Source organism: Amborella trichopoda, chromosome 3 (assembly GCF_054954075.1).
Source record: "Amborella trichopoda isolate Santa Cruz 75 chromosome 3, AtrichopodaSantaCruz75HAP2 v2.0, whole genome shotgun sequence".
Classification (NCBI taxonomy): domain Eukaryota; kingdom Viridiplantae; phylum Streptophyta; class Magnoliopsida; order Amborellales; family Amborellaceae; genus Amborella; species Amborella trichopoda.
Window position 1 is genome coordinate 40,498,648 of NC_142338.1, and position 53,970 is coordinate 40,552,617.

The 53,970-nt window shown below is 33.7% G+C and overlaps 2 protein-coding genes, 1 long non-coding RNA gene and 1 pseudogene across 3 annotated transcripts; 3 read left to right on the top strand and 1 right to left on the bottom strand.

Annotated features, from left to right (window-relative positions):
- The first annotated feature begins 401 nt into the window (after nt 1-401).
- LOC110007311 (secreted RxLR effector protein 161 pseudogene) lies at nt 402-1,136 on the top strand (annotated as a pseudogene).
- A 7,505-nt stretch (nt 1,137-8,641) lies between these two features.
- On the top strand, nt 8,642-20,577 carry LOC105420718 (uncharacterized). Its single transcript, XM_088862547.1, is given in 4 exon segments — nt 8,642-9,032; nt 9,226-9,305; nt 11,923-13,754; nt 19,909-20,577. Coding segments are annotated over 3 exon segments (411 nt in total). The 5' UTR covers nt 8,642-8,827; the 3' UTR covers nt 12,049-13,754; nt 19,909-20,577.
- An 11,608-nt stretch (nt 20,578-32,185) lies between these two features.
- Nucleotides 32,186-35,570, bottom strand: LOC148782880 (uncharacterized). Its single transcript, XR_016052514.1, has 2 exons — nt 35,394-35,570; nt 32,186-33,656 (listed from the first exon to the last, which is right to left on the bottom strand). It is a non-coding gene; the product is annotated as an uncharacterized LOC148782880 (long non-coding RNA).
- Nucleotides 35,571-47,031: 11,461 nt separating this feature from the next.
- RD2 (Adenine nucleotide alpha hydrolases-like superfamily protein) lies at nt 47,032-50,320 on the top strand. The gene is made up of 5 exons (XM_088862548.1): nt 47,032-47,335; nt 47,549-47,628; nt 49,679-49,797; nt 49,863-49,939; nt 50,066-50,320. Exons 1-5 carry the CDS (start codon nt 47,104-47,106, stop codon nt 50,089-50,091), a joined length of 534 nt encoding a protein of 177 aa, XP_088718674.1. The 5' UTR covers nt 47,032-47,103; the 3' UTR covers nt 50,092-50,320.
- Nucleotides 50,321-53,970: the final 3,650 nt, after the last annotated feature.

Below are 53,970 nucleotides of genomic sequence, written 5' to 3' on the forward strand. Positions count from 1 at the left end.
ATTATAAATCTACAGTATGTCATTTGAAAGAGTCCTTATATGGTTTAAAACAAGCTCCAAGAGCTCGGTGTCAACGATTTCGACATGTCGTTCTGCATGTTGGGTTGAAACAAAGTGCTCATGACTATTCGCTATTTACTCATCATTGTTCTTTAAGAACAACAATTCTTCTCATATATATTGATGATATTCTCATCACAGGAGACAACCTAGATAATATCAGACACTTGAAAGAGCTTCTCAGTCAATCATTCAAAATGAAAGATTTGGGTCCGTTAACTTATTTTCTTGGGCTGGAGATTCATTATTCTTCTAATGGATACATATTTAGCCAGAAGAAGTACACCAAAGACTTGATCAAACTGGCCAACTTATTTGATGAGAAATGAGTAGATACACTAATGGAGGTGAATATAAAATATAGAAAAGATAATGGCGACAAACTTCCGGATCCTACTCTTTATAGACAACTGGTTGAGAGTCTACTGTATCTCACTATGACTCGTCCAGATATTTCTCATGCAGTTCAGGTCGTTAGCCAATTTGTTGCTGATCCTCGTCGCATCCACCTCTCTGCTGTCCTTCGTATTATGCGTTATTTATGGTTTACATATTATATAGGTCTTTTGTTCTCTTCTAACTCTTCTCGCCAGTTACGAGCCTATGCCGATGCAGATTGGGCAAGATGCCCCGATACTAGACGTTCAACCACTGGGTGGTGTATTTTTCTTGGAGATTCTCTTATCTCATGGAAATGTAAGAAACAACAAACTGCTTTTAAATCTTCTACAGAAACTAAATACAGAGGAATATCCTCAGCTTGCAGTGAAATTACTTGGTTGAGAGGCTTTTTACAAGACCTCAATATTCTTCATCGAACTCCTACACCATTGTATGTTGATAATATGAGCGTCATACGTATTGCGTCAAATCCAGTGTTTCATGACCATACAAAGCATATAGAGGTTGATTGTCATTTCATTTGTGACAAGTTTCTGGCTGGAGAAGTTACACTCCCATATGTTACCTCCCAACAACAACTTGCAGATATCTTTACCAAGGCAATGACTCATGCTCGCCATGACTATCTCGTTGACAAACTGATGATGTTCACCCAACCTCAGTTTGAGGGGTAGTGTAGAGATAGAGATAGTAGAGATAGTCGATGAGATAAAAATAGTTGAAGATAGTTTTTTTTTTTTTTAATTTTAAGTTTATCTTGTATTTTATGTAGATATTTCTCTTGATAAGCCTAGATTAGTTCATTACTATCAATAACTGATTAGCCCTATATGTATAAGGGACTCTGTATATTCTTGATCATTAATCAATACACAGAGATTTTTCTAGAGGATTCAGAATTTTAACAGAGTATACTTGGAAGAATGAGCTGAGAGACTATGAGACCCTTGTGTGTGATAGAGGTCTTTAGAGATGGGGTCAAAGCCTCATCCGCGTAGCATCACACGACATGCACATTGATAGCCACTTTTTGGTAAAGTGAACCACCTCTCAGGGTGAATTGTGTGCATGTGCGAGAGATAACCTATGTGCACCATCGAGCAATGGATTGTATCAGAAATCGACTAAGACTATGACTCCTTACCCATTGGCTAGACTTTGGTGACCTATTAATGATCCCTTGCATAAACTGTTGGTCATGGGCAATGTTGAGTCGGTTCGAGAAAGCATGTGTGGTTCGTAATCCACAGTTGAAAGTGGAGTGCCCCAGTGCACATTTATTCCTACACCATATGGATCATTTCCCCATCAAAGTATTTAATTTTATTTATTTTAATAATATATGATTTTTAGAATTATTATTTAAAGTTTTCTAAATCTTTGGATTTTTTATTTATCAAATTTGGATTTATAAAAACAGAGATATTGATTTTATATTAATTTAAATATTCAAATATGATTTTATGAATTTCTAAAAAATAATATTATTTCAAATATTGTATGGGAACCCCAATAGCCTGTGAATGTTTATATACCAAGTCAATAGCCTTTTGATGATAGTTACTCAACAAACATCATTTGTTTAGTATGGTCCACGCGAGAACACACTCCCATTGAGTTCATGTTCTACTATATATTTCATTTGCAATAACTCATAAGGCCTTTAATGACCACACACACCCTACAAAATTTGCAATTGAGGATGTGTTACTCTATGCACAAAAGCCATAAATATTTTTCTCAAACTTCAAAGCTGTGAGAGCAATAGCTATAGGTGCATCATTCTGCCAAGGGCCATGTAATTTTTTTCTTAAGCTTCAATCATGGTTAATGACAGACACCTAACCACCTCATGGTGGCGAGGGTTGATGGTGACCATGTTATATCAAAGGTAAACGGTATATTGTATATTTTTCCTTTATTTCATATGGAATCTAATAATAGAATATTTCTCATTACAAATTTTATTTATTTTAAAAATAATTTATGTTAGTCTAAAACATAATTTTAAAATGGAATATGTCCAAAATAAGACTATTTACTTTTGGTACAAAGAAGTCACAATTATTACTGGCCCTTAGATGTGAAATTGGTTGGTCGGGGGTATGTCACATACTAAAATAATTTTTTTTGAATTATATAACACTACTAGCTATCCGATTTCACATTTAGTTGCTAATGATTTTTTATAGCACATAATTCCTTTTAAAATTATGTGTGATTTGAGTGTTTACGCGTGTGGACTAGTTGTTAAATTTTTATGAAATTTGACAGTTTATATGAGACTGGTCAAGTCTCACCAATTTGAAACGTGCAGGTAAATTACTATGTCAAGCCTTGAGCCATCCAATGTTATACATTGCATACGAGTAACAAAATTTATATCTTATGAATATCATGCATGTGCATGTGCATGCAGATGTTTACACTATTGGAATTATGGAATTTTGACACCTTGACCCCATCATTTCCTGATGGTTCTTGTTTACAGTCGGAGCGAACAAGAGCCATATGACTATTCGGACCTTTGCAAATTGTGACCAGAGTCACAAAATCCGATGTAGGTTCGAGAGTGAAGGCTATTGGATCAAGAGGGTTGAGGGTTTCCTCTAGTCAACGTCGAAAATAATGGTGCCTTATGATGGTGATTTGTCAAGGCTTGAGTATTATTTTCTCTTAGTAAATATGTGAAACTTTAGAGCTTGAGTATCTTTGACTATTTTCCCTGTGTGAGAAAGTTAGGTTGTCGAGAGAACGTAAGCCAAATCCCTGACATCAAACCTTCTCGTATCATATGCATATGGCAGTTGAAAAATAGGATTTCTCGCTCAGGTTAATCTACTAAGGGGAGATATAACCATGTGCTAGAGAGGACCCCTGCATCCACAATAATGCATATCCTTGGAGGTGCACCTGAAATCCACTATAATCACCGTTATTTATTGAGTTGACTTTGATGAGTCAAGTATTAACCCCTAACATACTTTGTGGATCATGAGCCATGCCGGTTCAAATTGAAAAATGGACTTAAGATTTCAGGACTAGCTGAGTGATTTCCTAATTACCCAATTTTATTTCCTAAGGATCTTAATTTCTTTTAAAAATATTTCTTAGATGCTAAACTAATTCAATATGATGGAGGATGGTTAAAAATGATATTTGGTGATTTTTGAGAAATTTTGATAATTTATTATTTGAAAAAGGAAATTGTTTGTGCCTTTTTATGATCTCAAGACTATAATCACAATATTGGAGACTTATATAACACGATTAGCTACTATGCTTTGCAAAAGATAATGATAATAAAATGAATGTGTTTGTTATGTCATTGTGATAATTGAAATGTTTCTAGTTATATTAGTTTTTTTAAAAAGTTATCTTCTGATCTCTTCAACCTATTTGATCTCATTTTATGACATATTTATATCCTAAACAATATCCAAAATGATACAATAGTCTTTCTTTTTACGGTCTTCTTTTCCTTCTTCCTCTCTCTCTCTCGTACTCCCTCTGTTTCTCGAACTTCAACCTCTATCTCTTTCTCCTATGCTCCCCCCCCCCCCCCCGCCCCTCCTCTGTCTAGCCTCTCTTCCCCAACCCCTCTCTCTCTCTCTCTCTCATAGTCCATCTTGTCTAAGATTGGTAGCTTTGAGATAGGGGAGAAAGATTCTCCTATGCTCCTCCGCCCCCCTCCCCCCCCCCCCTCCCTCTGTCTAGCCTCTCTTCCCCAACCCCTCTCTCTCTCTCTCATAGTCCATCTTGTCTAAGATTGGTAGCTTTGAGATAGGGGAGAAAGATTCTCCTATGCTCCTCCGCCCCCCCCCCCCCCCCCCCGCCCCCCCCCCCCCGCCCCCCTCTGTCTAGCCTCTCTTCCCCAACCCCTCTCTCTCTCTCTCTCATAGTCCATCTTGTCTAAGATTGGTAGCTTTGAGATAGGGGAGAAAGATGCACCAGTAAGGCATGGATTTCAGGCTCTAGCTTTCGTTGGAATGCTCTTATAGATATGTATTCAAGATGTGGGTCACTAAAGAAAGCAAAGGAAGATCTTGCAAAGGAAGATCTTCGTTATTATGCCTCAAAGGGACTTGGTTTCTTAGAATTCCATGATAACTTGGTATGGCCCGCATGGGTTTGCATGGATGTTGTTAACCTCTTTCACCATTTTAGAGTTTTTTAGGGTTTTAGGACTTTGCCCAAACCACTGCATATTCACTAATTGGCTTCCAGCTTGTAGCCATGATGGTTTAATAGATGAGGGTCGCCAGTTTTTTGATATGATGAGATTGGATTATGCCATTGAACCGGCTATTAAACAATATGCTTGCATGATTGATCTCTAAGCACCCTCAGACCAATTTTTTGAGACAATGGAATTCATATCTAGAATGCCCATGCAGCCCACTTCTTTAAATGTCTTTTTGGACATATGTTTTGGGGGCCTGTAGAATCCATGGAAACATTGAGCGTGCCCAAAAAGCAGCGGATTATCTTTTGAGCTTAAGCCTGAAAATTCAGTTAGAAAAGCACTTTTGGCTAATATATTCAGTTGGTCGATGGGAAAATGCAGCACAGATAAGGTCTTTAATGAAGGAATAATGTGTTGGAAATTTACGGAAATGTTGATATAATAATTTGATCGAAAAATAACAAAGAATGTAATAGGGGTGAAGAGGAAGTAGTATCAATTAAAAAATATTTCATTATTGCATTTCAACTACGAATAATAACAAAGGTTACCATGATATAGTGAGGTGAGGTCTTGAAGACCACACTTTCTTTTCGCTCGGCAATCTCTTTCTTCTCACGATGTTCTTAAACCCAAGATATGCATGCCTATAAGGCTATTGAACCGCCATGTTACACGCTTTTGTTTTATCGCCATGCTAGACAAATTAAGATAAGATAGCGGTGGAAAAGACAAATTAATATTTTAATAGAAGAAGCCCCATCGTTGTAGTTGGAATATGTGGGAAAAGATGAGAGAGAATACAACATTTATTAGCATAAGAAGAAGAGGGCCATTGTCTTTGGGCTAATCATCACCTCTTGTGGAACTCCAATAAGAACTATAAAAAATTTTGAGGGTTTGCAATGACTGCAACTAAGTTTATATTCAAGGCTTAAGGGAGAAAAATCATAATTGTTTACATTCAAGGCTGAAGGGAGAAAAATCATAATAAATATGGGGGGTTGGGGTTGGGGTTGGGGTTGGGGGGGGGGGGAGGGGCGGGGGCGCGGGAGGGGAAGAGAGAGAGCTGGGAGTCAAAAGAAAGAGAGGGACTAGGGGCGGGGGAAGAGAGTGAGCTTGGAGTCGGAGAAAGAGAGGGACTAGGAGAGAGAGAAACAAAGGTTGGAGTTGAAGAAAAAGTGGGACTATATGAGAGAAGAAAATCATAAAAAGAGAGAGTCACTGTCGTGTTATTGAATATTGTTTGGGACATAAATATATCATGGTTCAAATGGGTGTAGGGGATAAGAAGATCGCTTTTTGAAAAAGTTTTTTGAAAAAATTAATGGCGCTTGATATATTTTAATTTTGTGGGCCTATTAGAAAAGGGTGCGGTTTGTATAGAGCCTAAGCTCTAAACAATCAAATTAGAACCTACTTCTAAATAGCGTCAAGAAATGTGGTTTCAATGTTGGAAATCTTTGTGATAGCTTTAAAATATATTTTCATATATATTTATGAAGTTCATCACTTCAAAAATAGTGTAGATCGAAATATCTATCATATCTTGAAAATTGACGGTCCAAAAATGCGTTATAAAATACACTATTTTCAAAACTTGCAATCTACTTTTTTCACATGTCCATGCATCTTGATGTCGAGATGATCATTTGAAGATATTTGGGCATCAAAACAACCTCTTCTAATGAAATTTTTGAGTAGGCTCAAATTTGATTGTTTAGAGCCTCGGCTCTATGTAAACTTTTCTCATTAGAAAATGACACACCAAATTAGAGATGTACATATATATTTTTCCTTTTTTTATCTATTTATTGTCTTATATTTAGGGCTAATATTGTCATCATTATTACTTCATTTTGAGAAAAACATCTTTCAAACTATCAAACCACCTCAAATTTTCAATATTGGGGTAGTTAGGTCAACCAAGTAATCAACAAGTGCTTAGCTTTAAAAAAGAGAGTTTCAATGAAATACATTTTCATATATTTTGTTGAAAATACCCAAAATGCTTTTAATTCGAGTATAGATTTATAAACAAGCAAAAGCACACATTTTGTGTTTGGAACTCAAAACAAGTAATGATAGATTAATCATTTGTCTTATGCCGCTTAAGTTGAACCAAATGACGTAAATGTCTATGATTTTTCTGTGCTCCAAACTCGGAACTAGAGATTCTAACGAGAAACATGTTATGGGCTTTAAAAACATAATCAAACGTATTCATATCATTTGACTTGCACCACTCGTAAGGGAAAAATTACCAAGATACCCCTATTTGGTTTGGATTTCATATTCAAATAAAAAAAATTTAAATATTTTTTTATAAAACTTACAAAAATAACCAATTTCTTAATTAATTGGCTTATTTGACGAGCATGCAACTTTTTGGAGTTTAAGGTGGTTTGATATTTTTCCCATTTTATATTGCAACTCAAAACATGCAGTAATGCCTAGGAGAACCTTTTGTTGGAGGGGCCCACGTCTAACGTCAGCTCCGGATTACCGGAATTGGTAAAACAACTTTGAAGTGGCATGCAAAATCGTGGGCTGCAATACAAGTCCCTCACAATCTTGGGTGAGGTTTGTATAAGGTATCAACTTTATACTATTGAAGTAAGGTGGCTAAAAATGTACTTTTGGTGCCGCAAAGCCTTGTAATAATAATAAAATATATTTTTTTCCCCTCAATTATGAAATTTAAAGTTTCAGAATAGTTACCAACAAGTAGATCCATAAGCTCTCGAAAAACTTGGAAATAGATAGTCCAGATAATGTGTTAAAAGATAAGCAATTTTTAGGACTAAAAATCCCTTTTTTTTATGTCTATGAATCTTGAAGTTGCCATGACCGATTTGAGCGCTTTTTAGCATAAAAACAACCTTCTCTAGTGGGTTTTTTAGGTGCACCTTACTTATACAATATAAGGTTGACACCTTATATCAACTTTTTCCATCTTTACAAGGATTAGGCATAAAGTGGATTGAATTATCTCGCGGATCGAATTATTAACCTTCATCCACCTCGACATTGATTTGCCTAGAAAGAAGTATAACATTTTAAATATTCAGACAAAAGTAACTTTAGCATTTCAAATATACAATCAATTAATCATTTCAAATATACAATCAATTAATCATTTCCAATACACAATCAATAGGATTTCAATTTCTTTTCTTGAATGTTGAATTGATCCAATAATTGGCGGTCGATTTCGTTTGCTTCCAAATTTTCTCATCTAATTTCCGGAAAGGTCACACTATGGAAAAATTAGTATGATATATGCAAAGTTGCAATCACAATGATGAACATGTGGTTTATCACTGCCCATCAATGGATTGAACGAGGATGATGGAGGGACAGTATGGGCGTGCAATGCATCTAACCGTAAAACTCGTTGATGATACGGTGATAACCTCATGAGCACTATACGATGAACATGTGGTTTATCACCGCTCATCAATGGATTGAACAAGCATGATGGAGGGACAGTATGGGTGTGCAATGCATCCAACGATCGAACCCATTGATGATACGTTACGATCTCATGAGCACCATACGGGCCTCAACTCTTGGCAAAAGCACAGCTACCTTTTTCCAACAGACCTCATCCGGCGACCAAAAATAAATTTATTTTTATTTATTTATTTATATTTTATAAATGATATTAAGTTGCAATTGGGGTTTTAGATTTTTTTATAAGTAGAATTGAATAAAAATAAATATTGATCAAAATAAATTTCAAGGTACTTCTATATTTTTTTATTTAATATATTTTAATTATTTTTATTGTATTATCTTTATAAAATAAACCTACACCTTAAAATTTAGATAAATAATTTATTTAAATAAACAATTTTTTGACCGTTAGACTGAGCTCTCCTCCATGATCTCAGCCATTGTGCACCCTACTTTTACATTTCAAAAACTCGGCGATTCATGCTTTGCAGTTTGTATAAAGTCGTTGGACTACTTCTACACGACCGCGGGTGTACGTCCTACGTGTGAACGAAAAGAGCTCCTTTCTGCGGGTCAAATTTGTCCAACGGCGACGGCACCAACAATACCCTCTTAAAGAGATACAAAACGAACAGGAATTGCTCTGCAACTTGTGTACAAGTCTTAGAGAGAGAAAGAGGAGAGGGTCGATTGGGTCTTCAATGGAGACGGTGTTGGAGGATGAAGTGCAGAAAAGTGATCCTCTCTTCTCTCATCCCTGTAGTGCGAGGGCCGGAGCTAGAGAGAGAAACAGGAGAGAGAAGGAGGGGGAGAGATGTATTGATATGCATAGATCACAGCCCGAACAGCAAGCACGCTTTCGATTGGGCCATCGTTCACTTTTGCAGGCTCGCCGACACTCTCCACTTGTTCCATGTTGTTTCAAGTTAGTTCTCCTTCTTTCTCTATTACCTCAAAAGTTTTGATTACCTTTTCAAGTTTTTACTGATAAAAACTCGAAAGAAAGGGATTATAGTTAGAGAAATGATAGAAATCTCCCTCCCCATTTTTGGTATTTTTGAGATATGATATTTTTTATTTTAATTTTAATTTTTTTGGTGATTTTCCTGAACTTTCAGGTGTAAATAACGAGGCAGTGTATGAAGCAACGCAGGCTTTGATGGAGAAACTCGCTTGAGAAGCCTTCCAGGTGGCCATGGTGAGTGTACCAACTCTTAGAGCCGCGCAGTTATCCTTGATGTGATATTACACCAAATAGAAGCCCTCACAGTCCATGGTTGAGAATCTAGGGTGGACAACTATGTGTAACATAACGATAAATTTACAATATGTAGCATGGTAAACCTTCCCTTTATTTTTACGATATTTACCTGTTTTTTTATTTTACCCTTAAAAAATTTACTAAAAAATCATGTTCAGTTTCAAACTTTGAAAATGAGTGCGTAATAGTTTACATCTACTCCCTCTACTTTGGAGGAATTTTTCAATCTGAAATTTTGGGAACCATCACTAAATGTTTATTCTCAAAAGAAAATTTTGAGATTTTTCTATCACTTTGATCTTACCCTATAAAATTGGACAGTCTCTATTAAATTATTAAAATGCATAGAGGGTGTAATTAGCAGTAGTTTTTTATTGAGGTTAATCCATGGGTATAAGAGGTTTCATGGTCCTCAAATTAATCATACATGAGGTTTTATTCGAAGGAGACATGGACAGTAAACTCATGTGGAAGAGTAATATCTTTCCGTTTTAAATATGAGCATACAACATGATCTTGGGCAAAAGAGTCCCTTGGGAAGATTTTATTTATCTGGAATTTTGGGATCCAAATATCTTCAAATGATTATTTTCAAGAAAAAAAGCAAAAAAGATTTGTAATTCTTGAGAACCTAGATCTTGCCCTCCCAAATTGGATGGTTCTTGTCCAATCTCAGGACGTCGATTTTTTGAAGCAGATGGAGAATCCTTTTTTCTATTTTATTTTGAGCTTGGTTATTGGGTGGTTGTATAGGCTACATCCCGAAATTCTGAGGTCCAAAAAATATGTGTAACATGAATTTTACCCTTGGGAGCAAATGCACATTATGTTCCTATATGAGCACCAGCTCTTTTCACATTTCCTATTTGAGTAAGCTTTCTATGTGCCGTTAGGTATAAGATGCTGAGATGGCTGCAATCACAATTTCACCCCTAAACACTATTTTTTATTTTAAATTTTTCTACCAATCATATTGACATCAAATTTCACTATTTTTTATTTTAAATTTTTCTACCAATCATATTGACATCAAATTTGGGACGTCCCATTCTCATAGGATCACACCTACAAAAAATATATATATATATAAAGAAAAATCCCTAAAAAAATTAAAATGACAGATACCACTGAAAGTTTTAGGGGTAAATTTGGTTATTTTATATTTTTGAAAATAGCTTTTCATATTTTTTTAGATGCACTCTTTTGAGATGATAACATGTACACAATTTCATGTTCATGTAATTTATAGAAAAATTAAAAATAAAAGACTCTGAGACGTCACATCTATATTAAAGGGTGCACTTGTGATATTATGACTAAAGCTATCCTAGCCATTCAAGGATGTACTTGTGATATTATGACTAAAGCTATCCTAGCCATCCATTCAGATCGGATGGTTGAGAGATAGTGACATGTATGAATCCTTTATGCCTAGTAGCATATAAAACGCTTTTCCTCATTACCCTCAAGTTGTACTATTTGAAAGGATATAGGGTGCGGTTTCTATAAGGTTGCAACCTTAAACAATCCAATTAAGGTGCACCTCCAAATTTTACCATAACATGTAATTTTATTGTAAAAAATTCTTAGGATTATCTTAAAATTTATTTTCATATTTAATTAGAAAATTTTAAATTCCAAAAATAGTTAAAATCTAGGAGATCTATAAACATATGAAAATCTTGAAAATGGATGGCCTAGATAATGTGTTGCAAGATGCACTATTTCTGATATTCAAATATTGTTTTTTTTATATTCATACATCTCGATATCGAGATGATCAAATAGAGGGTTTTTCAACATTAAAACAACCTTTCCGATAGATTTTGGAGGTGCATTTGTAATTCTACATTTTAAAGTTGCAACCTTATATAAACTTTTCCCACATATATATATATATATATATATATATATATATATATATATATATATATATATATATATATATATATATATATATAATAACTCAAATTTCGTATATTCACATTTCTTAATATCACACATCTATAATATATCCCTGAATACTATATTGGGTATTTTGGCCATTTATTATTTCTAAAAATATTTTCAAATATTTTTTATAGGTATATGATAGTGGAAAATAAATTTGAGCTTAATAGATGCATAGAAAATGAGATCAAATTAAAATAGACTTTTGTGCTCTCAAGAGTGGTACTTGAGAATAAGACATGAAATATATGAGACCATTATCAAATTTGAAAATAAAGATAGGATTTTTTGAATGAGACTATTTTCAAAACTTGAAAATAAAGATAGGATTTTTTTTGAAAATTTCAGTTCCTTTTAAAAGTTTAATTTTCTTCTTGATCTTTCCTTTCCAAATGCCAGATGGTGAAGATGAATCATTCCTTTGATTGCTCCATTACCGAAAATGGAGTAAAGGTTCATCTCTGGCATCCATTGTTGAGAACGCATGTTGGAGACCTATTTGTAATATGGTATACCTCCACTTTAATTTTGTAATCTTCATAAATTTTTTTTTTTTTCTTGCTTTCTTTTGTCAAATTTAAGTATGATTTTCGTTTTCTCTTAGGTAAAAACATTGGCCAGGGTCGGGCAAGGGGAAGTTGGTAAAGCCATTTGCAAAGAAGCTACAAGGATCAAACCTGCTGCTGTAGTCATGGGAACCAGAGGCATGTTAGGTTTATGTGGCCTTTAAAGGCCTTATGAGTACTTGTAAAATGAAATGATATAGTAGAACATGAACTCAGTGGGAGTGTGGTCTCTCGTGGATCATACTAAGCAAATGATGGTTTGCTGGTACCAATCTGTGTTTAATGATCTAGGTCAGTCGGTTGGGAAAAACTCATGTTACCTAGGCATGAAGAACAAATCGATGAGGGTTTATGGGTTAGCCTTTTGATGATGTCAGAGAACATGCCCGGATGAGTGAGCAAAGGGACTGTGTGACCCTTGTGTGTGATGGTGGCCTACAGAGACAGGGGCTAAAACCTCATCTATGTACCATCATATGGCATGCATATCGATAGATGGCGCGGGAAAGCCAAAAATCTACCTTTTAGAGTGAAGCGTATTTATGTGCAAGAGATATACCCCTATGCGCCATAGAGCTGTGGTCGCATAAGGTCTTTGTGACCTTGACTTGTCTTTAGGGAAGGACATGAAATCTACAGACTGAGATTGTGATCCCTTGGCTCATTGGTCAGATTTTGGTGACCTACTAATGAGCCTCTGCTTGGACTGTGGGTCAAGAGAAACACTAGGTCGATCTGATAAAGCAAGTGATCCACAATTGAAGGTGGAGTGCCCCATGATTGTTGATTCCTAAACCATATAGATCATTTTCCCATCAAATTAATTTAATTGTATTTGTTTTATGATGAAAATTATTGTAAGATTATTATTTAAATTTTTATGAACCTTTGGATATTTTATTATATTTTTTGGATTTATAAAATTAAAGATATTGATTTTACAATTGTTTAAATATGCAAATAATATTTTAAAATATTTTTATTAATTTTAAATATATAAAAATATCATGGAGGCCCATTGTGCACATGGGCCCGCCATATTTTTAGAAGGTGGGGCCCATGAGTGCCTCCCTTGGGGGGTACGCCGCACTCTTATTTTCTTTCCTATTTTTTGGTGATATGACATGTGGTCATATGGTTGGAAGATATTGACTAAATATTGACTTCATATATCTTTGAAAGATTTTGTGGAAAGATTGAATAGACTTGTGCTATTTTATGGTATACACAATATTTTGATTAGATTTAATTTATTTAATTTTTATTGATGAAAAAATGATTTAGGAAAGGGGGATAATGGTTCATGCACCTTCCATAATGTTGATGGCCCATCTATGGAATGGATGACTCAGATCTCTCACCCCCTAAGTCACCCTTGATCGACGGTCTATGTTCAATTTCACAAGAAGAGGCAAGCCAAAAAAACCCTAAGAAACCCTAATCTTATTTAAAGTTATAAAAATGGATTGTCTCTACCAAAAAATCTCTACACCTTATCTTTCTATCTCTATCTCTTAAGAAAATATATTTCTCTCATGTTTGATCTCTCTCTCCCACATTGTGAAAGAACCTAAGGGTTTAGGTTATGGAGTTCTTCTCTCCTGTATCTCAAATATGGATTTATTATGGCTAAGGGTTTTAAGGTTTAGCAAAAAGAGAAGTCATCTCTCTCAAACTAGGTTGCTAAGAGAATTCACTTAGGGTTTGAGTTTGTGATCAAAGGGGTTCGAGTTTGTGACCAAAAGGGTTCATGTTCCATTGGTGTGGCTTGGCCAAAATTGCTTTCTCGGTTCGAGATTGAAGCTAAACCGTTGATCACACGCCATCAGATGGTGGTGACTCGGTGTGGGGTATAATAAGCCCGGTTGAGGTAATCTCCGACACTCTTCCTTTTGTTTCTTGCAATCTTATCGTTTATTCTCAAGCATAGTGCATAGTTGTTTCAATGGCATCAAGTTATTAAGATATTGGTTTTATTGTTATATTGATTTTATTTTGAAATTTATCTTATTCTAATAAAGACCACATGTAAGTGATCTTTTGCCAAAAGAAAGGGGTGAAGGAAAAAAAAAAATGTATTCCCCGGTAAATGATCATATAGGTATTTCTTTCATTGGTATTAGAGCTATTGATATTTGATGTCATTAGTTGTCTTTCTTTTTATTAAGTTAAGATGAAGCTTGAAAATGAGATATAAGAAAGCTAATGATCTTTGTGGTAAAAAAAATACACCCACGATTTAGAATTATTGAAATACTCCAACACCGAAAAGGCGCTCTGTAGAATGAGTATTCTGGGCTATTTTAGAGTAGTGATATGAATAAGATAATGAGGTATTTTTCTATTATATACTTCAGTGATATTTTGTGTCTTTAAGAGTAAGATCTACCTGAAAAATTTCAGTAGGAGATTTTAAAGGAATTGAGAGTTATGTAATCATCAATGAAGGGTGTCAGTTCTGACCCTGCAAAATCCAAGAATTGTCCATTGAGTTCCGTGATTTTTCCCACCAATCACATAGTTTGATTTCTTGCTGAAATTTTACTATAACCCACAAAATTGAGTTGACTTTGAAGCAAAAAACGTTTAATAAAAAAAGTCCTTGTGGTTTGAAAGATATGATCAATTTATTGAAGGATGTGCAAGTGTTGTTTTCTGCAACGAAATTATTTTCATGACTTTGAAGCTAAGATTTAATTTATATTTTTAACAGAATGTTTTATGGTTCACACTTAGTTTTTAAACATCCATTCTGAGTCTAATTTGTAATTAAATTTATTTGAGAGAGAAATATCTATGGGAAGAGAGGAATAAAAATTTTGGATTGAAGAGAGGTCATCATGAATTTTCTATAATTTGGTAAGTCCTTCATTGAAGACATGAATATCGATATTTATGAAGCCTATTTAATGGAGTGATATTAAGGCTTGTGAAAATATATATGTTACTATTATGTGTCTATTTTCAAGCAAAATTGGTTTGAAAGAGAAACTCCATGATGGTAGAGAGAAAAGACATATTTATTAGATAGAATTCATCCTGAAATTCTGCAGTATGATTTATTTTGTGACGTGAATGTCACTTATTTATTTCTCTAAAAAAAATATTATTTGGGATTCAAACTATGATGTTATGATTTGGTTTTGAGTCTAGTTTCAACACAAAATATTTCATGAAAAATTGTTTGAGGATTGAGAGAAACAAATTTTTTATTGAGAGGTGCTCAACGTAATTTTCAATTGAAAAATTTGCATTGTGACGTAATGTCACTAAAATGTATAGGGATGAAGCTAAGCAATATTTTATATTTTTTGAGTCTATTTCAATACTCAAAAGAATTCGAAGATTAACTCTTTATGAGTTGAGAGATATCATATTTTTATCATAGGATGCTCAAGTTCTATTCTGCAGTAAATTAAAAGATATGGCATATTAAGGCACATCATTTAATTCTCAATTATGGAGACCTTTAAGACTCATTTTAAAAAGCTTTATAGTGTGTCATGAGTATAGTTTATTGTAGTACGACTTCAGAGAGATGTAATGCAGAGTTAACAAGATAAGAGACTCTGTGTTAAGAGTATTCGATTTGGGAATAGCAGAAAGAAGAAGAAACACAATACCTATAAAAACATCTTGGCTTCTTCGGAATGAAGGGATATATAGAGAGACTTGGTGGTAGCATAGAAATGCTAAAGATCAGTGGGAAAATCGAAATTGTGATATTTGAAATAATGGGATGAAGAAGATATTTTCTTCTCGGTGTAGGATAGGAGAATCCAAGCGTCGAAGAGATGGACATTTCGTGACATGTGAAACCAATGACCAATATATTCTCCATCAGTTGCGTGCACTTCCAAGATCACAAAAGCTTGCCAAACAAGTAAAAGCGATGAATCAAGAAAGCTCAGGTACCTCACTACATAATTTTGAGGTATAAAATCTATCCCACATTATATGGTAAGGTCATATAAGGAAAGGTCATATAGGAAAAGATGATTCAATAACTTTGCTTAATGTGCTTTGGTTATATTTTGGCTAATCGTTTTATGAATATGTATGGAGTGTATGGATATTAAGTGATAAGTGCTAACAAATTTGAAAGTGTCGATTTTGAATACCTTGTGTTTTTGTACATCCTTGTGCTTGAGTATAAACTACTTAAGGTAGTGATATACATGGAGATACGATTTGATCAAAGGATTTGAGCCCTAAGGATGAAACACGAGAGATGGGTGTGGCTCATTCAAATAAGTAAGCACAAAGGGAGTGTTTTGATGGAACTTGGTCTTGGTGACCATCCTCTCAATAATGTCTATAATATGATGTGTTGCATGTGATGATGATATCTTGATAACTTCTTCATAATTTCCAAAAAGGAAGTCTTTTGTCAAAGCTTTAATAGACATTATTTTGTCGTGCTACATTTTGGATAAATTTATAAGATGATAAATATGATTTGTTTTTGTGGCCATGAACTTGACTTGGTAGGAAATTAAAGATGAATGCGGTAAAATGATTTGTGAAGGCTAAGCATGTATTTTATAATTAAATTTGATGATTTTATTTTATAATTAAATTTGATGATTTGAGAAAAGCCTAAGTCTATGAATATGGTTTTGAGAAAACCACATAGTCATGCAAGGTCCATTAAGTTTTTATGAAAATTAGTTTAAACTGTCATACTGTTATATAACTATTGCTTGTGAATGCATATATATATACCAAGTCAATTTTTTTTATTAAAAAGAAAATTTTTTTGCCTTGGATGTATTTATAAAAGTCTGAAAAAAACTATCATGCACTGTTTTTTTTTTATTTTTTAAATACATATATGCCTTGACCCATATTTCTAGTTATATAGAATCTTCGATTACCTAAGACTTTGAACTATATGGAATGTTATAGGAATGCCATCATGTTGGGCTTCCCTGACACATATTATGTTGATTAGATAACTTGGTTTGTATGTATTTACTACCAAGATGGTTGAACCTTTGTGGTTCATGAAGGTTTTTGTATATTGTGAAACCAATGAGTATTGAATTACATATTGCATGAGACTTGATATGCTACCTAATGATATATGCATAAAAATGTTGAGAATGTATATGTTGTATGTGCAATAATTGAGTGGGAGCTGCTACAGTCCCTCAGTTTTTTTAGCTATTTGGATATTCAGATATACAGGTGCAAGCTATCTCACAGATCCAGATGATGCGAAGTCTACATCTGGATATGTGTTCATGCTTGGAGTGGGTGCAGTTTCTTGGAAATCAAAGAAATATGATGTGACGAAATTGTCCACCATGAAGGCAGAGTACGTGGCGTGTTATTTGGTGATTGAGGAGGCCGTATAGATTAAGAAATTTCTTAATCGACTTGACTTTCACCTCGTGCGTTGTGAGACAGTAAGAATTTTCTGCGGCAGCAAGGTGACGATATGCGTGTCAAAGAAGCTACGATTCCATAAGCACTCCAAGCATATAAAACCATGTTTTTATCACCTGAAGAATGATGTGGGATTGAGAACGATCGAGATCCAGATAAACTAAATATTCTAGTGGGAGCACCTGCTAGTATTTGACATGCCAAATGGAACAACAAACTGTAATGTTGTTTACCTATGGAACCCAAACGTTTGGTGCTGGTTGTATGGCTACAAAAGGGAGCAGCATATTTGAAGAATCCTTTTGAGCTCATGAACATACGACCCCATGCGATGAGGGTACGTGCTGTTCTTTTGCGACAACAGGTCCATGATTCGCAATGCAATGTGAAAGATGAGCTACGACCATTTTTGGGATAAGATCCGAGTAGCAAAGAGAAACTGTACTGCCTCTATAAATCCTTTTTGTGAAAGGATTGATGGCGAAAGCCATGATTAATGCATTGAGAGAATAAGTAAAATGCTTGCGAGAGATTCTAATTGAGAGAGAGATGGGAATAAAAGAAAGTGAGAAAGAGAGAATGTAAGGCATTCAAAGGCCAAGTGGGAGATGTTGGATTTATGTGGCTTTTAAAATTCTTATGAGTGCTTGTAAAATGAAATGATATAGTGGAACATGAACTCAGTGAGAGTGTGGTCCCTTGTGGACCATACTAAGCAAACGATGGTTTGCTGGTACCAATCTGTGCTTAACGATCAAGGTCAGTTGGTTGGGAAAGACTCATGTTACATGGGCATGAAGAGCAAACCAATGAGGGTTTATGGGTTAGCCCTTGATGAGGTTGGAGAACAAGCCTGGATGAGTGAGCCGAGGGATTGTGTGACCCTTATTTGTGATGGTGGCCTATAGAGACAGGGGCCAAAACCTCATCCATGTACCATCACATGGCATGCATATCGATAGATCATTCGAGAAAGCCAGAGATCCACCTTTTAGGGTGAAATGTATGCATGTGCGAGAGATACCCCTATACGCCATAGAGCTGTGGTCGCATAAAGTTTTGGTGACCTTGACTTGTCTCCAAGGGAAGACCTGAAATCCACAAACTGGGATTACGATCTCTCGGCTCATAGACCAGACTTTGGTGACCCGCTAATGAGCCTCTGCTTGGACTGTGGGTCATGAGAAACACTAGGTCGGTCTGATAAAACAAGTGTGGTCTGTAGTCCACAGTTGAAGGTAGAGTGCCCCATGATTGTTGATTCCTAAATCATATGGATCATTTTCCCATCAAATTAATTTAATTGTGTTTGTTTTATGATAGAAATTATTTTAAAATTATTATTTGAATTTTTATGAACCCCTGTATATTTTATTTATAATTTTTGGATTTATAAAATTAAAGATATTGATTTTTTAATTGTTTAAATATTCAAATAATATTTTAAAATCTTTTTATTAATTTTAAATATATAAAAATATTATGGGGGCCCATTGAGTATATGGGCCGCCATATTTTTTGAAGGTGGGGCTCATGAGTGCCTCCCTTGGGTGGCACGACTCACCCTTATTTTCTTTCCTATTTTTTGGTGGTATGGCATGTGGCCATATGGTTGGAAGATATTGACTAAATATTGACTTGATATATCTTTGAAAGATTTTGTAGAAAGATTGAGTCGACTTGTGTTATTTTATGATATGCATAATATTTTGATTAGATTTAATTTATTTAATTTTTATTGATGAGAAAATGGTTTAGGAAAGGGGGATAATGATTCGTGCACCTTGCATAATGTTGATGACCCATGTTTGGAATGAATTACTTAGATCTCTCACCCTACAAGTCACCCTTGATCGACGGTCTATGTTCAATCTCACAAGAAGAGGCAAGCTAAAGAAAACCCTAAGAAACTCTAATCTTATTCAAAGCCTATAAAAATGGATTGTCTCTACCAAAAAATCTCTATACCTTATCTTTCTATCTCTCTCTCTTAAGAAAGTTTATCTCTCTCATGTTTAATTTCTCTCTCCCACATTGTGAAAGAACCTAAGGGTTTAGGTTATGGAGTTCTTCTCTCCTATATCTCAAATAGAGATTTATGGCTAAAGGTTTTAAGATTTAGCAAAAAGATAATCTATTTCTCTCTAACTAGGTTGCTAAGAGAAATCACATAGGGTTTGAGTTTGTGATCAAATGAGTTCATGTTCCATTAGTGTGGCTTAGCCGAAATTTGCTTTCCCGGTTCGAGATTGAAGCTAGACCGTTGATCTCGCGCCATCAGATGGTGGTAACTCGGTGTGGGGTGTAATAAGTCCGGTTGAGGTAACCTCCGGCACTCTTCCTTTTGTTTCTTGCAATCTTATCGTTTATTGTCAAGCATAATGCATAGTTGTTTCAATGACATCAAGTTGTTAATATCTTGGTTTTATTGTTATGTTGATTTTATTTTGAAATTTATCTTATTATAATAAAGACCACATGTAAGTGATCTTTTGCCAAAAGAAATGGGTGACGGAAAAAAAAAATAAAATGTATTACCTGGTAAATGATCACATAGGTCTTTCTTTCAAGGCAGAGGCCTAATAAAGAGGCAAACATCCTCTCTCTCTGACATTTTATAGTGCTTGGTACAGTGTTTTGCAGGGTAGTGTGGGCGAGTATTGCTTCCATAACTGCAAATCAGCACCAATTATAATTGTCCTTGGGAAAGGTACATTAGATTTTTTTTGACAGCCTCGTGTTTATTGTTTTGCAAAGGAAAACAGGGAATTTCACCATATTGTTATTTATTGTTCTAAATGGGTCAGTGGATTCAAATCTGTTTTGCATTTTGACAGGTGCTGGAGAGTTATCTATTTGATAAAAATAAGCTTGACTATATTTAAGGGTATTTTGGGTATTAGATTTAAATATAAAAGACATTTTGGGAAAGTTATGTTAAGGGTAATTTTGAAATGATGTAAAAAAATTATGTAGAGTTCCAAGATCACAATTCCAAGATTAAGAGAGAGTAATTCCAAGATTGAGAGAAAAGAGTTCCAAGATTGAGAAAAAGGAGTCCAAAGAATGCAATAATGTATGCAAACTTGAATTGGAAATGAGTGAAGTCTAGAATTTTTTTGAATAATCTTGTAATTTCGTCCAAGCATATAGGTTGTAAGTTATGAGAGGGAAATCATCACAAGAATAGTGTAGAAAGAGTCTAGAAAGCTCCTAAGTGGTATATATATATATGTACTATATTTTTGTAAAGAAATTGTGTTGAATAGAGCTCTATTGTGTGTATAGTACAAATTTTAAAAGTAAGCCTTCTTCCTCCCTATTTTCTACTACTATTCTCTAATCCGACGGGATGAACTCACCTTTCACGAGAAGATTTCAGTCATGCTTCCCTTTTCTTTACCTTTCTATCTTTCAAGTTCTCATTTTCCTTTATGCTTTTTCCTTTATGCCTTTTGTCTTTAGAGTTTGTTTCTGTTTGCTTGGATTGTTTTGAGATGCTTTTAGTGTATATTGGGATATTTAAAATCTTCATGGGTTTTGAATTCTTGAAAGTAATATAGGTATTAGTGCCATCAGGGGATTCAAATCGTGAGTGGAAAGCTCTACCTATTTATGAAGCAACTGTGTGTGTTTGTGTGAGAGAGAGCACATGCTCTTCCATAATTTGGAGGGTTTCATTTGTGAAATGAGTTAAGTTTAGTGCCTTAATTATCAGGAGAATCATGTGTAAAACACCATTTTCTTCATTAAAACAGGTTGAGCTCCAAGTAGTAGAACGAGAAAGGCGAAGAGAACGGGGAGGGTTTTGTTTGGGGGGAGTGCACAGAAAAAAGGTTATAGGGCAATATTAGCTAAAACCATTGAAAGTTGATAGGTCCTGACCTTTTTTTATATGACTTTTTTTTTTTTAAGACTATGGACATGGCAAATACAAATCTATAAAAAATTTGTCATCCCAAGGACTGATGCAATAAGCCCAACATCTCGACGGATCGGATGGCTATAATCGCGTTTTGTCTTTGGAGTTAAATTATACCTTGGCCGATCAGATGATTATAATCATGTTGTTTTTTAATTTTAATTTTTATTCTACAAATCTAAATCACTTGAAATTTGGAGTGTACTATTGAATAACTAAATTAAAATATTAAAAAATAATTTATAAAAATAAATTGATCAAAATACTTTTAAAATTTTAGGAGTATTTTGGTTAATTTATTTTTTATAAATTATTTTTTAAATATTTTTATGAATAATGCCTTAATAAGAAAAGCGAACGTTTCAAATTTAAAGTGATTTGAATTTACAGAAAAAATATTCAAATTCAAATACAAAATACAATTATAATTGTCAAATAGACACATATTCAATTTGGGCTATTGGGCGTATACTATCGCATCAGCCTTGGCTCAGATTGAATCTTGGCTGATTTGATGGTCTTGATTGTTTTTCGTAATTAAATTTTAATCTTCTTTATATAAATCCAAACCAATTGACATTTTGAGCGTCCACTCTTTTCATTAAAGTACACCTAATAAAATATTAAAACAATTTGTAAAAAATAAATTGATCAAAATATTTTTAAAATCTTTGGGGTATTATAGTAAATTGAATAGTATTTAACAAATGCCAGTTATCTGATTAGGTAGGATCTCCATCGGACATAAAATCTACTACATGCTATGGCACCTTTGTTGGAGGAAAGTTGTTGGCATGGAAAAGCAAGAAACAATGTGGTACTAGGTGTAGTTTAGAGGCTGAATATTGTGCAATGACTCACACTACATGTTAGCTATTGTGGCTGAAAAACCTTGATGCAGGAGTGGAATTCATAGTTATTGAGCCAATAAGGATGTTGGGTGACAACCAATTAGCCATCCATATAGCTAGCAACCTAGTATTTCATGGGAAAACACAACATATTGAAGCATATTGTCATTTTATTCAAGAGAAACTAGCATGTGAGCAGATAACTACTCCATTTGTTAAATACTTCACATGCTAGTTACCTACTCACATGCTAGTTTCCCTTGAATAAAATGACAATATGCTTCAATATGTTATGTTCTCCCATGAAATATTGAGTTGCTAGCTATATGGATGGCTAATTGATTGTCACGGAACATCCTTATTGGCTCAATAACTGTGAATCCCATCGCCAATATTAAAGTTTTTCAACTACAATAGCTGACATGTAGTGTGAGTCATTGCACAATATTCAGCCTCTAAACTACACCTGGTACCACATTGTTTCTTGCTTTTCCATGCCAACAACTTTCCTCCAACAAAAGTGCCATAGCATGTGGTAGATTTTCTGTCGGATGGAGATCTTACCTAATTAGCATAAAAAAAACTTCCCAATGCTAAGATGCCAATTTTGCCTATAAATAAGTCCTTCACTTGGAAACCCCTTAAGATATCTCAAGATTCTCCTCATTGACTCCAAGTGTGGTGTCCTAGGAAAATGCATGTACTGACTCACTACACTCACTGCAAAAGTTATGTTTGGCCGAGTAATTGTTACGTAGATAAGTCTACCTACAAGCTTTTTGCACCTGCCTGGATCTTCAAACAACTCTCAATGATTCGTTGATATTTTAATACTTGGATCTATAGGTGCATCAACTGGCTCAGCACCCAAAATCTATGGTTCTGTCAACAAATTTGTTACGTACTTCTTGTGAGACAAACCAATTCCATAATTAGACCGGGCTATTTCAATTCCAAGAAATACCTAAGCTATTCCAAATCTTTTGTCTAAAGATGTTGCTGTAGATATCCCTTTAATTTATTAATTCCTTCCTAATCACTGCTTATAATGATGATATTATTAACGTGAACCACTACATATTGAACGATCCATATGGCTCCGTGAAAACCCATATGATATGACAATTTCACTGAACTTCTCGAACCATGCACATGGGGGTTTCTTCAAACTATAAATTGCTTTTTTCAATTTCCATACCTTGTCTGACTCCCTTGAGTAACAAATCCTAGTGGTTGATCCACATACACCATTTCTTGGAAATCACCATGAAGGATGACATTTCTAACATCAAGTTGCCACAATGGCCAACTCTTTTTGGTTGCTGCAGACAAATGGAATTGAGCTTGACAACTGGAGAAATGTCTCAGAGTAATCAATACCAAAAAATTTGTGTATATCCCTTTGCCACCAACCTAGCCTTTAACCTTTTCACAGATCGATTTGGCTAATATTTAATTGTATAAACCCAATGACATCCAATAGGTCTCTTTCATGTTGTTAGATCAATAAGCTCCCATTTGCCATTTGATTGAAGTGTTGTCATTTCCTCATCCGTTGCTCTCTTCCACCTGGTATGGGAGAGCTTCATGATATGGAACATAGATACATAAATAGAATAAATAGAGGAAAGTGATAACGCAAAATTATGCTAGAAAGAAGAAAAATTTATAAACGCAACAAAATGGGATTGCAAAGAGGAAAATTCGCCATATAATAGAAGTAACTTATGTCAGATTGTTATGTATGCATGTGCCACGAGTTCATAAGGCGATGTTGTATCGACTCTTGTTATTTGATAAATCATGTTCCCTCCTTTATTTTAGACGAAAAATCACCTCACTCTATCATTTTTCCTAATATTATGTTGTTTACAATTCCTCCTCAAGGTTTTAACTAATTAGCGCTCCATCGTACATATCTCTCACCAAGTTGATGTAGTGTATGGAGACTCATTTATTTTTCAAAACCCACCAAATCAAATATCAAGGTACTCTATCATAAGCTGTCTTTAGATCAATAAAGATCATGTGGAGGTCTTTTCCATTCACTCTAAACTTCTCAATCAATTACCTAAATAGGAAAATAGTCTCAATTGTCGACCTCCTTGGCATAAAACCGACTGGTTTTCTAATACACTCGTTTCATGCCTTAGTCATGGCTCAGTCACTTTCTCCCCTAGTTTCTTGGTGTGGCTCATAAGTTTGATCTCTCGATAGCTTGCATAATTCTATATGTCTCTTGTAAATAGGTACCACAATACGTTTTCTCCATTTGTCTAACATTTTCTTTTTTCTCAACACTTTGTTGAACAACTTGGTCAGCCAGGTAATGCCAATCTCCGCCAAGCATTTCCAAACCTCTATCAGGATACCATCTAGTCCTACAGCCTTTCCTATTTTCATCCTTTTCAAAGCTTCTTTCACTTCTGAACGAAGTAAAAAAAGTTAAATGCCCAAATGGCACCTCAACGAGATATTTCCTATAATTCAAATGACCCACTTATACATTATGGTTGTATATAAGACTTTATACATAATAGTTGTATTCAAGATTCCCTCCCAACTCAACAGACAACAAACCAGTTAATTTGGATAGAAAGCCAACATAGATCCAATTGGAATAAAAACTCTATGGGCATCATAGTGCCTAGTTTAAATGGATAATGGACCAAATGCCTATAGTTGTTGGAAACGCTTGTGATTCTAAATCATTTCAGAAATCAAAATCACAGAATCGTCGATGTTAGATGATTCGCATAGTCAGAATTGTCGTCTATCCCATGCAAATCACTTGTTGCATGATTCCCAATATATCGGAATCGAGATCCAATAAAATAGTAATCGCGTGTCCTATTGTGCTGGAATCAGCATCCCATCAATTTGGAATCGAATTCCCTACATTTCTGGAATAACACATCAATCCATCTCGATCAATACCATCTAAAATCGTGATCCGATAGAAAAGGAATTTTGATTCCTATATTGTTGGAATCGTTGTCCCATCAATTTGGAATCGAGATTCGTACCTTAGGAATCACGTGCCAATCCACTTGGGACCACGCCAGAAGTCTTAAGTTGAAAATGATTTAAAGTTTTATATTATTTGTAAGCTTGAATCTAGACTCCATATATTGAGTACGATTACTCGGAGCTCGCATTTATTTGGATCAATGTCTTTGACCACCCTCCCCTAACAATGGCATGGGTGTATTGAGTGCCCTTTAACGTATCTCTCCACAACTAATAAAAACAAAGTCGAGCTCCCTTAGATATCTATTTTCTTGGAGTTTTTAGGACTAACGAAACAACGTGTCGTATATGTTTCTCATGCTACTTTAAGGACGAAACAATGAACTACATCTTCTAACTAGCAAACAATATTTGAGATGTGGACGACGAGCTCTAGGAGCACCATATGCTTCAGTCCTTTATTGAAACACTCGCCAAAGATCGGGGTCTATCGAAAGCAAGAAACCAAACCAATATGATGGATGTGCTTTCATGCATCTTTTGATGATGAAAGAGAGATATCCATCCTCTCACTCAAAAATGAGTCTTTGTGATGTGGACCTTACCAGGGTGATGAAATGGTTTAAGTACTTACCATTGATATCTGCAACGCTCAAGTTGAAAGTTGAATATTCTATTTGACACTTACCAGCAACAAACATTACTATCATACTTTGTCAAAATATGTTGTTTGAAACACTATTCAATGCATCTATGGAGGATTTTGACATTGTGGCTCTAACTTCCAAAAAAAACATAGATTCGCAATTCCCAAAGTTTAAGATCAAGGTCTCACATACGTTGAATCTTGGTCTTGTGCATCTATGAATAACCAATTTGAGAGATGGAATCTACATTCCCAACTTCCAAGGATCCGGATTCAAAGAAGTATATGAAATGAGTTTCGAGAAATTTGGAATCATGATTCCTATCTTTCAAGAATCGTGATTCATCCTAAGAAACACAGAATCATAATTCTTGAACCAAAATCATGACATTGTTACATGATTGGGGTAACTATACCACTGCCACATTATTTTGTCAATATGTATCATGCTGACCATAACTTAGCCCCCTTGCAAACAATTGTTTCCCATTTGGTACGTAATACTGATTGTGCATTCATATAACTAACCTGTTCAAAAGTATAGTATAGCATTGGCTTCCATGTGAAGCAAATGACACCATTGACAATCAAAAGGAAAGGCAAAGTAAGTCATCAAATATTTATCAGTAGAATATCCAGCAGAAAAAGCAATATGTATCATATAGTATTCAAAGAACTAGTACAAAGTCCTACCAGACACCCTACCAGACACTTATCAAGTATTACATGATTCTTTCGTAAAATACAATATTATATGTCACTTTTCAAAAAACAAAATACAATATTATATGTAATATTTTTCATAACTATGCCTTGGCTGTCCCCAAGCCAGTCATGCCAGTCCCAAGCCCAGGTAAAGGAGGAGGGTTGCATTAGGTAGAGCAATCAGTGTAAAACTTTGCCAAATCTTGTCATGAATTCTGAACTTATGAGCAGAATGGAGAAACAATATTCATGTAGCTGATCCCAAATAATTGGCACATGGCTTAAATGATGATGATGATGATATGTAATATTTGAATTTTGCTTGTACATATATGAGGTTCCTAGATATCGCAGCAGCCCCTCAACACTAGGATAGAATTCTACCCACCCAATCTCTAGGTGATGCCTGTGCAAATACTATATCATTTTAGCTCCAAAAGATGTCCAAGACATAGTGCTATCATCACTGTCTCAAATTTGCTTATCAAGCCTTATAATAATGTTGATCCAAGAGTCGCAAAAAACAACTTCATATTGTGGGGCTCTTCTATTGTTACATGTGAAATCATTATTCTTCAACGTTTTTTACGGAAGGACCTATCCTTATATGCACACATTATAAATCTTGGTACCGAAGGACTCTATTTTTATGTGATAATTAACTTCTACATAATGTTGTCTACACAGCAAAAGAAATATCATTAATAACGTACAATGATAAATTGAGAATACCAGTGTTTCTTGATTATCAATATTGAGAACAATTACCATCAAAAGATGTCAATTTCCTCAAGATATCAAAAGGTGACATTTCATTGATTACATAAATTGGAAATGATAAAAATAAAATAATAATTATCTAAACGGACCAATATACACTGCACAAATGCCCACGAATAACATATGATTAAAGAATATTTCTAGAAAAGAATTCGTTAAAAAAAAAATTATTTATTAAAGTAGGAGTTTAACTAGTTAAAATTTAAGTTAGTATATTAAAGTATTTTTGCAATAAATATTTATAGAAGCTTCACATGGATTTTTGGAAGTGGGCAACGGTTTGAATTGACCCTAACATAAGATAAACTACCGCCCCCCCCCCCCCCCCCCCCCGCCCCCCCTCCCTCCCTCTCCGAGCCCCCCTTAAAGAGAGAGAGAGAATCATGAGCATTGCTATTCCATGTTTGTAAGTTGATAATGCTCTTTGCATTTCCATAAAGGGGCAAAATTTAAGGTAGCATGTCTCTATTTTTCATCAAGATAATAAATTTCAAGGTGTAGAACCAACATATCAAGCTAGTTCATTTTCACACACTTTTACAATTCTGGGGATCATATGGTTGTTTGAAAAAGTGACGTTGTATATCTTAATCACAATATACTTCGAATATAGAAAGCAACCAAATTGCTAATCGACCTACTGGCATAAGATGAAATGTGCACCGATTAGACGCTAATTAGTATTGAAACACTGATGCCTAAACTTGAAATGGCATTTACTTACTACAAAATGTTACCTAGATGTTAGAATTAAGGTGTCACTAGGCATTTGAAAGGATTTTTTACAACATGCAAGGTAGAACCACAAGGTTGCACCAGGTTGCAACAGTGCTCTGAAATACAGCTCAAGCATGATACTCATCACTTGCCTAAGCTGAGCTACTTGAGTGAGTCGACCCTATACCCTAAACCCTAAACAAACAGAAACCCCAAAAATATGGGAACAAGAGGAAAAAAAAATGAGAATTTCAGAAAAAACATAATAATCCAAGAAAAATACAAAGAAAAACACACACACACACACACACACACACACACACATATACATATATATATATATATATATATATATATCACATGGAATAACAATAGATTGATGTTATTGGCTTAAAAACGTTAGAAAAAAGGGGAATTTCAAACAATACAAAAAAAAAAGAGTAAAAAAACATGAATTTGCATAGGACATGAATTATAAATCAATTATATTTGATTCAGTAAAAAAATAGATTAAATTTATGAATTTTAAATTGACAAAATGAAAGATATCCAAAATTTCAAAGCCGATCCACCATGCTTTGCGCTCAATGTGAATTGATGCCTCCAATCCTTGTCAAGCTTTGTCAGACCTAATTCAAAAACCTCAAACCAATTTTGGGTTTGGTTTCGGATCTAGGAGATAGGAGCTCTTGAAAAGTTCACATTACCACTAAATTTGAATTTCAAATTTGTAAAATATTGTTCTTTTTTTGGAAATCAAGGCTATAGTTGGATCAAGAATACAAATAGAGCCTTAGGGATGAATTTTTGTTGAATATTGACCACCAGTTGTGAATAAATTACAAATTTTCAAATTTAACCAAAAAATTGGCCCGATTTTTTTTATCTAAAACATCCCTAAAATCCAGTGTTCTTCATCAAATTCTTTATTTGTAATAGCTAGATCATGATAAAATCCTAGCTCGAATGGAATATTGGCTCATATCGGCAACCCAAGGCTCTAAATCAAATAAATGAAGGAACAAGGAGGGCAGATTTCAGTGCTGCTTTTAACTTACCTATGATAAGTGATCATGCCCAAGTTGCTCGATACTCGCGTGAGAGTTGCTACAATACTCATAAGTACTGTACAGGTAATAAACAAGATACATTATGTACCATGTTCCCGACATGGCACCCTACTGAGTCCTAGTGACTCGCCTGAGTGCGAGTTGACTAGGTTAAATTTTCGAATACTGGGCTACACAGATGCACTTGGGTGAAAGCAAGTGAAGCACAGGGGGGAGTAGGAATTCCAACAAGAGATTTTTAGGGGCTAACTATCGTTACAAGAGACGTACTGGTGTACCATTTATAGTTGAATGGATGCCCTTGATTTTGGGGAGATTAGGACATTCTGGAAAAGTCCAGGACTGACCGCAAATGTTCATATTGCTGATCATGTACATATATTGATAGCTAATGAGTATAAAAGAGCTTGTTTAGAGCTGGAGACTTTTAGGCTGCTTTAGACTCACTGCACAATTTGTGCTATGTTATTCTCTTAGTTAATAGAACTGACATACCAAATATTTCTAATGCGACCTACTAGTTTTATAAAAATTAAGTGTTCTAGCATGGATCAAACATGCTATTCAGTTTTGGTCGAGACTTTGAAAACCAACAATTGAATCTAGGGCATCACACAGGCACAAAAAAGGGAAAGGTGATGAATTGTTCAGATCAATTTTCAATGGAAACTTATCTTCAAAAAAAAATCAATGCAAACTTCATTTTTGGTTGATAAAGGACGGTAAATGTAATATATAGAAGTTCTACCAAAAAAATACAACCATTTGGAAACTAAGGGCATTGATTCTTGTGTGCTTTTCTTTGGAGGCTAAAACCCCTAAACTTTAATTATAAAAAATGAAAGTAGCCATTTTTAATGTAAGAAAATGAGCATCCTTTGTTGTCCTATTGTTATTGGTTCATGAAGCAAAAACGAATATAGCCATGCCCTACTAGTTTGGCCCTCTGTAGCCAAGACTGGTTGAAGGCAATATGGGTCACGATAGGGATAACTGGGGAGATAGGGATGGGCTACACAAACTAGGTTCCTGGAAGTTTGGATGATGCTTGCACTCTAGAGGCAAATGTAAAATCCTCATTAGAGTCATGGTGGGGGTGATGTCAGACGGGTTAATTATACACCAATGTTTGGTGCAATGTGAAAGCTTCGCAAAATTGGGTTTGGCTACCTTTGCTTCTAACCCAAAAAACTGACTAGCAGAAGTAAGGGTTAGGGGACGAAGTCAACATTGAGAAGGGTTGAGCAATATGGAAATAAAGGAGCTGGGTATGTGATTGGTCATCTTGATGAGGAGATTAATTGCAAGAGCAAAATAAGAGTTTGTTTAGAGCATCAGGAAGCAAAGCTCAAAGGCCTAAAATGAGACCTTGAGGGGTTCTTGACTACCCTTCATAGGGTCCTCACAACCATCATCTCAAAGCTGTGTGGTGCATGCCCAAAAAATATACTTAATGTGCAAGGAGGCAAAGAGGTGGTGGAGGTCTTCTGCATTATCCCCATGCATACAAGGTATTACTTACATGATGTAGGAGGTGAGAAAAAGCTGAAGCCAGTGAGGTATAACATCAGTGTTTCAAGGGATTAAGGAAGAAGGCAGCTAGGGAACAAGGCTTGGCAGCAGGATCAAAATTACTTAGTGGATGCGCTACTGTAAGCTTAGTTCTCGATGTTACATACATGATCAATGAAGTTAACAATAATGCAGATTCCCAAACACCTGAGGGTTTTGGAATGGTGATTCTATCCATAGGATGTAATTTCCTTTTTCAATGACTGCTGCCCCCATATGTATCAGTTGGTTGCATCTCCAATGAAACTTGACATGCAACTTGTAATCTAAAAATGATAAAGCTATTGGACTACTCGAGTTACCAACATGGAATCATCAGAACAATTGGAAGTCTTTAAGAGTTGATTCAGGAGTTACCTCACTAAGACCTGGCGATGTCATAAGACTGCCAACTAAGTTTTAGTTGGTCATATTTTTTTTTGCTTTTTGGTTTTTCAAGACTCACCCATGTCAATTTAGACTTAGTAGCGTCTTACTAGGATACGTCTGGTGTGTCAATCTATGATACGAACACAGATATAACATCAAGATGATATGGTGGGTGGATCCTACTCTACATGCAGATCGAAATAATTCAAGACATGGGTGTCAATTTAACTTGGTCATCTACTCTTGTGCAGAAAATGTCAATTGAAGATTGATTGCTAGACAAATCTGATTGGCCAATCCTCGAGTTTGATACTATAAAAGAGGAAGTATCAAATCTACATTGCAAATAATGGAAGTTTTAACCCAAACACCAATAACAATATTATTCCAAATTCTTTTACAAAACTACTTCATCAGCAACCTTCTTGCAGAGCGAATGGGAAATGTCACAAAGCAGCAACTTGTTTAGGGGGGAAATTCTTTATCAAGAGAACAATAAAGAGAAATTGAAGAAAGAAAAAGCAACAACAAGATACATGCGAGGAAGTAATAAGGGCTATCTATATCTATTTTGAAGAAAATTCATACAAGGATTTTGAACATAAAGATAAATGATTGAAATTAGAAGATACAGAGCATATATCATCATAGAGCCCTTAAACAAACACCTTCCAAAAATTTAATAATTAGCATAATGCATCTCACAAATTTAAACCAAATGCAACTAGACAAAGCAATTATGTGCTATTAGTAAAGATCTCTCTTCATTGATAAGAAAAAGAAAAAATGTGACCAGTTTGATAGAAAATACAAATGTAATTCACAACGAGGGGAAGATGGGGAAATCAAATCAAACCTAGAATTTGAGATATAGGATTTCCTTTTTCTTTTCTTTTTTTTAATGGTGAAATCAATAGGAATCTTAATTTATTTGTAATATGGTTATCTTTAGACCCTATTATACCCCATGTTTCAAGAGAGTTTCCAACATAATTAGTTCCTTATCCGAGTTCTTTTACCTATATGTTTTGCAACCAATTGGAGCTGCCCAGCTTTGCTAAGGATATCGAATTATTTCTTGATTATATTAGCCATTTAAAAGATGCTAGCTATGTTATATATGTTAATCAAATTTCGTTTGGCGATTATCAAAAAAGAAAATGTTTAGTTAACATACTAAATGTTATTCAAAATTTCTTTAGCTAATATATTAGTCAAATTTCTCGATGTACACGAATTCTATGATTGAGAATCTTCGTGTATATTTTAAAATGCTAGAGAAAGGAAAGGAAGAAAAAGACCTAAACAGTCCATTGCAATAATAAAATAATGATACTAATATTGAAACACAATATATGCTTGTTTTTTTCTCTTAGTCTCTCAAGCAAGGCAAGCCAATCGACTCGGGCCAGCTCTAAAAGCTCTTCCCATTCAACCAATAATTGATATGGATCCTCATCATCTGACAAAGAAAATATTTTGTCCATAAAAAGCTTGCATTTTCCCTCTATCTCCTTAGTCTCTTGTGGAGGAATCAATTTATCCGCATCTTCAAGCCTCTCAGCCACTTCTCTCCACTTGGGTCCCGATAAATCGAGGCCATGTATCTTTTACTTGATCTTTCATTTGTGCTCCTTGGAAGAACAAAGGCTTGAGTTTCTTCACTACCTGTATTTTTTCCCTCAACTCTCTCCCCCTCTTCACTTTGCAAATTTCCATCTTTTGAAGAAGCAACATCCTCATTAGACAAGTCGTTTTCTTCTTCTCTAATTAGTTCCAAGCCCCTATAAAGCTCTGTTTTAGCCATCTTTTCTTGCGCCCATTTGAGCCTGAGCTCGTTGAGCATATCACTACGAATCCCCAACTCTTGAGCAAACTTGCACATCTCTTTCAATTCTTCACACTGTAAATGCTTTTTCAATTCCTCTTGCTTTCTCATCTTTCTCATGTCTTCCATGATGAAATTGTAGACCTCCCAAACTGTTCGCCACTGCTCCTGGCTAAATTCTTGAAACTGGGTTCCCTCACCAAGTTCAGCATCATTTATCGAGCCCTTCTCCATCTATAAAATGACTTTGTGGACTATGACAACAAGCATTCCATCAATGGTTTCTTTGTTACAGATGGGGTAAGCTTCCGAGACCTTGCTTCTCATGATATAGACAAACCTTGATAAGAACTCATTCTTGGGTCTATCCTAGTCTTCTCCTTCTCTCTCTTCTTGTTGAGAGCTTTGAAGAGAGTGGAGATGCCTCGAGTTTGGGGTATAGAGAGAGAATGCAAATGAGGGACTGTTGGTGTTTTTGAGGTGGGGGAGAGTGAAGGGGGCATTGACAGTAGGCGTTGAGTGATATGGAGAGGAATGGGTCAGATTGAGAAGGGTGAGAGAGGTGATTCTCTGCTTTAGGTGAGTTATTGCTTATTTGAGGAATAAAGGCTTCATTGTTATAGAGATTTGATTGAGAGAGAGAGAGAGATAGAGATAGAGACATAGATTACAAGTAAAACATTTCACCGGTGTCGTCAGAAATTTAGATCCAAAAAAGTGTTGCGAAGAGAAAGTAGACTGAGACCAGCAGAGCATGAGAGAGAGACCTCATACCCTTGAGATAGTGTTAGGTAGCGTTTGATAACGTTCACTGCAGTGTCCCTGAGAATTACCCCTGCTGTTGATTTTCATAGATTCTGAGATGCAGGTGAAAATTGGTAGGGTGAAAGCTGGAAACCCTGTTTGACAAACTATGGTGTTGGTAATTTCACCTATTTGGCAATGGGAAAGCTGGAAACCACATGTAATATTGTTCATTATATATTTCAATGATATAATGTACGAAATGCAGTTTTTAAAGACATTTTGTAATTAAACAACGTTCCTTCCATTCATACAACATATTACAAAACATGTAAATAGATTCTAGGAATACCAATATGTACATAAATATCGAAGAAAATTGATTTCTTAATAGCAAATTTTCACTCAATGCACAAGCAGCCCTCAAGAGAAAACATATATCATTTATTTAAGAAATAAATATTTAAAAGTTTGAAAGCTAACCATTCAATAGTACCAACACACCATACAAAATTATTGATTACTGATTCACGCAATAAACTTCATCAATAAAAATTGATCCATGCATGAAAATTTCCAATTGGAAATTTGACATGAAATGCAAGAGAAATAGAACTAGCAAGCAAGGTTCCAGATGTCCATTTCATTGGAAGCAAAATCAACCACTAATTGTTAAATACACAGCCATGGGACTCATCTCCTTTAGCCAGGTTCCAGATGTCCATTTCATTGGAAGTTAATATTTACAATAGAGTGTTGCCACAATTTGCAGAATAATGAAGAAAACCTTCACAATAACTCAGCAATAATTTTATAAAAGCATTGAAAAAGTTGATGGATGAAGTGAATTGTCATCCAAACGACATCCAGGCAGTTTCTCAAATAAGGATGTTACATGGATTAGTTAAACAAAAATACAAAAATAAAATGACAAATAATTCCTAAACCCCATAACTATGAGGCACTAGATACTCAAAACAATTGCCTAGAAGTGTCATATAACAGTGATGCAGGGAACACAATCTATTTGTATAGAATGTCATCTAAGCATAAAAAAAACTAGAAGTTCAGTAAACCGATAAAAAAAATGGTGCACTTGACAGTTAATGTGACAAGAGAAATACTACATTATGAATACTAAGCTAGAGGAAGGGAGATTATTCAATGACTATCGAACCCATAAACTAGTAAAAGACAAAGAAAATGTGAGATAGAGTGAGGGCAATCCTTCACTGTAATTTTTGCAATAATGAAGATATAGAGAAATTGCAATAATGAAGAAGCATAAGAAAACCCTAAAAAATATACTGGTGCTACTCCTTCATTGCAATTTTGTCAAGACCTTAAGCAAAGATTTACAAATGATGTAGATATATCATGGAATTAAACCGTAATTTATGGGTCCATTTATTAGCAAATGAAGAAGTGCGCTAGCACATTTATCACGCCATAACAAATAAAGAGCACAAAAAAATTTGAGATTAACAGAGAAAAAAAGAAAACTAAATCAGAAAAAAATATCATCTTTCTATGTTTGAGGATTATCAGAAGGTGATTGTTTTTAAGCAAAAAAAAAAAAAGTTACAAATATCCATCAATGGTGATATTAGCTATTAAAAAAAAAAAAAAGAACAGAGCAAAAAACCCCCAAATCATTAACATGAATCCCTACGTTGAGAATAACTAAGAAAAAAAAGAAAATAACAAAAATTAACAGTTAAAAGGAAATGAAAAACAGAAAAACTCAAATTACGAGTTTTTCTGATTAATAAACAATAAAAAAAAGTTACTAATAAATGGATCCCTACATTAAGAATAACCAAAAAAATAAATGAATACAAACTAACAGTTAGCAGAAAATGAAAAAAATAAATTAATACAAACTAAGTTAACAAATTACTGGTTTATCTGCTTAATAAACAATTAAAAAAGGTAAAATCTCACTAATTTTTGTGGATTATCTTCTTCGTGATGCTTTTCAGCACCAGTAGAGTTTTATGGAGTGAGTGGGATTAGAAACTCAGATATATGCATATTGGAGTAATCTAGACTGGATGCAATTACAAAGCTTTCCAATTTTCCTACAGTTTATACTCATCTAAGATTATTATGGAACACATTGATGGGAATATTAGTTGTTTAAAACACTTTATGAGTTTATGTACTTATACAATGTTTTAAACAATCTGAATATAGATGTGAAATAGGGTTTACTCCGCAATTTGGGAACCAGACAAGGAAAGATTAGTTGTTTAAAACATTATTGGTTATAGGCAGTGATTTAAAAATCGGCGAGTCACATTGGACTCACCTGAGTTGGCACGCGTGCCGATTACTTTGCAAAATCGGGAACCGCCCGATTCTAGATCAGAACAGTCGGTTCTGAACAATGAACCGCCTATACGACGTCATAAACCGGGAAGAATGGTCACATGACGTCACATTTTACTGGTTCTCGGCGAGTCACATTGGACTCACCTGAGTTGGCACGCGTGCCGATTACTTTGCAAAATCGGGAACCGCCCGATTCTAGATCAGAACAGTCGGTTCTGAACAATGAACCGCCTATACGACGTCATAAACCGGGAAGAATGGTCACATGACGTCACATTTTACTGGTTCTCTCCGGTTCTCAGCCACAAATGGCAAGCCTTCAACCCTTCTCAATCACACGTGGCAAGCCTTCAATTCCACATCATCGCAACCCCGCGTTTCACACGTGCGTTTAATGAGGTACAACGAAACTATTTACATCACTAATTTTGATACTCATACTTGGATGTGGGATAATTCCCATAAGGTGCATTAAATTAAAATAGATGTTGAATAAGTATCATTACTATGGAAAGTTAATATACTTGCCACAGTGTAGCTTTTTGGTTATTGCTTCCTCTTAGTTGAAGGACATCTCAAGTTCGAACCCCAGCTCGGGCGCGCTACATTATTTTATTTTTTTTGTAAAAAAAATAAAAAATAAGCAGAAAATAAGTTTGTTAAAAAAAAATATATTCCATTTGAAATTCTCTCTTTCTATTAACAATATTTTTTACTAAATTTATTCTAGAATCTAAAAAATTAAAATTTTGAAAATTTAAAGTGTTGTTTTGAAAACTGGTGTGCATTCAAATAATTTTTATATTTATAACCAAATTTTTATTTTATTTATTAATTTTTGCATTATAAATCATATAATATACAATTTTGTTGTTAAAAAAATAAAAAATAAGCAGAAAATAATGTTATTAAAAAAAAATTTATTCCATTTGAAATTCTATCTTTCTATTAACAATCTTTTTTACTAAATTTATTCTAGAATCTAAAAAATTAAAATTTTGAAAAATTGAAGTGTTATTTTGAAAATTGATACACATTCAAATAATTTATATATTAATAACCAAATTTTTATTTTATTTATTTATTTTTACATTATAAATAATGTAATATACTATTTTTCTTGCAGTTATCAATCATACATTTTAAATTAGATAATATTATAAAATATTTTGGATTTGTTATTTTTTGTATAATAAAATAATTATAAAATGTTAAACAACAATTTTAATTTCAGTATATAATATTATAGTTAGTTAGTAGGTTGTAATAATTTTGGATTATAGTTAGGTTGTAATAATTTGAGTTTTTTTAACGGATTAGGGTTTTCCGCCAATTCGAGATTTTAGTAGCCATTTTTTCATCGATTTAATCTACTCTTTATTGTAGTCTATGTATGATTGATACTATTTATCCATGACAATTCTATGATTTTTCTTTTGTATGATGTAAATTTAATGGTTAACATAAGTTTATACAGGGAAAGAATGTCTTAATATTCTTAATATTCACAAATTGATGAAAAAAGGGAAATTAACAATGTAGTACCCTTATTTCATATTGGATTCTTAAAAGACAACATTTATAATGAATTTTAATAATTTTTTTGGATTCTTTTAAAGCTTAATTCGACCGAGGTCGGCAATTCACGATCCGAATCGCCAATTCACCGATCCGGATGGGTTTTTGAAGTACCTGATCAGGGGCACCGATCCGTTTTTCAAACCACTAGTTATCGGTATTGATGTCTCAAAGTGTTTTAAAACAATAGATCAATGTTTTTTTCTTGTTAAAACAGAAAAAAAACACAACCTTATAGTTATCTGGTTCGTTTTAAATGAATTCTAAGTGGTTCATTTTAAATGAATCTAAGTGTTAAAACAACTTCGTTATGTGTTTTAAACAACTATAAAATTCGTTTTAATACTTAGTTGTCTGGTTCATTTTAACACTATAAAGAATTCCTTTTAACAGTATAAAGAATTCTATATATGGGAAAAAGAATTCTTTTGGTTGTCTGTTTTAAACCAGACATAAACAATATGGGAAATAGAAGGTTGTTTTAAAACAAACGATATGTTTTATGTCTGTTTTAGCACTTTGCTTTAAAACCAAACATAGCGCTTTGTTTATGTTAGGTTTAACACAACTAGACAACGTTCTATATTTATGTCTAGTTTAACACATTTCTATTTTCCATAAAACATATCGTTTTAGAACAAAGTGTGGTTCAAAACATATGTCAGGTTTAACACACTTTGTTTATGTCTGGTTGTACTAAAACAGATATAAAACAGACATAACATACATAAAACATAATCAACCTTATATTTATGTTATGTCTAGTTTAAACATATCTCATAAAACCTTCTATTTAAAACATATGTCTGGTGTTAAAAAAGATATAGATGAGTTTTAAAAAAGATATAGACGAGTTTTAAAAGCTCGTCTATATTTTTGTTAACACCAAACATATGTTTTAAAACTTGTCTAAAAAAGATATAGATGAGTTTTAAAAAAGATGTAGATATTTTAAAACATATATATTTTTAGAACAGGTACTTCTTATTTTAAAACAGGTACTTCTTGTTATAATAGGAAGTACCTGTTTTAGAACGAGTTTTGAAATATATGTTATAAATTTATCTATTTTAGAACGAGTTTTATAACAAGAAGTACCTGTTTTAAAATAGGCACTTCTTGTTTTGGAATATATGTTTAAAAATATGTACTTCCTGTTTTAAAATAATACATTCTAAAATATATCGTTTTAAAATAATATAGACGAGGTCTAAAAGCGAGTTTTAAAAACTCGTTTTTAATACAAGCACTTCCTGTTTTAAACTAGACATACGTCTTTAAAAGATATATTTTTAATATTGGAAGTAACTGTTCTAAAACACACATAAAAGTTTTTAAAACTCACCTATATCATTTTTAGACAAGTTTTAATACGTATCATTTAAAAACATGTTTTAAAATGTATGTTTTAAACACAATATGTTTTACAATATGTGTTCTAAACGATAATCTTGTTTTAGAACACATAAAATATGTGTTTTAAAAATATTGTTTTTAAAACATAAAAATGATATTTTAAAAACATAGTTTTAAAACGACATAAAGGTTTTATGTATATTATCATTTTAAAACAGTAACAAACATAAAACAATATTTTTTAAAAAATATTATTTTTAAAAAATATCTTTTTATGTTTAAACAATTATTTTCAAACAGACATAAAACATAAATAACCAGATATAAAACAGACACAAAATATATTTTATGTCATAAAACAGTCATAACAAGCATAAATAAAATGTGTTTTAAACCATACATAAAACATAAACAACCTTCTATGTCTAGCTTAAAAATATGGTTTTAAACTAGACATAAAACAGACATAAATATCGTTTTTTTTTAAAACAATATGTTTTATGTCTATTTTATGGGAAATAGAAGGTTGTTTTAAAACAAAGTATTAAAGCATATGTTTTTATGTTTGTTTATGTTTTAAAATATATGCTTTAATACTTTGTTTTAAAACAACCTTCTATTTTCCCATATGTTTTAACACTTTGTTTTAAAACCAGATAAACAATATGTTTTAAACAAATTCGTTTAAAACACTTTGAGATATAAACAATATATTTTAATAGAATTTTAAAAGGAATTCTAAATCAAAGGTTGTTTTAAACAACTATAAAGAATTTGTTTTATAGTTATTTAAAATGAATTCCGTATAGTTGTTTAAAACCATACAAGATATTCGTTTAAAACACAAAACAAAACAAACCAAACAACCTTATAGTTATTTCAAACAATTGTGCATAATAATTTACAAAGCCCAACCCTAATCCCAACTATGAAAACCCAAAGATAGAGGTCAAGATGTATACAGGTATTTGAGGGTAATTACAAATTAGAGAAGTGAAGAACTTATGGCGTTTAATATGTCACCCCTACCACTTTTCAAAAGAAAACAAGTGCGCTTAGAAGTGCCAAATTTTTTAGGGTTTTTTTGCTTTGAGAATATGAACCAAACCCTATTTCCTCTTCAAATAGAAAGAGGCGAGAAACAGAAATTGGGAAAAGATAAGCTTATGTGAGAGTTGGGCTGCTTGTTTACTATTGGTGGGAAGGAAGATAGAGAGAATAAGATTTTGTACTTGGACCATCAGCTTAAGAGAGGAGGGCAGGTGTGGGGGAGTGGTGGTGGAGATGGGAAGCTCGAAAAGGGATAGAGAAAGGAGGCTCTCGAAGTGTAGAGTGAAAGAGCAACGTTAGAGATTTTGGGGGTGAAAGTCAAGAGTGTTTTTGGGGTGAAAGTTGCCGCTCACCCCAACCCATGTGCATTTGGTATGATAAAGGTGAACAGTAAATGAGGAAAAAGGGTGGTTCTAACTTCTCTTTTTTGTTTTCCTTATCAAACGCACTTAATAAAAATCCGGTACTTTCCCCCACTTTCCACCCCTTTTTGTGGTTATCAAACGCTGCCTAAAAGCTGTTGCAGAGCCCCCCGATGAGCGGTAGGTTTCACTAGTTTAGTGTTTTGCTGGGACACACAAGCGTTGAGTGCTACGTGTATAAGTACATACACTCTTTGGGTACCCTAATCGTGAGGAAAAAACATATAAATCCACGTAACCCTTCGAGTGTATATTATACGTTTAGTCCCTCACTTGAACAACCCATAAAACAACACAAGAACAGAAAATTATTTTTCAAGTTAATAAAAAATTGGATATTAATTATATTTTAAAAAGATATCAAATATTTTATTGATAAGTAAAAATACACAAATCAACATGTTATTGATAGGTGCACAAACCAATAGAACCACGAACGAAAAAGTCCTTACTACTAGCTCTAAGATAACTTTTGACAAAAAAAAATGACACTTAGGTTGAGGCTTTCAATAGTTAAAATCTATTTTCCTAAAAAAAACAGAGTGTATCCCTTTTAGAAAATCCATTTTCTTAAAAACATAAAGTGGATCCCAAAATTACTAATAAAAGTATTGAAAAAATTGTAGATACTCCCCAAACTTGAACTTTCTAAACAACCTCTCCCAAACTAATCTTTTATTTGCAACTTTTACCCCAAGTCATACTTTTCTAGGAAATGCCTATCCAAGGCAAAAAGTTTTATTTTTTTAAACGAAAATACCATGTCCTATATTGTTTTTTTTCAAACATTTATATGTACTGTTAGGATGGAGCTTCAAGCCATAGTGTCAGACCGGGAAAACACATGTTGGATTGCGAAAACCATTCACCGGACCGCCCTTTACAAAGTGTCAGACCGAAGATAATCCAGAACTTATAAATAAACTGCCGGACCCCCCACGCCGGTCCGTATAAACAAATTGTCGGATGGGCTTTACAAGCTTCAGAACAGCGGACAAAACCTGTCGGACTGGCTTTACAAGCTGTCGGACCACAGACAAAACCTGCTAGACAACTATTAAATATTGTTGGACCGATAAAGAGGTTTGGGTAGGAAAGAGAAGAGAGATGTGTTTTAACTTAAGGGAGGGTATTTTGGTATTTTTTTATTTGGGGGTATTTGCAAGAAAGTGTGTTTTAGGGTAAAAGTTGCAAAAAAAAGTTTGGTTGGGAGGAGGTTGTCTAGAAAGTTTAAGTTGGAGGAGTAAGAGTGACACGAGATGTTAAATGTGCATTAGGGTTGCAAAATCAATGGAGGAAGATGATAGAGGTGATGGAGAACTTTGGGATCGTGATTTGCTTCATCTGCATGTTGGTTTGAATGGGCTGGAGGAAAACGTGAGGGCTGCAAAATCAATGGTTGTGGGATGCTTAAGACCACCCTCAAATGATCTTTTTAGACTTAGCAACTGGGCTAGGACTCCTGGGGTTTGTTTTATCTTTCGACGATAAAGCTGATAGGAGATAATAGATGTTCTTTCATGTTGATGAATGTTGAGGAGGTTAAAAGGGCAATCAGTATGACGATCTACAGAAATAGAAGTAAAACTTTGACCATTAACTTATAGAGTTTTTATGCACATTCATCTTTTTCTCTCAAAAACGTATGCTGGATCAAATTTTTCGGAGTACCTTTACATGCTTGGCATTTGAGTGTGTTTCGTAAGTTAGGTGCTCTATGTAGAGATTTTTTGGAGACAAATATGGGCAATTTCCATAATGGGGAAACCTCTTCCGTACGGATTAGAGTCAAGAGGAATGCTTTGTCTCCCAATCCAATCATGTTCAGGCTTTCTGTGGGGTCAGAAGATTTTTTGATTAGAGTATCAGTTGAAGGTCGAAAAGTTTAGAAGGTAGATCAAATTGTGCTGATGAAGTTTGATAAAGTGCAACATTTAGATAAATTACCATCGGAAGATAATGATCTGATGACTACTAGGAGAGATCAAGGTAAGTACAAGGTGGTGCCATTAGAGAATGACGCAAGTAAGGCTCAGTAACCAAGATTACTGATGGGAGGCAGAATTGAGGCTGTATTTCCAATTCCACGTGGACGAATAGAGAGCTGCATCTGCGAATTTAAAAATAAAAAAGGTTTGGTCAGAAAAAAAGAAAGTGATCACTAATGAGGTGTCTAAGGCATTACCTAAGAAAAAAGAATTTTCAAAGGGATTTGGAGTTGACTAGGACTCCATGAGTTTTTCTAATTTTACAAGGGCAATTGTGGAGAAAGGGCAGTGCAGTTATATGACAGATAGAGACGTTATGAGGAAGGAGCCTATTTTTAGGGAATTGAAATCGTTAGATTTGGATGATTTAGAAGGTACGAAGATTTTTCAGGAGGCAAGGGATTTGACAGTGGCTGAGAAGGGCGGCGGAGAGTCAATTTTGTCTCTTGTAGTTGGGTGTTGTTCCTTCAAGCCCTTGTCAAATCAACCATTTTTTTAACTAGAAAAATAGCGAATTAAGGGAAAGACCAACCCTGTTATCTCTCTCGTAGGCTTCTTGTTGGTGGTGAGAGTCTTGCTTATCTCTAACAATAGTAGGGTAAAGGCGTTGGAAGAGGAGTGGGCTGCAGGTATGATGGAGAGATTCCTCTCTATCAGGAAGGCTGCTCACCGTAAGAAGGATATGGAGCTTCGGGTTCCTCCGGTAGCCCAATCGCTGCCCATTATAGTTTTGAAAGAGGAGGGCATGGCAAATCTTATTCATCTTGAGGTTGAATCTCTTTCGTTGTCTTATGGGGATGAACTGGAGATTTCTGATGAGGGGGTGATGAATGTCGATCATTTGAATGTAATGGTTGCTGACTTTGATGAAGTTACTATGCCCTTGGATATGGTAGGGGAGGTAGAGGTGCAGCTGGCTAGAGAGGAAGGGGGAGGGATAAATTGGAAGAGTGATAGATGGTGGGATAGTTCTAGATAGAGAGAGAATGAGATAAGATGGCGGTGGAGAGGATAAATTACTATTTTAACAAGATGAGTGAAGAAGCCCCATCAAAGAAGTGAAGAGAAAGGTGTATTGCTTCATAGTTGGGGATTCTTACCCCACGATGGATTTGATCAGAAAGAAAATGGAGTCTAAATTTGAAGGTTAAAGAGATGAGCTATGTTCCAGTCACGAAGTTTGTGTTTCAAGATGTGGGAAAAGATGAGAGAGAGTACAATATTTACAGGCATATAGAGAGATGGGCATTGTCTTTGGGTTAATCATCACAAGAAAAATTTGAGAGTTTCCAGTGATTGGCACTCTGTAACTAGGCTTATATCCAAGGCTGAAGGAAGAGAAATCATAATAAACATGGGAGTGGAGGGGGGGGGGGGGGTGGAAGAGAGAGAGAGAGCTTGGAGTTAGAGAAAGAGAGGGACTACAAGAGAAAGACTGAGGTTGGAGTTCGAGAAAAAGTGGAACTATGAGAGAGAGAGAAGAAAATCATAAAAAGATGAGAGAGAGAAGAAAATCATAAAAAGAGAGAGGCACTATCGTGTCTTTTTGGATATTGTTTGGGACATAAATATGTCATGGGTGAAATGAGTTTAGGGGTAAGAAGATAACTTCTTGGAAAAATTAATGTTGTTTTTAATTTTATGGGTCTATTAGAAAATGATACACCAAATTAGAGATATACAAAGATATTTTTATTTATTTATTTATTTATTATATTATATTTGGGGCTAATATTGTCGTCATTATTACTTCATTTTGAGAAAAACATCTTTAAATCTATCAAACCACCTCAAAATTTCAATATAGGATAGTTAAGTCAACCAAGTAATCAACAAGTACGCCAACTTGCTCCTATCTCAAAAATCCAGAATAAGCGATTTTAGTGAAAAGAACATATTGTGTTTGGAATCCAAAACAAGTAATGATAAATTGAACATTTGTCTTGTGCCGCTGTAGTTTAACCAAATGACGTGAATGTCTATGGTTTTTCTGAGTTCCAAACTCAGAACTAGAGATTCTAACTAGAAACATGTTATAAGCTTTAAAAACATAACCAAACACCACTTTTACCAAGGGAAAAATTACCAAGATACCCCTATTTCGTTTGGATTTCATATCCAAATAAAAAAATTAAATAACTTTGTTTATAAAATACGTAATTAGGTACTTACAAAATAACCAATTTCTTAATTAATTAGCGTATTTGACGAGCTAGGGACTTCTTGCAGTTAGAGGTGGATTGATATTTTCCCATTTTCTATTGCAACTCAAAACATGCAGAAAACCTTTTCTTTGAAGGAGCCGTGTCTAACCTCAGCTCCGGATTACCGGAATTGGTAAAACAAACTTTGGAGTGGAATACAAAACTGTGGGCTGCAATGCAAGTCGCTCACTATCTTGGGTGAGGTTTGAATAAGATTGTCAACTTTATAGTAAGGTGTATGTCAAAAACTATTCCGAAAATGCACTTTTTGTGCCACAAAGCCTTTTAATGATATTAAAATCTATAGTTTCCCCCAATTATGAAATTTGAAGTTCGAGAAATAGTTACGAACAAGTAGATACATAAACACTTGAAAAACTTAGAAATGGATGGTCTAGATAATGTGTTAGAAGATGAGATATTTTTAGGATTAAAAATCCCTTCTCTTTTTTTTTGTCCATGAATCTCGAGGTTGCGATGACCAATTTGAGGATTTTTTAACGTAGAAACAACTTTCTCTAGTGGGTTTCTTAGGTGCACTTTACTTATACAGTATAAGGTTGACATATAAACTTTTGAAAAAATTATCAAGAACCCCCAAAACCATACTTTCTATGCAACTTATCCCCAGGGAAAAAGTTCATTTTTTTTTAAAATAGAAATACCCTTCCTGTACACAAAAATCATTTTGACTAGATTTGACATTGATTTTTTAATCCAGTAGTGCATTGTCGGTGCATACCATCACATTACCACCAGTACATGCCATCACATTATTAGAGCGCATAACTGCCGGACCGCCCTAAGACAATTACCGGATCGAAACTGAGTATTATCGGACCGCCCTTTACATAGTGATGGAGCCCTAGAATTCAGTAACATATATTACCGAATTGTCCTTTGCAACTACCAGATCGCATTTTACATAGTGCCGGAACCCTACTGTAGGACTACATTGTACACAGTGCCGGAGCCCTACTGTCGGACCACACTTATAGAGTGCCGGAACCCTATTTTAGTGCGAAAGAGGAGAGAGAGGCTTGCGTAGGGTAAAAATAAGAGAGGATAGTTTAGGTATTTTTTAATTTTTTATTCGATTGAAAGGTATTTGTATAGAATGTGTATTTTAGAGAAAAATATAAAAAAAAAAAAAAAATTTAGATTGACAGTAAGTTGCATAAAAAGTATAGTCTCGATGATTTTTTTTATTTTTTTATTTTTAAACAACTTTTTCCATCTTTAAAAGGATTAGTCATAAAGTGGATTGAATTGTTACGTGGATGGAATTATTAAATTTCATCCATTTCGACATTGATTTGCCTAGAAAAAAGTATAACATTTTAAATATTCTGACAAAAGCAACTTTATCATTTCAAACATACAATCAATCAATCATTTCCAAGACACAATCAATAGCATTACAATTTTCTATTCTTCAATGTTGAATTGGTCCAATAATTGGTGGTAGATTTCCGTTGCTTCCAAATTTTCTCATCTAATTTCGGGAAAGGTCATAGGTCATAGTTGGGACAAATTAGTATGATACATGCAAAGTTAGAATCATAATGATGAACATGTGGTTTATCACTGCCAGTCAATGGATTGAACGAGGATGATGGAGGGACAGTATGGGCGTGCAATGCATCTAACCGTAAAACTCGTTCATGATACGGTGATAACCTCATGATCACTATACGATGAACATGTGGTTTATCACCGCTCATCAATGGATTGAACAAGCATGATTGAAGGACCGTAGGGGGTGCAATGCATCCAACCATCGAACCCATTGATGATACGTTATAACCTCATGAGCACCATACGGGCCTCAACTCTTGGCAAAAGTACAGCGACCTTTTTCCAACCAACCTCATCCCACGATTAAAAATAAAATTTTTTTTTTTTTAATATTTATAAAGGGTATAGTTTTCATAAAATTGCAACTTTAAGCAATTCATTTAAAGCGCACCTCCAAATTTTATCACAATATATAATTTTGATGTAGAAATAATCTTAAGATTATTTCAAAATCTATTTTCATATGTCATTATAAAATTTTAAACTATAAAAATGATTAAAATCAAGTAGATCTATAAACATGTGAAAATATTGAAAATAAACGGTCTAGATAATGTATTGTAAGATGTATCATTTATGGGACTCAAAATCCTTTCTTTTTTCATAATCAACAAACTTTTTCGATGGATTTTTTAAGTGCATCCATAGTTCTATATTTTAAGGTTGATACCTTATATAAATTTTTCCATTTATAAATGATATTAAGTTGCAATTTGGGTTTTAGCTTTTCTGATAAGTAGAAGAATTGAATAAAAATAATAACAATATTTTAAATAAAAAAATTGATCAAAATAAACTTCAAGGCATTTCTATATTTTTTAATTGATATATTTTAATTTTTTTTATTATATTATCTTTATAAAATAAGCCTACACCTTAAAATTTAGATGAATATTTTATTTAAATAAAAAAGTTTTTGACTGTTAGATTGAGCTCTCCACCAGAATCTCAACCATTGTAGTTTTTATAAAGTCGGTGGACTCCGTGTCAACGAAAAGAGGCCCTTATTACGTGTCAAATTTGTCCAACGGCGACGGCACCAATAAACCCTTCTTGCAGAGAGAAACAAAACGAACCGGAATTGCTCTGCAACTTGTGTACAAATCTTAGAGAGAGAAAGAGGAGAGGGTCGATTGGATCTTCAATGGAGACAGTGTTGGAGGATGAAGTGTACACTTGCAGAGAAGTGATCCTCCCTTCTCTCATCCCTGTAGTGCGAGAGCCGGAGCTGGAGAGAGAAACAGGAGAGAGAAGGAGGGGGAGAGATGTATTGATATGCATAGATCACGGCCCGAACAGCAAGCACGCTTTCGATTGGGCCATCGTTCACTTTTGCCGGCTCGCTGACACTCTCCACTTGTTCCATGTTGTTTCAAGTTAGTTCACCTTTCTTTATTACCTCAAAAGTTTTGATTTTCTTTTCAAGTTTTTACTGATAAAAACTCGAAAGAAAGGGTTTATAGTTAGAGAAATGATAATCTCCCCATTTTAGGTATTTTTGAGATATATATATATATATATATATATATATATATATATATATATATATATATATATATATATATATAGTGATTTTCCTGAACTTTCAGATGTAAACAACGAGGCAATGTATGAAGCAACGCAGGCTATGATGGAGAAACTCGCTGTAGAAGCCTTCCAGGTAGCCATGGTGAGTGTACCATCTCTTAGAGCCGCGCAGTTATCCTTGATGGGATATTACACCAAATAGAAGCCCTCACAGTCCATGGTTGAGAATCTAGGGTGGACAACCATGTGTAACATAACGATAAATTTACAATATGTAGCATGGTAAACCTTCCCTTTATTTTTACGATATTTACTTATTTTTTTATCTTACCCTTAAAAAATTTACTAAAAAATCATGTTCTAGTTTCAAACTTTAAAAATGAGTGCGTAATAGTTTACATCTACTCCCTCTACTTTGGAGGAATTTTTCAATCTGAAATTTTGGGAACCATCACTAAATGTTGATTCGCAAAAGAAAATTTTGAGATTTTTCTATCACTTTGATCTTACCCTATAAAATTGGACAGTCTCTAATAAATTATTAAAATGCATAGAGGGTGTAATTAGCAGTAGTTTTTTATTGAGGTTAATCCATGGGTATAAGAGGTTGAATGGTCCTAAAATTAATCATACATGAGGTTTTATTCGAAGGTGTACATGGACAGTAAACTCATGTCGAAGAGTAATATCTTTTCGTTTTAAATATGAGCATACAACATGCTCTTGGGCAAAAGAGTCCCTTGGGAAGATTTTATTTATCTGGAATTTTGGGATCCAAATATCTTCAAATGATTATTTTCAAGAAAAAAAGCAAAAAAGATTTGTAATTCTTGAGAACCTAAATCTTGCCCTCCCAAATTGGATGGTTCTTGTCCAATCTCAGGACGTCGATTTTTTGAAGCACATGGAGAATCCCTTTTTCTATTTTATTTTGAGCTTGGTTATTGGGTGGTTGTATAGGCTACATCCTGAAATTCTGAGGTCCAAAAAATATGTGTAACATGAATTTTACCCTTGGGAGCAAATGCACATTATGTTCCTGTGTGAGCACTAGCTCTTTTCACATTTCCTATTTGAGTGAGCTTTCTGCAATCACAATTTCACCCCTAAACTCTATTTTATTTTTAAATTTTTTCTACAAATCATATTGACACTAAATTTGAGACGTCACATTTTCATAGGCTCACACCTACAAAAAAAAATAAAAAAAAAAACCCTAAGAAAAATAAAATGACAGATGCCAATGAAAGTTTTAGGAGTAAATTTGGTTATTTTATATTTTTGAAAATATCTTTTCATATTTTTTTAGATGCACCCCATTGAGATGATAACATGCATCAAATTTCATGTTTATGTAATTTATAGAAAAATTAAAAATAAAAGACTCTGACATGGCACATCTAGATTAAAGAGTGCACTTGTGACATTACGACTAAAGCTATCCTAGCTATCCATACAAATCGGATGGTTGGGAGATAGTGTTTATGCCTAGTAGCATAGTTGGGAGATAGTGTTTATGCCTAGTAGCATATAGCACGCTTTTCCTCATTACCCTCAAGTTGTACTATATTATATATATATATATATATATATATATATATATATATATATATATATATATATATATAAAAATAAAACTCAAGTTTCATATATTCACATTTCTCAATATCACACATCTATAAAAAGTTATTTAAAAATATATTCCTGAATACTATATTGGGTATTTTGGCCATTTATTATTTCTAAAAATATTTTTAAATAGTTTTTATAGGTATATGATAGTGGGAAATAAATTTGAGCTTAATAGATGCATAGAAAATGAGATCAAATTAAAATAGACTTTGTGCTCTCAAGAGTGTTACTTGAGAATAAGACATGAAATGTATGAGACTATTTTCAAAACATGTAAATAAAGATAGGAATTTTAAAAAAATTTCAGTTCCTTTTAAAATTTAATTTTTTTTTTTTATCTTTCCTTGCCCAATGCCAAATGGTGACGAAGATGAATCATTCCTCTGGTTGCACTGAAAATGGAGGAATGGTTCATCTCTGGCATCCATGGTTGAGATCGCAGGTTGGAGACCTATCTGTAATATGGTATACCTCCACTTTAATTTTGTAATCTTCATTTTTTTTTTTTCTTCTCTTGCTTTCTTATGTGAAATTTAAGTATGATTTTCGTTTTCTTTTAGGTGAAAACATTGGCCAGGATCGGGCAAGGGGAAGTTGGTAAAGCCATTTGCAAAGAAGCTACAAGGATAAAACCTGCTGCTGTGGTCATGGGAACCAGAGGCAGAGGCCTAATAAAGAGGCAAGCATCCTCTCTCTCTCTCTCTCTCTCTCTCTCTCTCTGACATTTTCTTGTGCTTGGTACAGCGTTTTGCAGGGTAGTGTGGGCGAGTATTGCTTCCATAACTGCAAATCAGCACCAATTATAATTGTCCCTGGGAAAGGTACATTAGATTTTCTTTGACAGCCTCGTGTGCATTATTTTGCAAAGGAAAAATGGGAATTTCACTATATAGTTATTTGTTGTTCTAAATGAGTCGGTGAATTCAAAACTGTTTTGTATTTGACAGATGCTGGAGAGTTATCTGTTCTCTAATCTGACGGGATGAACTCACTTTTCATGAGGAGATTTCAGTCATGCTTCCTTTTTCTTTACCCTTCTACCTTTCAATTTCTCATTTCCCTTTATGCTTTTTGTCTTTAGCGTTTGTTTCTGTCTTCTTGGATTATTTTGAGAGCCTTCTAGTGTATAATGTGATTTGTTTGGAATATTTAAAATCTTCATGGGTTTTGAATTCTTGAATGTAATCTAGTTATTATTGCCATCAGGAGATTCAAATCGTGAGTGGAAAGCTCTGCCTATTTATGAAGCAACTGTGTGTGTTTGTGTGAGAGAGAGCACATGCTCTTCCATAACTTGGAGGGTTCATTTGAAAAATGAGTCAAGTGTAGGCCATAATCATCAGGAACATCATGTGTAAAACACCATTTCTTCATTAAAGAAGGTTTAGCTCCAAGTAGTATAACGAGAAAGGGTAAGAGAATTTAGGGTTTTGTTTGGGGGAGTGAACAGCAAAATGGTTCTAGGGCCGTAGTAGCTGAAAACCATTGAAAGGTGATAGGTCCTGACCTTTTTTTATGAATGTTTTTTTTTTTGGACCATGGACATTCAAGGCAAATACAATTCTATAAAAAAATTTGACATCCCAAGGACTGATGCAACAAGCTCAACATCTTGACCGATTGGACGGCTATAATCGTGTTTTGTCTTTGGATTTTAATTATCGAACTACTATAATCATGTTTTTTAAATTTAATTTTTATTCTACAAATTTAAATCACTCGAAATTTGGAATGTATTATTAAAGAACTAAATAAAAATATTAAAAAGTAAATTGATCAAAATATTCTTAAAATTTTAGGAGTATTTTAGTTAATTTATTTTCTATTTATTATTTTTAAAATATTTTTATGAATTACGCTTTAATAAAAAAAATGAACGTTTTAAATTTCAAGTGATTTGAATTTACAAAAAAAATATTCAAATTCAAATATGAAATACAATTGTAGTCGTCAAATCGATTCAGATTCAATTTGGGCTGTCGGACGTATACCATCGCATTAGCCTTGGTTCATATTGAATCTAGGTTGATTTGATGGTCTTGATTGTTTTTCATAATTAAATTTTAATCTTCTTTATATAAATTCAAATCGATTGATATTTTGAGAGTCTACTCTTCTCATTAAAATGCACCGAATAAAATATTAAAAAAGTTTGTAAAAAATAAATTGATCCAAATATTCTATTTTGAGATGTTTTAGTAAATTTATTTTTTGGGATATATATATATATATATATATATATATATATATATATATATATATATATATATATATATATATATATATATATATATATATATATATATATATATATATAAAGGTTGCAACATTAAAATGTAGAATTACAGATGTATCTAAAAAATCCATCGGAAAAAGATGTTTTAATGTTGAAACATAATTAATCATCTTGACAAGATGTACGAATATGAACAAAAAAAAAAAGAAAAAAGATTGAGTCCTAGAAATAGTGCATTTTTCAACATATTATCTAGACCGTCCATTTTCAAGATTTTCATATATTTATAGATCTACTTGATTTAAACTATTTTTAAAGTTTAAACTTTTATAATTAGATATAAAAATAGATTTTCAGATAATCCTAAGAATTTGTACACCAAAATTCTATGTAATGATAAAATTTGAAGGTGCACCTTAATTGGATTGTTTAAGGTAGCAACCTTATAGAAATCACACCCATATATATATATATATAGAGAGAGAGAAAGAAAGAGTAATGACACTATGAGACCCGCCCACACCCAAGTGAGTAGGACCTTAAATGATCGCCTTTAAATTTTAATACAGATCTCTAGAAAAGTTATGACATGGGTGTGGGACTTGGGAGAATGAGTTTATTAATAACTTTTCTAGAGATTTGTGTCAAAATTTAATAGTGATCTTTTAGGGTCCTACTCACATAGGTGTGGAAGGGTCTCATGTTATCATTACTCATATATATATATATATATATATATATATATATATATATATATATATATATATATATATATATATATATATATACAAGCTTTCTATACTTCCCCTGCAGCATAAAACTTATATACTTCCCGTTATCCAACCGTCCATTCTGAATTGAGGGTTAAGATTGCCCAAATTACAATGTCATGTATTTATACTATTTTATTTTAAATTTTTTTTCTATAAAGTATTTTGACACCAAATTTTGGATGTCCAATCCTCTATTAAACTCGCACTAGCAAAAAATATAAAAACAATATTTTTAATAAAATAAAATGACTAAAATACCCCATAAAATTTCAAAGGGTATTTTGGTTATTATATTTTATCTAAAAATTATTTTTAATACTTTTTATAGATGTGCCCCAATGAGAAGATGGCTCATACCAAATTTCATATTCATACAATTTGTATAAAAAATTAAAAATAAAATACTTTGAGACGTCGGATCTAAAATCAAACGGTGAATGGCTCTCTTGATCAAAATTGGACGGTTGGATGGTAGGAGAAACATAGATCTTCTATGATGTAGGGAAAGTATAGAAACATTTCCCACACATATATATATATATATATATATATATATATATATATATATATATATATAGGAAGATACTACAAAATGTTTATAGGCAAAAATGAACCGTGATATACCCTCATCATTGTCCAAAATTCATCGCACGGTCACGATTGTCCAGTAGTGTTTCATTTTCACTTTGTTTTTTCTACAAATCAGAATGACCTGAAATTTGGAGTGTGTGTTCATAAAAAAGAGGCTAATCTACGAAAATATCAAAAAAATATTTTACAAGAAAAAACTTCACCAAAGTACCCCTGAAAAGTTTTGGGGGTATTTTGATCAATTTATTTTTACGAATTATTTTTTTATATTTTTATTTGGTGCGCCTCACTAAGATGTACACACGTTTCAAATTTCAAGTGATTCCAATAAGTATAAAAAATAAAAAATGAAATACTATTGGACAATGGTGACCGTACGATGAACTTTGGACGGTGATGAGGGTAAGCGAAATCACTGTTCATTTTCGCTTGTAGGCGTTGGTAAGACTTTTCCATATATATATATATATAAGTCTTCGTAAGAGTCTTAGGTTGAGTGCTTCGTAAGAGTGTGTTTTGTAAGAGTATATTATGTGCTATGTGCTTTGTAAGAACATGCTTCTCTGTACATCTTCTATTTATCTATTATCACGACTACTATCCCTGTAAGTGCCTTACCCTGGCTCTTTATTTCTATATATGAATTATATGTTTATATATATATGTATATATGTATATATATATATATATATATATATATATATATATATATATATATATCTCGAGAGAGAGAGAGAGAGGAAAAGTCCATGGGCATACTACTACAATGAACACCCACGACCCATATTGAATATGGGACGATCTGATGATCACGGATGTCCAGTAGTATTTGAATTTTAATTTTCTTTCTAAAAATCCAAATCACTTGAAATTTTAGGTGTAAGCGAATCTACAAAAAATATAAAAAAATTATTTTACATGAAATAAATTGACCAAAATACCCTCGAAAAGTTTCGGGAGTAGTTTGATCAATTTTATTTTCACGAATTATTTTTTTATATTTTTAATAAGATGCGACTCGATGAAAATAACACATACCTAAAATTTCAAGTGATTTGAATTTGTAAAAAAAACACTAAAATTCAAATGCGAAATTAGGCCGTGATCGTCTTAGATTCACTCTAAGCCATTGGTATTTATAGCGATCAGCGAGTGGGCGTACAAAATCCAATATATATATATATATATATATATATATATATATATAATAAGAAAAAGATGGGAGCCACTAGCTCATATGAACATATGAGCC

Coding starts and splice junctions, on each gene's coding strand:
- RD2 (XM_088862548.1), top strand. CDS start 47,104: ATGGAGACAGTGTTGGAGGATGAAGTGTACACTTGCAGAGAAGTGATC. Junction 47,336..47,548: donor CTTGTTCCATGTTGTTTCAA/GTTAGTTCACCT, acceptor CTGAACTTTCAG/ATGTAAACAACGAGGCAATG. Junction 49,798..49,862: donor GGCAGAGGCCTAATAAAGAG/GCAAGCATCCTC, acceptor TGCTTGGTACAG/CGTTTTGCAGGGTAGTGTGG.